The sequence below is a fragment of the Ptychodera flava genome, chromosome 17 (genome assembly GCF_041260155.1).
Source record: "Ptychodera flava strain L36383 chromosome 17, AS_Pfla_20210202, whole genome shotgun sequence".
In the NCBI taxonomy this organism is placed as follows: Eukaryota; Metazoa; Hemichordata; class Enteropneusta; family Ptychoderidae; genus Ptychodera; species Ptychodera flava.
Window position 1 is genome coordinate 23,904,695 of NC_091944.1, and position 72,089 is coordinate 23,976,783.

The 72,089-nt window shown below is 36.4% G+C and overlaps 2 protein-coding genes and 2 long non-coding RNA genes across 5 annotated transcripts in view; 3 read left to right on the forward strand and 1 right to left on the reverse strand.

Moving 5' to 3' along the window:
* The first annotated feature begins 2,747 nt into the window (after nucleotides 1–2,747).
* LOC139116500 (uncharacterized) lies at nucleotides 2,748–4,130 on the forward strand. The gene is made up of 3 exons (XR_011548318.1): nucleotides 2,748–2,939; nucleotides 3,123–3,263; nucleotides 3,781–4,130. It is a non-coding gene; the product is annotated as an uncharacterized lncRNA (long non-coding RNA).
* A 6,062-nt stretch (nucleotides 4,131–10,192) lies between these two features.
* LOC139115835 (uncharacterized) lies at nucleotides 10,193–25,375 on the forward strand. The gene is made up of 5 exons (XM_070678219.1): nucleotides 10,193–10,584; nucleotides 11,232–11,869; nucleotides 22,053–22,227; nucleotides 23,461–23,593; nucleotides 24,509–25,375. Exons 1-5 carry the CDS (start codon nucleotides 10,339–10,341, stop codon nucleotides 24,649–24,651), a joined length of 1,335 nt encoding a protein of 444 aa, XP_070534320.1. The 5' UTR covers nucleotides 10,193–10,338; the 3' UTR covers nucleotides 24,652–25,375.
* A 7,140-nt stretch (nucleotides 25,376–32,515) lies between these two features.
* Nucleotides 32,516–41,768, reverse strand: LOC139115836 (C-type mannose receptor 2-like). 2 transcript variants are annotated; one of them, XM_070678221.1, is made up of 11 exons: nucleotides 41,688–41,768; nucleotides 39,954–40,233; nucleotides 39,619–39,689; nucleotides 38,645–38,936; nucleotides 38,361–38,431; nucleotides 37,586–37,874; nucleotides 37,104–37,174; nucleotides 36,678–36,749; nucleotides 35,139–35,162; nucleotides 33,731–33,970; nucleotides 32,516–33,010 (listed from the first exon to the last, which is right to left on the reverse strand). In XM_070678221.1, the coding sequence occupies exons 1-11, from the start codon at nucleotides 41,713–41,715 to the stop codon at nucleotides 32,790–32,792; spliced, it is 1,659 nt and encodes a 552-aa protein (XP_070534322.1). In that variant the 5' UTR covers nucleotides 41,716–41,768; the 3' UTR covers nucleotides 32,516–32,789. The 2 variants fall into 2 exon arrangements, with proteins under 2 accessions (XP_070534322.1, XP_070534321.1); XM_070678220.1 differs by lacking the exon at nucleotides 41,688–41,768 and adding an exon at nucleotides 41,424–41,513.
* An 11,135-nt stretch (nucleotides 41,769–52,903) lies between these two features.
* LOC139115837 (uncharacterized) overlaps nucleotides 52,904–72,089 on the forward strand; it is a 19,245-nt gene continuing 59 nt past the window's right edge. The window contains exons 1-2 of the long non-coding RNA XR_011548193.1: nucleotides 52,904–53,689; nucleotides 71,649–72,089. The exon at nucleotides 71,649–72,089 is cut by the window's right edge and continues 59 nt beyond it. This is a non-coding gene — a long non-coding RNA (uncharacterized lncRNA). The remainder of the gene's footprint in view (nucleotides 53,690–71,648) is intronic.

Below are 72,089 nucleotides of genomic sequence, written 5' to 3' on the forward strand. Positions count from 1 at the left end.
CGAGATCGCCCAACGAGCACTTCCGGTTTTCGGGGTGATTGCCGTGATTGGGTTTAACAGTGCTTATTTTATGGTTAACGATACGGTTTTCAGCAATAACGAATTTATTTCACGTATTATTTATACTTAAGGCCGCTAATGCAATGAAGATAGGTTGGTCATGTCATAGGCCCTTTAAACGGCATGAATTCTGCAGAAATAGACAAACAAACCAATTAATTAAATGTAAAGCTGAATTCAAGTGATTAAATATTAACTATCTAGTGGCTACGTCACAATATATTGGTTCAGGTTGTCAGTTAGCCTATAAATGGAACATAAGTAAAAACGCCTCTCTATATTACAAGAAATGAACTATAACCACTGGGTGACAGTTGCTTTCTGTGGACTCAATGACGTGATCGTAAGCAATTTTCATTCTAGGCGTTTGTATTTTAAGTTCGACTTGCGTTCAGATATGACCCGTAGAATATATACCATTATCTAGGAGGAAAACAAATCACCAGCTAAAACGAATCCATTAAGGTTTTTTGCAAGAAAAGAAGAGCCCTCACGGATAGATGCTTAAATTCAAGTATTCTGTTACCTTGACATAGCTATGAAGGGAAGATAATGCCATAAGTTGCATTCAAATGCAAGTAAATTTAGAGCATTGTGTTTTACTAGTCGAACTCTGAATCTCTTCATTATTAATGATAAGCAATACTTGATATTAATTCAACTTAATATTCTCGATGTTTTTAAACTCCATAAATTCCTTCTAGGTACCTTCGTTTACAGCTTGATTCACAAGCATTCACCACATACATTATCAGATTACTTCAGTGTCAGTTGTCATGACTATAATACTAGAAATTGTCAACTTCAAAACCTACGTCCATATCATGCAATGACAAATTCAGGCCAGTTTGCTGTTTCTTTTTCTGGAGCAAGAGTTTGGAATGACATACCTTTCCATATAAAGTCCACAAACTCTCTACGTAACTTCAAACACACTTTTAGACAATATTTGATCAATCAGTAACAGATTTCACTTTTGCCATGTAGTAATTTAGTGATCTTCTACGATATTGTAATTATTTTAGCACTTTTCTTTTATTTACTTAAAGAACTATTTGTTACTGTTATCATGAGCCCCCTTTGCTAACTGTTTTTTCAGACAAGCTACCATGACGGGGTTCGGGCTAGACTAGCTGTAAGCTATTTCCCGACTCCCCATTTACCCTCTACATTGTTATTTTCTCCCTCTCGAGTTCATGTGTCATGTAATTGACTTTTTCAAATCGGGTAAATAAACCAATTATTATTATTATAATTCAAAATATTAACATCCACTGACCAACGAAGAAGCAATAGCAACCATTGTAACCTCCACAAATGTAATATCAACCACAATTGTAATAAAATGTACCCACAAATGTAATATCACCCATAAATGTAACAAAAATCAACCATAAATGTAATAAAAACACCAACCACAAATGTAATAAATGGTAACCATAAATGTAATAAAAATATCACCCATGAATGTAATACTTATCAACCATAAATGTAATAAATCTATTTTGTCGTTGCAATTCAGGAATTAGCCCTTAAATATTGATCTATGTAATAAGGACAGCAACTCCACACATTATTCATTTCTTAATTGTTTGCGTTTAGTGTGTTTTGCATATTTGAAAGTGTATTTTACGTTTCCCTGTTTTGTGTACAGAACTGATTGGCCATGGCTAGACACAGCTGTAATCTGAATGTAAGTGCAGTCTCTACTCCAGAGTGGGGAAGAATGTATAACACTACGATCCTTTAACGCCATTTTTTCGAACATATCCGTATTTTCTTAATCAATCGCCTCAAATTCGTCTTCAGTGGATAAATTGTGCGGAATAATCAATAGATTGTCTGTATTCCTATGTTGTCCCACTTGAAGTTTGTTCCTTCACTAGGGATGCCAGGATGTCTAATTTTGTTCTACTGTGTTCAAGGTAGTGTTCGTATTGTTATTTACTAGATTGAAATATATGTTCTCGTCAACAAGTTTTGTGTCGTAAGTTTCTGTTATAAGGTTTTAAATTTCTCTGTTATTTGTTCTGAGTCATCTGTCATAAACTTTGTGTGGTATCACTGGTTGACGATTTATTTTGATGCTTACTTATTATGTAATTATCAGTGTCTAGAACTGCTGTTCCACTACCATTACCTAACGGTTTGATCAGTACCTCGCCGTTTTCTGATAGCGTTCTCAAAGTATTCTATTCTGTGTTTCGGAAAGGAAACCTAGTTTCAGGAAAGTATGCAATAACATTACACTAGTCCTATTAAAGTTATTATTTACTCAGGGCAGTGATAAACAAATGATCACATATTCAAGTTCAATTTTATTACATTTATGGTTTAGTTTTATTACATTGGTGGTTAAATTGTTTATTACATTTGTGGTTGCGGGTTGTTACATCAATGGTTGACTATTTTATTACATTTGTGGTGATTTTATTACAATTGTGGTTGATATTACGTTTGTGGAGATTATTACATCTGTGGAGGTTACAACCATTGAACTTCAATTATACTCACTATCTCATCTGTAGACAGGAGGGCAATTTATTGACGATTCTGATTTGGGATGTTTGCTTAGTTCGACAGATTTTTCCTTCATGTGCTAAGTGTCAATATATTATCTAAGACTTATTGGCACTTAAATTTTTTTAGGAAGCTTCATCTACGTGCTGGTGAAATTTCATCTGAAGCGACAGCTGTCTTATTATTTTCTCAACGCTTATATACCAACTGGTACCTTTGTAATCATCGCCTGGCTAGCTCTCTGGATCCCGCCGACTTCCTCGCCAGCAAAGGTCACCCTTGGAATCACGTGTATTCTTACTCTGGTAACAAAGAGCGAAATGGTGAAGTCAGAAATGCCAAAAGTGGAGTATGCCATGGTAATCTAATGTACATATTATACGGCCATCAATTTAAACATTGAAGTTGACGTATATTTGCTTTGGTTCAATGTTGAGAAACAATAATAAATATTCGCACTCTATGGCAAATGATTACATGCAAGTTTTAATCAAGAGGCTGACATGAACGTCTTACCCTTTTCATTCATTTTTATTGTTCAGTGTATTGATTACTGGTTCGCTTTCTGTGAGACGTTATCATTTTTGATGCTTGTGGAATTCGCTGTCATATATTACGTTTATTTAGAAGGAGATCGCAAACGTAATGACTCATCACATCAACGAAACCAGCAAACCGAGCAGGTATGGTATTCGCTTCACTCAAAACATCGATATAAAAACCCAGGGTGTAGGAGGACTGTTTTGTTTTGCATGTCGTGACAGTTTTGATTTTTCACCGTTTGATAGTTTTATCTTCTCCGACAGCGTTGGTATATATTAAATCCATTTGATCGGTGTTTTCAAAACAGACTCCTGTCGTCTATGGTATCGATCCGCAGGTATTCATCCGTCATGCTTATGTTAATGATGTAATAAAATATATATTCAATTAAATTCTTTAAATACCGGAAAACCATTCTAGTCGTATTTATTGACAAATAAGACTTGTTACCACCTCATACCTGACGTAAATATGGATTTGTTACCACCAACACTCACTTTGTACATGAGCATCCTATTATGTCTTTACGAGACGATAATTCCTAATTAAAACGAATAAATTGTAAGGAACTCCACAAAACTCATTTGTTTACGATGCCAGTGGACACTCGTCAAATTACTTAACCTGAAATCATTTAATTTTCCTTCGTTCCCCTAGGGTTCTGAGAGTGGAAGATTCGATGGTGGTGCAATGAATAAAGCGACAGAGCTAGCAGTGATTCATACAAATGGTTGCATAAGAAGACAAGGCGGTGGAGTCGCATCGACAATTCACCCATCGTCCGAAACAATAAAATCGGATGAAGAATATTGTGGAAACACACTGGATACTAACATAAGAACAAATAACTCTAAATACGACCTATGCCTTTTCAGTCAGAAAATTGATAGAATCGCTAGGCTGGCTTTTATTACGGTCTTTTTAGTATTTATTGTGACATATTGGAGTGTCTTTTACTTTACAGGACACTTTTGAGTCTATTTTCTGTTTGGTACATAGTGCATGTGTTACCATGTAATGCTATTAATATTATGATAATGATTATTATTATTATTATTATTATTATTATTATTATTATTATTATTATTATTATTTCATTGAAAATAAATTAATAATTGTACCATTGATTTATTAAATAAACAAAATATTTGTAGGATAGCTTAATGATAAAAAGTACCCACCTTGATATTACAGTGAAATTAATGTATCAACCATTAAGTGATTTGTTTGCTAATTTTAAATGATTGAAAAATTGAGTTTAGGAAATCCACAATAATCAGTTGATAACTTTGTGAACAAACTCTGTTTACTAGAGGCATAACCTAGTCGTCATGATACCTATGACAAGGTTAACTTATAATCGGCGAGATATGTCTTAATTTTCGATAGAAAAAGCTTTCCTCGCTAAAATTGTATTCGCTATGTGGTTGATCATGATACAATGATACCAATCATATATTTTATAAATGCTTACTGCAGGGAAAATACTATTTATCGAGTATCGGTTCTGAAAGTGTTTATTATATTTGTTTGATTTTTTGAGAATTTTGGGCAAATGCGACGTGTTTCTTTTATAAATTAGAAAACATGCTATGATGACATACATTTTTGGGTTAAGCTATAATAGAACTCTGTTGAAGACATGAGCTAAGAGTCAGTCGTACCGCATATGTGTAGGATATTAAAAAAATTACCTCTGATGTGCAAAATTTTCCTGTCCAAGCAGGCGGGGTCTCAATCGTAACCAATCCAATGCCCTACAAATGTTGAAATAATATTTTTACTTGACATTATTAATAAGCAATTAAGAGACACATATCAAACTTTTTGCTTTGATTTTGTGCTAGGCAATTTTTAGTTTCATCAGAGATAGATTTATACCTGCATTGAATTTGTAAAGACGTTGTGAACGTAGAGCATTAAGCTGTATTTGTAGAATTAGTTTTGATATGGCGCATATATTTCAGTTCCATTGAATGTATAAGCATTGAGAAGTGACAATAAGACAAGGCAACTTGAAACATTCTTGGTCTTGTGCAAACCCTTGATATCTAATCTCCTCAAGTATATAACATTGTCACTACAATTCAGGTCATATTTCCAGAGAAAAAATAATTAAATATTGATCTTTGATGAAGCTTCAATAATCCCAATAAGAAAGAATTATAAATAGCAAGGCAACTTTTCATATTTTTTTATATATTTGTGTCAAGAGTGGGAGAATGGAATGTGAACACCCCTAGTAGTGTTTCGTCCTATCGGAGAGTTTTAAAGAAAGGCACCAATTCTACTATCAAATGGGCACTGAAGTATTTTTCACTACGACTTTTTTGCGACATTTGAATTGTCAATTTCAAAGTAGTGATCGTGTTTGGTAAGGCTGCGTAAGTCTGCCATGATAGTAAACACTGTTCTTGTATAGTTCTTTTTTAGTGTTGTACAAACTCAGTTCGGTTATCGAAATTCAGATGTGCCCACTATCAGCTACGAATGTACTATGTAGCTAGTGGTATTTCTTCTCAAGTGACACGAAAAGGTTACTTTGAATTGAGGTTTTATTCTATGTGTCGCTCTTTTTAAGGGAAGACATAAACATATACATGCCTTCGTACGTTTCCTATCCTATTTACTTTACTCTAAACAACAAGGGATAGCTATGAACAATGTCTGTAAAGTTGATTAATCCCTTTCATAAATATTATAAACAATGCAAATCGGCTAAATTTTTATAATATAACGTTTACCGGATTATCATTGATGAAAACAGTATTTCAAGGATTGTGTATTGGTCAACGGAGGTATCACATAATACGCCAACACCGGGCGAGGTCATTTATGGACAAGATATCAGCTTTGTTGTCACGTGTACCTTATTTAAACTTTTCGTATGCCATTTACAGCATTTTGAATCACCTAGCATAGTATTTCACTTATTTCGTTTATACCCACAACACACTTGTATAGTGCACACTATTCTCAGCCATTACATCTAAGTGTGGATATAAATATATTTTTTTCATAATTAAAGGGTAATTTCAGTTCCAAAACGTTTTGTTGATGCGTCGAGAATCGTGTACAGTTACCATTGGGGAAAGTGTAAAGCAAAATAACGATTTTGTGGACTCCGAGTGAGATATCAACCCTTAATGAGTGGTAAACATATATATTAATATCTGATACCAATTGTTATTCAAAATTAATATATTCACCAGCCGTAAAGCAATGAATCGCATCGTAAAAAATAGCCTTATACATAGTCAAGTCATGTCACTTACTTAAGATCTGTTGATCATACTTTAACACATCACATGATTGCGCTTTGAAATTTAAGTTTTGTTTATCGAAGCTAGTGGAGTGACCAGAAGTATACGCGTAAATCAAGTTTCAGACAGAAAGGTAGCTGAAAATGTCGTCATTTTGATCGACCATATTCAAAATCACTCAATATCTTCAGATGGGAATCAAGCGAAACATGTTAATCTCTGTGCGGACGCAATTACCCGAGACACGCAAATCGATTTTCTCTTCTGGTATGGAACGTGAAATTTTAAAAAACTTTAAGTAAAACTTTGCGCTGCATACTATGAAAACATGTAAATTTAGCCTCTAGGTAATCACGAACTGAACTCATGTTACAAATAACCAAGCGAAATGAAAGATAGACAGTTACATTTGCAAAATCGCATGTCAGTAGAGTCGTATTTGTGTACCTTGCAGTCTCTTGAATTTTGACACAAACTATGATTCAATCACTCCTGATTTTTTCAGTTCTGCTCTTTATATTTTTTCCTTTCAAAGTTTGATTTTTGTCATTGTCCCTTTACTTTGACACCAATCAAAATGCTGTGTCCTTAGTTTTTGCAATAAGAACGTGACACAGAAATGTTAACTTAAAAAAGCACAGGCGAGTGCAGGTTAAATGGTCGCAAATTCTATCAGGTAGTCCCTGGAACAACAGCTTAAGCGCAGGCGTGAAGGTTGCCCTCTAGCGACGATTTACATTATAGCGTACGGTTTCTCTAAGAATCTTCATTGAGCCATAAAGGGAAAAAATCACACAAGTATCACAGCTTCAAAGCTGTGCCTGAGTTAATTTTTTTAACAAATTGTTAATTGTCTTTTATGAAAGTACAGATTTAATTAATGAAGAGGTTTTGCGATTTACCTAACTAAGAACGTTTTTTTGTTTTAAATCATAAATTCATAAAACTGCAGGGAAAACTAGATTTTGATAATCATAAATGCTTTTCATGGCAATAAATCATTGTTGTAATGGCATAACAAGAAGAAATTAATGTTTCAGTCTTGTCACGCATCACGCTCACTGGCCGCCAGTGCATGTAGTCTTGATCTGAAAAAATACATTCACATCACTTATTAAATTACATGCATATTAAAAACCAGCAAATTTAACATAAACATATGTTTTAAAAGTACTGCTCTATAACTATTCATCAAGTCCTCAGTCAATTGTTAGGTAACTTAACAAATATGTGACATTTTCATCATGAATGGTACTCTTTGAAAATTGTCGTAAATCGCACCGTAAAAATGCTAAGAAGATAGTTAATCACGATGGAATACAGAAGGTATGAATTCAGAGATGTATTAGAAGCTATCGATGCTGGTTTATTAAGTAAGTTGTGGCTTTTTGTGTGAGAAATTCATATCCGATCTCGTCGATACGTGCGTATAGCGACTATAACATTTCCCAACTTCCAATATCTCAAATTGTAATGCATACGGAGCGGCTATCGCCGTGTGTCGAACCACATGCGACTGTGACTCGAGGCTAACTTGTATGTTATTGTTGTTGAAAAACTGTTATAACTATTCCCTTGGTTTTGATAGATTTTGCGACAATTTAACCAAATACGACGTCCCCTGTTCTCGCTGGCAGAACACGTTCAGTGTAGGAAACACCAATCGTTGTACCGACCCGTACACACTGTACCGAGAAAAAACCTATCATTAGAGTGCGCAGTTTCTTAGCCGGGAAATATGACAATTAGAAGGCAACATAAAAATGCAGCTACATTTTCAATCGCAAGAAACGTTTCTCTTATAGCCCAAGCAAGTTGTAATTCTAAGCTATTTTGAAATTCACTTTTAACTCAACGGGTTTTTATCATGGTAAATGTAAAATGTTTTACACAAAAAATTCCCTTTACGTCCAGCTTTTCGACGGATTAAAAAGAAAATATACACTTACCCGGGTCTGACAAAGCGTGTGTGAACTGTGCACATCAGGTGACAAAGTAAACATGGTTTCAATTTATTGTGTAAGCAATGCGTAGGCTAATGGTCCTACAAATTTATCAGATAGTAAAAATTCATCCTGTTTTATTCTTTCCTTATTACTTTTACCCATTACTGCTCTTGACCATGTAAGTGTCAGCTGTGCACCTTCATATGATACAATTTCTAATGTTAATCTTTGGCGCGACACCCATGACTAAGCCTCATATGACATTTTAAAATGCTGTTAGACAAGCGGTCAGCTGTCAGTACAGCCCATGCACATTATGTTCGCTGCTCAAGGTACATTGTCCTTTTAGATCTTAAAGCATAGTTAACTTGCGTTCCTATTCGAGTAGTTCAATGGTTTCTATCTAGCACCTAAGTATTGGTAAGGGGACGAGAATATATGTATTCAATAACACCGATATGAAAACATGAAAACAAGCGATTTATCTCAGAGAGAGAGAGAGAGAGAGAGAGAGAGAGAGAGAGAGGGGGGGGACTTTTAAGATGCATAACGACGATGTATCATAGATTAATAAGACGCTCACCAGCAGCGGACATACTGACCAATTTGCACAGTGAAGAAATACAAGTACATTCATGTTAATTTGTAGTAAGTACATTTTAACAGCTTGAAATAATCATTAAGTACTTTACAATCAACTAAAATCACATACACTTCCATCCGTGCATAGTTTTTTTCACTTTGTACACTACAATACCCAATGAGAAACCTAAATAGAGAATGTCACTGCTCGTGAAGCAAGCTTTCTTCCACAAGAATGGCAATCATAGATACCAGTATATCGTCATCACACGCAACAAGGAATATTTCAGTAAAAACACCAATGCCAAACATAAATACACTGATGAGAAAGTTATTAAGATGCTTCATTTCCTCATCGACAAAGTATTCATAAATTTGCGGGCATGGTATTTAGGCAAACTGTGGGCATTTCAATGGGAAAAAAACTGTACACCACTTCATGCAGATGCTTTTTCTATATTCATATGAAGCTAAGTTCATACAATCTGTCAACATAGCTAACCGCGAGAGCATTGCTGTTAAATGTTTCAATACATAACACAGGTATATTGATGACCTCTCAGGTTTGAATAATCAAGACATATCAAATTATCTGAATCATTTTCATCCAGATGAGTTAAAGATCAGCTTCATATCTTCATCAGTTTATCCAAATAAGACATAAATACTCCGTATACAAAGCTATACGGCGAGAGGGATAAATTTTAATTTTCAAATTATCACCTTCCCCTACTTGTCGTGTCGAGCAACATTCCATCTGCTCCAACGTATTGTGTATCTCTTTCCCAACCCCTGATATACTGTAGAGCTTTTGAGTCATATGACGATTTTCGAGAACGACATGCCTCATTTAAGCATTTAAGTCAGTGAGATAAGGCTTTTCGGACAGTAGACTTGCAAGATCTTTTGAGAAAATCTATGTCAGATATTGGGACATGGTTTCCAAATAAGACACAACTGTTGCGCAAATGATGCGTGACAGCATTCTCAACTTTGACCTTATCGATAGCTTCATTGAGCTGCCATCAATTTTGAAACATCAGGGCTATGCTTGACACGTGTAGCATGCTAACAGGCTATACGCTCACCCACTACTGACACCTAGTACCACCACCAATGATTGTAAGTATGGTTTACAATGGCCCTTCGTCACCTTGTTATTTTTTTTATTTTGATATTTGATACTAAAGGACCTGGTAATTTATTACCTTGTATGATTTGAATTATTGATCTTGTTTTGACGTCATATTGCTTCATTTTGAACGATGCTGCGCATGCGGTATTATGGGAATATAGTGTACCTGGTTCAGTTTTACACTCCAAACATTTTACACTATTTTAGATTTTAAGCACATCAAACACGCGATCTCCGGTACCCCAATTGCTCTTGTTCCCTTATTGACATATTTCATGATAAATTGACTATGTTCATTAGAGCCTTTCTTGCAGTTCTGATAATATTTATTTCGTTTTATATTTTTACTTTTCTCTGGCTAAACATTGAGAACAATTATTCTGAAAGAGTAGTCGACCATCACCAACAACACCCGACGAAGGAAATGGCAATATCGGAGAGAGCCGAAAACAGAGGCCATTCTGGTACAACAGCCAAAGGACATACAGAGACATCTTCAATGCCAACTTCGTCGCAGTGGGGACCTCTTAAATTTGTAAGTTTACACAGAATTGACTGTAGTAATTGTGTTTTGTTGCTTTTTATTTGAAATGGACTGCATCTTTGAAGTTGAAAGTTCTAGATTTGTTCGGGAGACCTCAGCATTCGAAGCCTCAAAATTTTTTTATTATTTTACAATCTCAAGTTAATTTATGGATTGGCTTTTGATAGTATGTACTATTTACTCTGTATGGACGACCGGCGGATATTATAGTTCTGTATTCAAATACGGCACGAACAGATGGTATCAGTTGACCTACCCATGCAAAACAGATCAATATAAATGGACTCTTTGATGAAGTGCTTTGGTTTATGGTAGAACAACATTTTGAAGTTATTTGCGCCCTTACTACCCATGGAAATGTCATTAAAACAGACATGATTATTTTCACCAAATAGCGACATTCAGCGAGCAATACTTTGTGAAAGTGACCTCGCAATGGAAGGGCGTTCTCTGCTCAAAATATTTCATCATGAAGTCAACGCGGTGTCGTTGTGTTTATGTTCATAATATATACTGTATAAGTGTTTTAATGACAGACATAGAGATTAACTTGAGGACTGTGTCTTGGATAAGAGTGCTGTTTCTTGAATGAGTAAATCTAACAGTCTGTTTTTGCACGTATCTTATCTTATCCGTAGGTTGATGAGACCGGGTCATCTACACGCTTCCTGCTGTATATTAATGCTATAGGACGTGGCGGCCCAAACTGCCAGTATGGTTATTTTAGAACTGCTCTGGAATACTCAATTGCACAAAATCGTTCTATAGTGAACGCAGTTATGTTTTTTGAACATAATATGTTTACGATGCACGAAAAACTGGAAAAGATAAGGACACTGGAAGAAACATTTGATGTTAAACAGCTGAAAAAGATTGTGAATATTATCCCGGTGAAAGAATTCGACGAGAAGTGCAACAGGACAGTCGAAACTGTAATTGCTTCTCCTATAACAGAAAAATATATGGCTGATGCGTATGAAACGTCTGCAAAACTTTATAGTTCTGCTTTTGGTGTAGCACTTCCAGAGCATGACCTTCTACCCGAGACAGAAGATCAGCTAGTAGAACAACTCAAGGCGGCATCTTCGATGAAATGTGTCGGAATTTGGATCCTTAGACATACTGTACAAGCTCCCTCTCCAACGACCATTGAAAAAGTCACCAAGCATATGGTACTGTCACCTGATATTCAACATTCAGCGAGCAGCATTCGTGAAAATGTCTTTAAAGGACAGCCGTACCTCGCAGTTCACTGGAGGAACAAGCCACAAGAAATGTAAATAACAATATATTTCACTTATAGTACATCATCAGCTGATATATGTTTATGAGGCTCTGAGAACCAGTTAGGTCAAGGTTTGTTAGTAAATGACTAAACAATTTATCCCATGAATACATATTACTGGAAAACGTGGCGCATTTTAAAAGGCTATAAGTAAAAAATTAAACATCACGTTGACGCGTTTAAATCGTCAGGTGGTGAATCGAACGCGTTTTGGTGTAACACACAAATTTCACTCGCCAAATGTCGTAAATATGTAAGTACCAGACTGTATTTTCGAAGATAAAGCTTAACAGTCCATGCTAGTGCTGCCACGCATTCAAAGTATATATGCAGAAAACTGCACAATTTACAGAATCTAATTTCTGTAAAGTTCAGAGCACAAATATAGCAAACTGAAGGTCAAAGATACATTTTAGTTTAATTTTTAATAGAAATCGACAGATAATCTGCATTAGAAGGCCAGCCATTCTACCCGGATCACCATTTTGTCAGTCACTGTCGCCACGCAAAAGTCTATTTTACGACATGTAAACTAACTACATTTAGTAATTCCAATGTGACCTCTTGGCAAATTTGTCTTTTAGAAGGTAACGCCAACATCAACAAATTATGTCGAACGACAGACACAGCAGTGAGAAACTACATCCGAATACAGGGAGGGAGCTACTGAAATTTTGAGAAAGTATTACCAATTTGCATAATTTCATTTTTTTGCCCGATACTGTCTGTGGCAAATGAAACCTATATTGTGAAGGTGTATGTCAAGTAAATGTCTTCAGTCATTGTGAAAACCAAGCTGTGATAGCCTTAGTGTAAGTTGTAACTGATCTATCGACAAAATATTGTTCTAGGCCATTTTGTTTTGAAATAAGACCTCACTTTAGCGATCACTGCATGAGAAACTGACTGATTTATTAAACCTTCTGGTTGTACATTAGATAAGAAAAATTTTCTTAATTTTTTGCTCATGCTTCTGTTCAGGTATGTAAGGGTGCCGGAAATCGACAAGTGCGGGGCCAAAGTGAGGGCTAGCACAATCAAAGTGCGAGCGAATGTGAGGGCTTGAAGTGAGGACTCTCACAATCGAAGTGCGAGCAAATGTGTGGGCTTGAAGTGAGGGCTCTCACAATCGAAGTGCGAGCGTATTTGAGGGTTGAGACTTGCGAAAATCAGTGCTAAATTCACCTTGATCGAATGAAGACTTGTGATCAAAGTCACTTCTAAAAGCGCGATACGATCTTCACTGAAGTGTAAACGGCGCAGCCCTGTGTATGAGCATGCATGGAGCTACAGCATCGATCGAAGCTTCACGATATGAGCGAACGGCTATTAAAGTACATGACGTCCCTGACGGCAAAAAAATTGTCAAACGCCGTAAAAATATGAATGAGGCATTTTGTAATCTTTACATCCTTGAGTTTCTTTAAGAATATAATGTCTGGCTGACTGATCAGCGACTGACTGATCGGGCAGGGATCGCACATTCAAAGTGCTTGTCAAAGTGAAATCGAACGCTATATATGCGACAGGCAGAAATATTAAAACAGTCATCGCCATAATTAGGTTATACACTGTCAGGACTGAAAAACACTTTCTTGTAAAGTTTTTAAACTTGAGACAAGCCCATCGGTCGATTATCGTTATTGAAATTAATGCCATGACAGTGACACACGACTGATCACGTCGTTTAAAATCTCAAGTGTCTCTCGACTCACATGAAGGCGCGACTTTGCACAATTTTTAAATAATGGATATTTACAATCTAGTATCGAAGTTTGACATATCGAAGATTTCGGGACTAGAATCGATACTAGACGATACTAGAAGGAACTGCGGTTGTCCGGACCGTGTCCCATGGGAAACCGCGTCTGTGTAACAGCCGATACTCACCAGCGCTTTGGGGACTGTAATATCGATACTACACGATACCAGAATAAATTGCTTGGTGCCTCGGCACGCCGGATCTGTGAAATCTCCAATATTTACCCGATATTTTTCGGCGATTTGGGTACCCTAATATCGATACTAGACGATACAAGAATGACCTGCCCTGTGCCTTGGCACGCCAGATCTGTGAAATCTCCGATATTTACCCGATATTTATCGGCGAATTTGGGGACTCTAATATTGTCGGGAATGGAAATTAAATCCAACAGAAATAATGCAAAACAGATAGTATATTTTCTATTTATTATCCAGGGTTCTGTACGCATACTAATGACGATTTCACAGCGTCAGTTTTTAAATGAAGCCATAATATGCAAATCTGACCTTTCCGTTGTTTTTTATTTTATGTCTACTTTGACATTTAACTTTGGTCATAGACCCTCGAGAAAAACTGTGATCTTCATCGTTACCAGAACATTCACCATGACTGGTACAAAAAAAAATTCTCAAAATTCTCTGTGTCATTACTCGAACGTGCCATGCTAAGGCAAAGTGTACATATTTAGAACGTCAGTTTGATCGTTAATGAGATTCAGTGTTAAGTACGAAGTATTATTGTCGGGGACCGCTTGGCAAATAAACTTAATATATTCCAAGATAGATCGCACAAAAAAACCCCACAGCAGTTGCCTGCCCGTTTTTCTCGAGGGTCTATGCTTTGGTGTATATATAGAAGTAAGACCACGAAATAAAATGTGTGTGTTGTAGCAGACTTACAGAACACATCGTGTCTGCTTGTCTGTCCATCAGTCACACCAAGACGAATTTCCCTTCGCCACAAATATCGATACTAAACGATACTAGAATGACTTGCCCTCGTGCCTTACAGTTCTGGCCAAACCCGACTTCCAAAGACTGACTCCAGCTTCGATACTAGACGATACTGGATTCTGTCAAATCGCAAGTAAATATCCGAATGTATCAGAGATTCCACCACCTCACACTTCTTGCCAAACGCGATTTCCAAGGACTGACTCTAGCTTCGATACTAGAGGATACTAGATTTTGTCAAATTGCAAGTAAATATCTGATACATATCTGAGATTTCACCACCTTACAGTTCTGGTCAAACCCCGACTTCTAAGAACGACTCTAGCTTCGATACTAGACGATACTACATTCTCTCAAATCGAAAGTAAATATCCGATATATATATCGGAGATTTCACCACCTTACAGTGCTGGCCAAACCCGACTTTCAGGACTGACTCGAATGTAAAGAAATCGATGTCAAAGAGGCTCCCCACCTAACTATCTAAAATGTTTTGTGTCGAGTTTGTGTTTGATTCGTTTCGAAAATGTGTTCCTACATTCTTATCCGATTGTTTGTGTTATTGAAATGTTTGTTTCGCTTTGGATATTTGTAGGGAGGTTTAGATTGGTGTGTACGGTAACGTTTTGTTTTAGTCCAGTCAATCTACGAGATTTTGGCACCTCACCCACCACAAATTGCAACAGAATTTTTTTCTTCAGAATGCATTTTAATTAGGTACCCAGAACAACATATTAAAAGTTTACTCGGATCCACCTTGGGGAAATATGTCTAATTTGCATAAATCAAATATGGCGGCCAACCATCAAACAAAATAATATAATTGGCTATATATCACATATTAAACAAGCTATTTCAGTTATTTCAAAGTTTGACACTAGTTATTTGGCTCAGGGAATCATTTTGGAGGTATAATGTTTCATATAGGCACCTCGTTAATTTGCATAATTCCAATATGGCGGCCAACATTCCTACAAAAGACATTTTCGGTCATATACCACGTATAAACAAGCTATTTCAGTGATTTTAAAGTTAAATGTATATTTCTTAGGCATGGACAACGATTTTCGAGATGCTATGATTTGCATATGTAATTTGTTAATTTGCATAAATCCAATATGGTGGCCAACATACCTACAAAAGACATTTTCTGTCATAAACCACGTATTAACCCTTTTCGTGCCAAAGTCTATTTTTGTCAACTTTATAAAATGTACCACAGTCAATTTTTCTGCTTTTTTCCAAAATTTTGATAAAAATATGTAGCTGCTGACAAATGATATCCATTTGGTCCAAAATTATGAAAAAACCGTACAGAAAAGTTCACAGAAATTGGTAAAATATTGCATTAAAATTTTGGTGTAAAAAATTACAGCAGTCAAAGGGTAAACAAGCCATTTCTGTGATTTCGAAGTTAAAAGTGTATATCTTTGGCATGGACAAACAATTTTCGATATGCAATGATTTGCTTAGGTACTTCGTTAATTTGCATAAATCCAATAGGGTTGCAAACATACCTACAAAAGACATTTTCTGTCATATACAATGTATTAACCCTTTGGGCGCCAAAGTCTATTTCTGTCAACTTTATAAAATGTACCACAGTCAATTTTTCTGCTTTTTGCCAAAATTTTTAATTAAAATCTGTTGCTGCTGAATGATATCCATTTTGTCCAAAATTATGAAAAAACGTACAGAAATGTTCTCAGAAATTGGTAAAACATCGCATTAAAATGTTGGTGTAAAAAATTACAGCAGTCAAAGGGATAAACAAGCCATTTCTGTGATTTCAAAGTAAAATGTATATTTCTTTGGCATGGTCAAATGATGTTTGAGGTGCAATAATTTGCGTTGGCACTTCGTTAATTTGCATAAATCCAATACAAAAGAAATTTTCTGTCATAAAATTTATTGAACAATCTATTTCAGCCATTCTGAAGTTTAATTATATTTCTTGAGCATGAAGAAACACCTTTTGTGGTTCAATGTTTTTAAAGGACACTTGATGATTTTCAGAAATTAAATATGGCTGCCAAATTGATGCCCAAGTAGCTTCTAATATAAATAAGGTTATGGTAGAGTTTTTAGGAATAGGAATATCAAGAAAAAACTGTCAAGAGGGCACTGCAGCCAACGCACTGTATTTTGCAAATATTCTTTCAATTTTATTAATTTTTTAACCCAAGATTAAAAATTGGTTAGGTTCACCTTTTACCTTGGCAAGCAGTCGTAAGTTGCATGATATAGAAGGGTTAGTGTATGCAAATGTATGCAAATCACTCACCAAATTCCTGCTTCCCTTTTATTCGAATTTCAAGATTTCCAAAGAATATAACTCTGTTCTGGCTGGGTCATATTTTCTGAAATTTTCACATTATGTTTTTAAATGCTATATAACAAAACAACTATTTTGTTTTGCAATAAAATTCTTACATTTTGAATTAGAGGCATTTTTATTTTGCTAACCATGATTTTAAGCACTTTTTTGAGTGTCAGTCGTTCAGCCCATGCCATTTTAGAATGAGGATATACTCTTGTTTCAAGTGAAATATTACATTTCACAAAATAGTTTGTAAGGGTTTCCTTGTCATCTTAGATGAGAAATATTCCTTCGAAAAAAACTGTGTTGGCAACGTGCAGCTCCACATTAAGTCCTTGAACATTTATTTTTAAAAATGTAGAAAATATACAATAAATTTACTTACAATAACGATCCATTTACGAATAAAAGTTTATTTTAATAGGTGTCTGTGATACCTGAATTCATAAAATACCCCATAAATACACTGTATTTTGAAAAGAATGTTAAAGCAAATTTGGTAGACTTACATATATGACTTCCGAACGGATTAAAATACATATCTGTTGATGTGCGTTTACTATTGAGTTGTAAGAAAGTCATGCAATTTTAATTATTTGTGATTTTTCTAAATATGACAACCGTTAATGATTGTTAGTCATCTAATTATAATTTCTTTCTGAATATAACATTAGATTCATCTGTGTACCGTATTATTTGTGATTTTTATAGGTGCTTTATACTCTACAGTATTAAAACATGTAATCTTTAATGTTTACTGTTTTAAAAAAGTCGTGGACCAAATCTTTAGTTTCTAATTTAGACTGAACCCCCTCCTTATGGACGAGTGCATCTTTGGTACATCCCCCTAGATGATAGGCAAGAAGTCATCACATATAACAGCAAAAATACAATAAACACAACAAAGATAATACAACGCAAAAAATAAAATAATGTGACCAAAAATAACACATGCCACAATACAGACAAATTAAAACTTAGCGCTGATGCAAACAATGTCAGACTCTTAAAAACTTGATCAACACACAAACTCACAAAAATTGAAAATTGCATGCTTAGCAAAGACTTAAAATTAATTCAAACAACTCATTAGCCCAACAGAATCCAACTGTTACACGATACAAACATGTACATCTGGAAAAATGACACTTGGAAAAATGACTCAAGATGTACTTCTTTGTATTGTGTAATAGTTGGATTCTGTGTTTGGATTAATTGTAAGTCTTTGCTAAAGCATGCTGTTTTCAGATTTTTTGGGTTTGTGTGTCCAGAAAGTTTTTAGGAATCTGACATTGTTTGCAATAGTGCTAAGTTTCAATTTGTGTGTATTACGACATTTTTTATTTCGGTCATATCATTTTTTCTGTTTTTTTAGTTTTGTTGTGTTTATTGTATTTTGCTGGTATGTGTGATGACTTCTTGCCTATCATCTAAGTGATCTTATAAAGATGCACCCGTCCATAAGAAGGGGGTTAAGTCTTAATTAAAAACTAATGATTGAACACCCCTTTTTTTAACAGTAAACATTACAGATTACATGCTTTGACACTGTAGAGTGTAAAACACCCTTACAAATTACGAAAATCCCACACACAGATGAATTCAATGTTATATTTAGAAAGAGAATATATCATTCAGAAGACTAACATTCATTAACAGTCGTCATATACAGAAAAATCAAACAAATTTTAAAAATGAATGTCCAAGGACTTAACAGTTTCTTCTTGATAGTTTCCTAGTGCTAAAAACTATAACAAAACCGTTATTTATATTAGAATCATTAAGCCATGGGCATTAATATGGCAGCCATATTTAATTTATGCAAATTATCAAAGGGCCTTTGTAAAAATTGAGCCACTGAAAGTGTTTCTTCATACCCAAGAAAAATATTAAAACTTTAAAATCAAAGAAATAGCTTGTTTAATGCGTGGTATATGACCGACAATGTCCTTTGTAGGAATGTTGACCACCATATTGGATTTATGCGAATTAACAAATTACCTATGCAAATCATAGCATCTCGAAAATCGTTTGTCCTTGCCAAAGAAATATACTTTTAACTTTAAAATCACTGAAATAGTTTGTTTAACACTTAATATATGATCGAAAATGTCTTTTGTAGGAATGTTGGCCGCCATATTGGAATTATGCAAATTAATGAAGTACCTATATGAAACATTATACCTCCAAAATAATTCTCTGGGCCAAATTACTAGTGTCAGACTCTGAAATCACTGAAATAGCTTGTTTAACATGTGATATATAGCAAATTATGTTATTTTGTTGGATAGTTGGCCGCCATATTTGATTTATGCAAATTAGACATATTTCCCCAAGATGGATTCGAGTAAACTTTTAATATGTTGTTCTGGGTACCTCTCTGAAATGCATTCCGAAGAAAAAAATTCTGTTGCAATTTGTGGTGGGTCTAACCCTATTTTGACTGGACTATTTGTGTGGGGAAAGCTTATGGCGAGACGCAGCCGGACCTATGGTGTTATAAAGTTGATAGAGTGGCCCTTTGGCGCTTGCGTTTCGAAACCCGAGTGTGGTTTCTCATCAGTCGCTGACTTAGGGGGCAAACAATGCAAACCTAACTACAACTAATTAACAGATAACTAACCTATGGACTAAAGTCCCAAGACCCAAGTTACCTATAGACATAGGATGTATTAAGAAGTAGGTATGTTTTTTGGCAAAAATACTGATTGCCCCAATGCTTTCCCATTATATAGTATGAAACAAAGGTGACAGTCAAATTTCTAGCTAATGACTAGTCAATCGCTGACTACACAGAAATTATAGCTATGATTTCTGTGACAATATGACTGACCATGAGATTGATTCAGTGAACAATATTCAAGGGCTCGATGACCAAAATGGCATACTTTATTGAGGTAGAATATCCATCATTATTAACAAAATGTAAAGCATTCATGACCCCTGATTCTGATGCAATTGATCTTTTGAAATGATTATCAAAATTTGTGTACAGAGAAAGTAAAAGCATACCGTAGGTACAAATGTAAAAAAGAACTTGTCATTTTCTGTTGTCTTATTTCTCAGAGTTTTAGTAGCTATTGAATCTTTTTTATCCTCAAAAAATCAATCATAGAGAACCAGACAAGTCTCCAAAAATACATTTTACCAAGATCTTACTTTATCTGGTGAACAAGCTACTCTAAAATTTCTTTAAAAAAGTTTCTATTTTCTTCGACAATTCTCCGGCAAAAACTCCGCATACGACGCCATGTCAGATAAACAGTATCAGAGTTCACGTGCCCAGGTCGTGAACTGGTTTGACTGAAGTTACATTTATCAGTCGCGCTATAGTCGTACAATGGTACTATAAGAAGTATCGCTCGCTTGAGTTGCATGTATTAATAATAAAAAGGATATCAGTGATATTTGAAATGCATTGACTAAAAAACACGAAAAGGTTAACGAAAAAGACTGAATGATGTAATGGGTCATGATCTGTACGCATGTCATTGTGTACTCGTTCCGCGCTCAGCCGTTCAACTGTTCACAGAGCTATGCCGCCCCGTGACTGTGTACTGGAGATAGTAAGTTTTCATTCAACGTTGAAAACGACTTTGACTCTCATTTTTCGTATGCCTGAGCCCGAATTTGATCGGTTCAAGGCGCCCCTCACTTCAAGCCCTCACATTTGCTCACACTTCGATTGTGAGAGCCCTCACTTCAAGCCCTCACATTTGCTTGCACTTCGATTTTGAGTCACTTCAAGCCCTCACATTCGCTCGCACTTTGATTGTGCTGGCCCTCAATTTGACCCCGCACTTGTCAATTTCCGACACCCTTACATACCTCTTCTGGTTTAACGGTTTAATCCAAAATCAAAATATCTACCATTAAAATTGAGTCTCACAGCTTTCGTTTATGGTTACCATGATTTATAAGCATGGTAATTTTGGTTTTCGACATTTTCGCGATTTTTTTATTTCCGATTATGGCATAGCTTGGATAGGAAGGTACCAATGTATGTGATAAGTCAATACGCGAAATAATACCACTGACAGTGCTTCAGATTTATCTGATCACTAAGGTATTAAATATGCCCCTTTCAAAGGTTGACAATTTTTGCTTCTTTGGCTGTTTTTATTATTGTGTTTCGTTACAAACATACTGGCTGGCCATGGGTTGAAAATTCAGTAGGCACGTTTGTTGCCTAACCGCCTGAGAGTCGCCGAAAAATTGCCATACACCGACGGAAACAGGTTGCAATGGCGACTCTCAATCCCGAGGGCAAACAGACGTACAGTATGCGTTAGTCGAATACGGCCAGTCGATACCTATATTAGCTCCCCCCCCCCCCCGTATTCCGAACGAGTGTCAGGCTGCGTCGGGTACGCAGAGCCGTAGGCGAGGGGGTGGCGCTACAAGAGGAATTACGATTCCGCGACACAGCTAGATTCGTTCGGAATACGGGGGATTATACTGTTATCACATGCATAGACCCAGTTTTCCGTTATTAAACCTTTATTTACGCTGATGCCGGTGAAGGACTGCAGGGACTATTTGAAAAGAATTTGTGCGCTTGTGCTAGGCTGCTGCTGACGTGGCCACGCGCGCTCAGTCGTACATGGCCATAATAGCGTAGTTACTGAACCACTCTTTTTTAGACTGGGATTCGGCCGAGCTGTTTTGTCTGTGGCTTCTCCATAAGGTGACTTGATGCCGTAGGTGTGAGTTTGAACCCTATTGAAAATGTACTGTAATACTAAAAACTCGAGAACGCCGTCTGCTATCACTCGTCTTTGATTGCAGACAACATAGCCATTTCCTTTACGCGTCCTAGAACATCCTCATTGTTGGACGTCCCTTAAGAACTTGGTCAGTCGACAGTTGCTCTGAACTCTTTACAGATCACCTTTAGCAAACTCCTAAGATGACGAAAAGTATCATCAACATTCCTCTTACCAATACAACTTTCTGTTGAATGACTATGCTTTACAAATAATCACAAGTTTGTACTTGAGTGGGAAAATAAAGTACAGCTGAAATTGTAATTATGTTTCTTTAAACTCTAATTGTTAAAGACAGTGAAATGTTATTTTGCTTGTATTCATTGCACAAAGAACCCCTGAATTTATTTAAAAAATGTGTTTTTTGCAGATACAAAAGCTTCTGTGAAAATTTCTCCAATGCGAAAAATCCAAAATGTGAATACTACACGCGGGACCTTAGACTAATGAAGAATGCCACTCACCATGTCGCTAAGTCTATTCAGAATTTTATGAAAGCCAACAATTTAACACAAGTGTACGTAGCAACTCCACCAATGTCGACGGTAAGTTATCGAAATCCTATTCTCAGACTGCTACCTCTCGACATGATTATGGGTTTAAGTGTTATACAATTTTAATTAGGAAGATCTGAATTGTTAAATACCTCTCGAGCTTTATCGTCTGTCAGCCTGACTGAATCCATGCAATTTAAAATAAAACTAGTTTGATGGATTATACAACTTCTGTGCCTGCGAGTTATGTTGTGGGTGATAATGCAGAATCATTCAAACTATAATCATTGGAAGGTACACATATATACCCTTTGTACCCACTATTTGCTTATGCAGACTTTTGATTTAGAAAAAATCATAAATTGACTTTTTGACCGTAACATTAACGCGTGACCGCATATTATTTGCATATTATTTTGTGGAATTTATTTTTGACCTAAGTATAAAGCCAAAAATGCAGATTGTCCAAACCCGATATTGAAGGCAAATATTGTAGGGCCTTTATTTTGTAGATTCACACAACGGTACGTCTGAACCACATTCTGGGCGAGTGGCCCGACGGCGATCCACAAAATTCAAAGGGTGGGCGGCAGTCCAACGAGGACATCTTGCTGGTCCGCTATTCTAAGCTTTGTCTTGGGTCAAGGACACCTCGAATCGTTACATTTGTCCCTATTTGGCTTTAACGGGCCAGTTGTGACTTTTGATGTGTGATATAACCGAGGTCACCCGTTATGATGGTATTGTCGGTTATGGGGTAGCATGTCGGGGCCGGCAAGGCTGGTATTCCAATGATGAACGGATGTAAAGATGACCGGAAACAGCGAGTACTATATAATCTAAGATGCTACTTTATTACACTAAGCTCTAAGCTACGTACATAGAGTGATGGTAAGCTGGAGACTGGCTTGAGTACACGTGGGCTAGGAGAGATATACATGCCCTCATGAATAGTAATGACAGCTCATGAATAATAATCACATGACACTACGTCACAGATGTTTAACCTAGCCTGACCGTTGCAATGTTTGGTCCCCTTTCCCCAAAACACAGTGGAAGGGTTTGTATTGTTCTACAATTTCTCGTATGGTACAACTAGTTAAAATATATCATTTATCTGAGATAGACACTTTCTTTGCAAAAAAATATTAATCAATACAATCAAGCCTTTTGAAGTACATAGTTTGCTCCAATAGTGTTGATTAAGAGGAATTACTTCGAATATATTTACTTCTATAATATTGCCAATAGTTATGATGGACAATGCAACATTTTGTTTTGTAGAACATCATGAAGGTACTCAGAAGTTTAGGAGTTGCAAAAACCTTCTCAGCTGAGAACATGACAAGTAATGGATATGCGAAAGAGATGGGCGACCCTTACATCTGGTCTCTTTTGGAACAACAAATTTGCATCAGTAAGTTCACATGTCGACTCGTAAGCTGAAAACTGTATTGTTCTACAATAACGTTAGCTTTGACTAACGTTATGCGTTCATAAAATATAATCCAATATGCTATTCAGATTATCTTACTTGTCAATGCAATCTTTAACAGATTCGGCTATTATAAAAGCGGTATCATCCCAATGTCATTACCGATCAATTAAGGTCAAGCCCTTCGACAATGGAAGTTTTAACTTGTTTCTATAATATTCCTACGGCAATTAGGACCGTTCACTATCGAAATCATGATTACAAATTAAGAGTCATTTTGCAATGTTTGTGATACAAAATTACCTAAGATTTACCTACAAACTTATATGAAATTCACTATGGCCGCTATACCCTGTGATGACCATTTGGAGAAAAGTCTAAGTCTCACCACCCAGTAGCATCTCATAGGGATGGAGAAATGCAATTGCTTCAATCATTGTACATTTGAAGGAGATCCGTAGTATTTGACTAAGAGATGTTATGACTATCCTTGAAGGAGAGTAGACGATGTTTGGAAATATGTCATCCCAAATATCGCACGAAGAACATTTTGTGTTTACAGAAAACTACATTGTTTTATACATGTTTTGTTTTTTGTCAGAACTACCAATTCTTGTGAAGAAGATAACGATAGAAAATACTAGACTTTTCCTGTTGAATTAAACTCATTTAATTTAGCTTATTCGAAAAATTCTAATGAGCGTTCTCGGTTGAAATGAGTTAAAACAAATTAGTGAAGAAAAGAATAATTGTTGACGAGATATCAGAAGAAGTGCCTCAAATCATACTTGTACTATACGGCACTCTACATTCATCGGTAGATTTGCCTTGCGCAGGGATACTTTATTGACATTCTTGGAGAAATAGTATGACATTGGTTGTTTCTTCTCTTCGCAGACTCAGATGTATTTATTGGCCACTACAATAGTACTTGGTCGTTCAGAGTTCGAGAGAGCAGGTCGGTAAACTTGGCGAAATCTGTATCAATTAAAGAATTTTTGGCTAACAATACTTCGGGACTATTTAGCCGCCGACGCTAGAGTTGACAACGCAAAATCGAAAGAAAAAAAATCTCCAGACTGGTGTGTGACAAGTTGTTCATATCAGGCAGTGACCTTATTCGAATCATGTGCGATATCTTTTGGACTTGAGTTTATCATTTCTTCTATTCATTCTTGTCTACTTAACGTCCTTATCATGAATGCTGCTTTAAACTATGAGGAATGTCATTCATAATGCCAGTGTTCGCTATCAGTATCCAACCGTTGTCAGCATGAATTTCCACGACAAACTCCTCCTTTAACTTCAAAGTAAATGTAATTCAAATCAGTATAATCATTTCATTTATATTTTGTGTTGTACAAATTAAAACATCTGATAATTTTCTACTGCACATGCCAAGATGAAGTACCTACAGACTCACCGTTCGTACATCTCATTGAAAGTCTTTCGCACGTCTTGATTGTTGACAAATGAAGTTTTATCTGAATTTGTGTGCATAGTGAATATACAACTTGTTACTCAGCCAAGTTCTTTATGTGATGTGGTAGGTACACAGGAAACAAAAATGTTTATTAAATTAAATATCACGGTTAGCGACTTGGTAGACATTATATTTAATGTCTTTGCAGTACTTTCTACGCACTTGCGCGGCGTCATTGATATGTGAAAATCTAGTGATTGTAATACTGTAAACACTTTCTCGTCTTCAGGTTTAAACTCTCATTGGACACCTTCTCCACAATTAAATGATTCGTATGCAACTAACATATACGAAGCCCGTTCAGTCTCATTTTAGCCACTAAGTTTAACAGAGTCTAAAATTCTGCAAACAGCAAAGAGTTTACTATTTAATGAAGTTAAGAGTATTAAGATGTGAATTGACCATGAAAGTAAGGACATATATTTGCGGCTCGAGGTCCTGAGAGTTGTCAACAAAAAGCCTGTTTAAGGGGCCTTAAATACAGTTTCCGAAAACACCCATCGGCCAAAAATAAAACAAATATGAGAGAAGGTTACGTCGACTGGCCCACGAGCCACATTATAAATGTGCAGTAGATTCATCGCCTTTTTCGAGACTTCCATTGAATATGATAAAAATGAGGCAAAGACTGTAATTGGGCGGAAAACCTTATGTCAATGATTTACAGCGTATTGCTTCCTCATATCCTGCCTGTGTAACGCCTTTCCCTGCCTAATAATTTCAGGTGAAACACGATTGGAACTAATTTGGGAAAATTGGATGAGAGTAATTATTAGGAAAATGTAACGAAATCGAAATTTTTACAGCTGAAATTTAACAAAATGATAGAATAGTGTAAAATTTGAAATATTGTTCTCATCGGACAAAACAACGAAAATACAACGATTATTGCATACCTCTTTCATCGGATTCAATTTTATGAAAATAAGTTCATTTTTGTGTAAATGTACTGAAGAAACGAGACAAAATGCTTAAAATTTCTCTAATTGACGAATTTTGAGTCAGGGCACTTTTGAAATGTCCCTGACTTTTTCATGAATTTAAGGCTTCATAAACATTAAATTGAGTCAGGGCACATTTTAAAAGACCCTGACTGACTTAACTGTAAATCAATCGAAAAACTTCATTTTGGTCGAGGAAAAATGACAAACTGAGATTATTACTAGTGTTTCAGTAAAGAAGAAACTACAGACAATCTCTCATATTTTCATTCAAATATGAATATTGTTCACAAGTTTTGAACAATATTGCATTAGATACTATCATGCACTGATTCTTACTCATAAGGTTTCAACAGCATCGTAAATTTTGAATAAAATTTCAAAGATGGTAAGCAAATATGGTGTAAAAGTAGAGAAATTTCTAAAATTCTTGAGAAATTCTGCCTATCCAATTATCCCAATTTAGTTCCAATCGTGTTGTGACCTATAGTAATCAACTTGACAGACAGTGACAATTGTCAGCAGTCGTAGCTTCCTGTTATTAATGAAGTATGTTAACCCTTCAAATCTCGATGTAACCGCCTGTCTTGCTTTAAGTGATGTATTGTTTTAACATATGCTTAAGTTATTAGAAATGACCAGAGGTTAATGTTGACTCAAGCTTAAAGTTGAAAGATCATCTCATCCTGTTTTGATAGTATTTCAAGTCGTGCTTACAACCGACAACTTGTTGTGTGAGCTTCAGTTACTTCCGTGTTTGACTTTCTTCTCTTTCGCATTTGAGAGAAACAAACGTCGGCTTTATTCGGAAATGGTGAGCTATTCGTGGGCGTAACGTCAGTCCAATGGTAAGCTACACCAAATGTGAACGTCGAAATAATTCGGGCTGTAGTTGATAGAGCAAGGTTGACCTCGAGAGCGATTCCCAGTACAGTACACATTCGCACATCGCGGTACTACAGGCTGATACTAGATAGGACCTGTACTTCAACACAAAAACCGTAAAGTCAGAGAAGTAACATCAGTAAGTGATAAAACTTTCAGCTCAAAGGGAGATGATTTTCGGACATGTACATACATTGCAACATAGGGTCATGCTATCAGCGGATATATTCTTAGGCGATCACTAAGAGTAGTTTAAACAATCTTACATTGTCACCTATGAAAATCCTCGGATTTATCATAAATTATCGCAATCATACCAATCCATAATCCAATGACAGTAGGTCAGAATTCGCAAGACAATAGTTGTAAACATAGACACAAAACAGCACAGAACAGACAGTAAATAGACGGTACACAAACAAAGTCACATTCATGAAAGAAAGATATATGGACCTCTGGCCAGAAGACCAAGAAGTGATGTCAGGTGTTTCGAAAATAGTAGCGCATCCTGCCCCACATGTGGCACCCGCCATATATCAATCTATAAGTCAGATAGGTAGTGGTCACTAACTAAGGCCGATTTAATAGTTTGTAAGACAGATGGCCATGTCTCTCTACAAAATCACCATATGAACTGCATGCTCTAGCATATCGAATAAGCTGGGAAATGTATACCCCATAAGCTGGTGAGAGTGGAATATTACTTATGAGGTGTGGAAAATTGATGATACTAAAGTTGAAATCATCTCTCTTGTCATATAGCCTAGTAGAAAGGTGACCATTAGAGTCAAATTCAAGTAAAATGTCCAGATATGAAGCAGAAAAGGCCGTTTCTGTAGTTTCTTTAATCTCCAAATTCTTTAATCTATAAATTATACCTCTAGAAGTCTACCTTAAAAAAATTAATTTCACCAAGCAGTACATAAATACATTTATTTCAATTTGGTCTCCGTTTTTGCATAATATATCGCTTATTTGAACAGACATTGAATATGAAATATTCAGATGCGGATTTATCAGCATCGATCAGTCAATTTATCAATTTTTATCAATCAATCAAACCGGTAAAATGATAAATGCTATCCAGAGCAGAAAAGGATTTGATATTGGCAATGGGGAAAGAGGATACATTTTAAAGAGCACGAGCTGTGAGTTTTAATGCTGTTTTTGATTTATCATTTCTGTAAAAGAGGATACTATGTATGTTTAAGAGCACGAGCTGTGAATATTTTATGCTCTCGTTAATTCATCAATTGTGACTTGTTTACGCTCATGACTTGGCTTGCTGTTAATCTTTCTTGGAGAGAAATGTTACATATGTATCTTATTTTGAAACGTACATTTAATATACTGAAAACAAAGAACACTATCGGTACCAAATATTTTATTACCCATATCAATTTATTCTGCAACGCGTATAGCCGCTTTAAAATCACATCTTTGATATCTGTCGATAACATTTCCGATTTTATTGACTTAAAAAATAAACCGATTATCACAGAAATTATTTTTGGTTACTTGAAGAGTGAACCAATTTAATTTCTACAATAAAACCATTAATTGCTTCATGGACAAGCTGTTAATTTTTACAGCCTATCGCTGAATACTCTATACAAGACGGTCATCTTTGCAGATTAACATAATTTATGAGTAACATGCTGTATTTCAATCCCTCTTTTATGACGCCGTCTGCGGCACCAATTTTTATTATTTTTCATGATATCATTATTTCAATTTTAAGACAGCCAGAGACTTTGAGTAATTCAAATCACTTACAATTAAGTCTGTTTTCACTATGGTACGATAATTTGTACATGTCCTTTTATCAAGAGGATAATTTAAAGAAAGAGAAAGGTAAGGTTTCTACAGGCACAGTAAAATATTCAAATTACTACAGGGTAGATAAACACTCGAAAAATATGTTATCTAGTGTCCATTAGTAACAAATAAAATAGTTTGTGTCTGTCATTATGTTTTCCTACCCAGCTGATAGAATGATAGACTGTGATTTTCAAGGTATATCGAATTGGCTTATACACAAACTCTGGAACACAGCAAACATATGTTATAAAATGACTATCAAAATTTCCTGTACACTTTGGAGGGAGGTATACAACCTTTTCGTCGACCTCAGCAAGAAAAAATGGTAAAATTTTTACGAGTCCCGCGAGCCATATGTTCGGTCTGTAATATTCTATTGCATACCTATCACGAGTTATTATCCATTTGAATAAAAAACTGATTTGTATTCTGAGACTCCATTAAAACACCGAGTAATGAGGACAAACTGATTTATTTATAATGAATCTGCTATCAAAAGGAATGAAACAGCATCAGTGAAGGACTTCACGCCATGATTGACTGGTTGACACATATTAAGACTGTAGCCAGCACTCAGGGAGATGGAATATGTTAATCGATGAAATTTTCATGTCAGTTGCTATGGTCAAAATCTCTACTTCATTAATGGGTGTTCGAGATTACGAATTCAGCATTCTTACCAGTGAAAAATTCCTTACCCAAATGAAACATGAGTCACAGATTTAGTTCAATTTCGTAATCAGTGTTCACAATCACATCACACAACGCAATGAATGGGAAGAGAGTTAACCTTGATCTTTACATTTATTGAGTGGACGAAAGAAAACTGTCAAAGATACGCGGATATTTTCTCAGGAGAATTACTTTCAACGATTTTTTACTGTGGAAGAGACCCAAACTTGTTTAACGTTATAGTATTCTACTAATTCAAAACGTTTCCGGTGTTGTGAGTTGATTTTTTATTGTGTAATGAGCCGACTGCTGATGACTTATTAAGGGAACTTCACAAACCCTGCTCTATTGTGTATTGGTACTGCCACTGTATCGGTCTAGGAAATGTCTCTCCGGACAATATGTTATCAAGAACTGGCCGAACTCTTATTGGCACTGATTGCACTCAAATCTGTAAGATTTTAGAATTCTATGTCTAGATGCTTTAGTACTTGTATTTATGCATTTTAGAGTAAATTAGTAACTGCTCAAAACCATTAATTTTCATCATTTGGTACGTCAAGGTTTTGTTGTTGAATAAGATCTTGTAAACGAAGTAAATGTTTAGTATCGTTAGATGGCGTTCACTACGAGATCCCATGCAGCTGGACCAATGCATATCACTTTTGACCTATGAGTCTTCTGAGTGTAAAGTTAGTTTAATTTCTTATTTCTGTATCTTTCCTGTGATTTATTTCAGTTAAATTGTTCTCTGGGAATTATTCTCAATCTGGAAGGCATTCTTATATTCAAATAAACAAAGTGATACACAGATCGGATATTTGGGTCGTCTTATTTAAGAGGCAACGCATTTTGTTGTCGTCGTAAACCTATGACACTGTAGTCACACACACATGCAATCTGTGCGATTGTACCAATTGAACATTCCCATAGCAATGTACATTAACAAGTGTCTACAACTGAGAGATCAATAACAAACAACAACAATGAACAAACAAATACTCTCTCCAGTTTGTCTTCTATTTATGTACACTATGCACTTTTATTTATTTATATATTTATTTATTTATTTATTTATTTATTTATTTATTTATCGCTGGTTTGGTCTTTTTTGGTTACTCATCGTATTGCTTCGTTGAAGTCTCTATGTTTGACGAAGTTTAGTCTTTCATTAGGGTAAAGAGTGTCAGTAAAGTAATTGTAATTTTTTCATTTACTGATACTCCATCGGGCTTCAGATATCATCCAAAGCGAGAGAAAAAATAGGTGATGGAAAAAGGGAAACCTGTACAAGAAAACCAATAGAAAAGGTGATGTCATTGACGCTGTTACTAAAGAAGAGCGATTAAAGAAACGATGTGATATGTAGCCAAGCCTCCCATTGCCGTATTCAAGAACTAGGTAGCACTATTAAAATTCCGGAAGGGTAATTAAAGGATAATAGAAGTCTTGTTGACAATTTCCAAAATTTCTAGATATGTCAGCATAATTGTTTAGTAACTGTATATCGTTCGCTTGTTAAGAGTATTTTAACGTTTGATATTGTCTCTCGGTATGGGAACCTGTCAGTTAAGGACAAAATGAGAATAACACAAGTCATCAATCTGGCAGGAGAGATTGTTGGTATAAAACAACAGCAACATTCAGTAGTATACTACCAACCTTTGAACAGGAAAGCCATTCAGGCTCATCAGGATCAAACACATCAACTCAGCACAGAATTCAAAATTCTACCATCAAGTCGACGACTCAAGGTACTCTTTGCCCCAAAAATTTTTGTAGAAAAAGTCTTTCATTCCCTCAGCTGTGGCAGTTTTAAACTCGGAATTTTATACCCAATTCATTGATTTTTTTTTCAGATTCTGTGTATGTGTGTTCTAATAATTTTAAGGCGGGAGCTTTGTGGTGCCTGGAGAAAATGTTTCATTTGTGCGCGTTTCAATAATGGACAATAAAGTTATTTAATTTGATTTGAATTTTTAGTAACCGCAACCGTTTGACACCAAAATTTTCGTCTTGTCATGCACACATCATACTTGATCACGTAAACGATGAAGGCGGTGTCCGACGAGGTATAGTGGAATATCTTATGTAAAATTTATCAGTTAGGAAGTCGAAGGGGTGAGTTACAAAGCAAGCAGATGGACTCGGCCTATGGCCTCTTGGACCAAACTGTTTTGGGCGACTCTCAGACTGTCGATAACACAAACGTAACGGTGTTACCCTCATTTGTCCTGCCGACATCTGTATACCAAGAAGTTGTAAGGTAAAGGTCCTGGAAAGTTGTAATTGTAAATATCAAAATTCTTATGTCCTACGCTGGTAATAGCCGGGTGATAAAGATTCGCTGATTATTATTATCAGTGCAGTTAAAATATGTCTATCGCAGTCATTGACTCAATTTGGTCAACTTTTTTCTTGCATGACAATATGTATAAGAATGTCAATGAGAGTCCTGTACCCGTCTCATATGTCCGTCAAGTAAAGCAACTATAGAAGCTTTTCATATAGACATCATCTTACGCCGCAAGTTGAGCAACTGAATTGATAAAGACATGTATTTACATAAGAATGAAAACCTTACGATCTTACGATGTTGTGCATAAGTACTTAGTAACAAGACCAAACGTTGACCAATTAAATTTAAATGAGGTTACTTTCTGTCAAAAAAGACAATATCTCTGAATTTACAGCTCAGTATTCTCTCCTCTCTTGCACATCCTAAACATGACACTGTGATCTCTGATTTCCCCGTCTGTTGCCTACATCATAATAAACGAATTTATATACCGTTTGCTTTTATCTACCAGAAATGTTATGCGATAAACAGGCAAATGTCATCGCAATCGATTTCATAAAATCGTCTTATTTGGATATGGCATTTCAACATCTACGACAGTTGGAGGAAAGATAGCATACATTTTCAGCTACACAACGAATACTTTGAAACTTAAATCGTTCTAAGAAACATTCTTTTATAGCAGCAGGTGTCAGACGACTTGAACATCGAGAGATAGAATGACGAATATAATCAGTGCCTTAATAAATAAATAAATAAATAAATAAATAAATAAATAATTAAATAAGCAGTTCAAAGATATTGAGTTGAACTTCGCTATCCTTTATTTGACAGAAATAAAGCCACAAAGAGATAAAGAGGTAATGAACGTTATTTTATCATTGTTTTGAAATCATTTAAAATAGATAGATATCGTGATCTGGTTTCAAGCCAAATGAGAATCCTCTTTTCTAAGACATATTTAACCTTCACCCTTAAAATCAATATGGCATGCATATCTGAAATCTGTCTCATTACAATAATTTTTCTCTTGTCAGTTTTCGCGTTCATGTAGATATGCGTTCATAGCAAATGCATCTAGGCAGCCATAACTTCTACCTCACACATGGTCAGCATCTGTGTTCTATCAATCAGCTGTACACTGACGTATCGTCCACTCATTGGAGTCTCACAACCACATCTAACATGGATGGGGTTTACTTTGGCCATTCTACCAAGTATCATCATTCCACAAATAGGGTTGTCTTCAAAATTATCGCTGTCTCCAACGCGTATTTCTGCATTCTTGATACGGAAAGCTGGAAGAAAATTATGGCATATATTCAATGAGCTTGTTTGTTTGATTATTTGCTTGTGAATGTGCGTGTATGTATGTATGTATGTATGTATGTATGTATGTATGTATGTATGTATGTATGTATGTATGTATGTATGTATGTATGCATTCGTGTCTGTCTGTACGTCTGACAATGTATAAACGTGTTAGAAAGGAACGTATGTAATGTTCTTATATTTGAAGTATCGGTACAATGTATATATATATATATATATATATATATATATATATATATATATATATATATATATATATATATATATATATATATATATATATATATATATATCGTGTGTGTGTGTTAGTCTGTGCCTGTATATTGATGTATCTAAAGTGTATGTATAAAACTCTGCTTCTATGTTTATGTGTTCTTTATGCATGTTTCCTCCTTTCACTATGGAATAAAGAGGGAATAAGTTTAAATGTTCATAGTTTGTAAAAATAAAACCAACAAGCTTTTTATCATTATCAATAGATTGAATGGTACACTATTTGCTCAACATTTTTGAAAGCATTCTCATTAATTCAGTCTCGCATCGTTACAAAAAATTCTTAGCAATAACGAATGTAAAATACAAAAATTAGAAACATAGGGAATATAATTGACGACAACGATATTACTCGATATTGACTGACTTTCAAGGTCTATGTTTATCTTTGACATAGAAGGTTCTGTACTTACGACAGCAGTCTTCTCTGTTTGTGATGACAACTTCATAGATGTCATGACTACGCCCGAGGTCCACTTTCCACCATGGCTGATATTCTTTGTTTGTCCACGAACAAGAGCCCGTCGCTACGTCAGTACTGAAATCCCCATCAACTGCGTTTTCAGATCCCGAATCCTTTTTAGGTTTGTCTGAACTTTGTGAGGTTGGTCTGCCCTCTGCCACGTTGTGAAGACCGGAAGGAAATTCGCACGCTATTGACAGAGAGTAAAAACGAAATGAAACATATTACATGACCTTAACCAATATCAAATATCCCTGTTCGTGCGAAGACGATGGATCTAAAACCTGCCAAAAATAGATCTACAATGTACCATACATCACCAACATTATGTCGGACACATATATGAAATGAAAGGGAAAGATTCATAGTGTTCGTTGTCGAAAATATATAGTGATCAAATCGATTCTTTTCGATTTATATGCAATTTTTTTGTATTTTTGTGATTGAAACTCGATATGTTTGACCAAAGCAAGCGACAATGGACCATCATTTGAGGAAATAAAATAAAATGGGTTTCCTACCATTTTAACTGCTTATTATGACATTTGAGAGAGGAGTTTTTCAACAACGTAATAACTAGACACATTATTCAAACAGTTTGAACCCATACCTACTGTAAAGTGTCGACATGACACAGGGCAAACAACGCAGCTGTACATGAACAGTTCAAAATTGAGGCTCAATGATTAGACATAATGTTGCAATTCTCTGTAACTACTGTACTCGATTAAGAGTCAACACTTAATCTAGTATACAAATCAAAGATACTTTAGGTATTGTTGTACTCTTAGCTATGGCACTTAACACCTACAGCTTGATTTAAGAAGCATATTCATCCATTACATTATTGTTTTTCACTCATGATAAACGAAACGGTCTCTTCTATATTCCAAGCATAACGTCACTGTTGACTGTAACTGCAAAATCTGCAACTGTTGTCTCAACTTGATCTCAGTAACAGACAATGAAGTCACCTTAATGCTCTAGATAACACATCATTAGTATTAGACGTGGATAATCTTTTGTGATACAATAACTCTTGTCTGTATGTCGTCTGCTCCATGCACACTGTGTTGCTCGGTCGAGCAAAGGATTGTAACATCTAAGTCGGTTGCTGTGACCAACTCTTTTGGGTTGGAAACGGTAGCCGACTGGTTTTGTGTGAGGCCTAGCAGCTAGGCGATGTTGCCGTGAGTGTGTGAGGGTTCGAATCCCGTTTGGGTTATAGTAAAAAAATTATTGCTATGTTTCATCTGACATTTAATGTAATTTAAATGTTATACTTTGAATGCAAGGGTTTTTCCTTGGGTAGCATAATATTATGTTGCTGTAAAAATATATAAAAACGGAATACTCACGTGCGAGAGTCGGAATCATGGTAGCTGGATTTCAAAATAAAGCAAACATCCATAGCTGAATATCAGATTTATATTTTTGAACTCATTTAATATTTATGGACAATAATATAATGTCCGATATTTGCCTTGGGATTACGTTTTGTAATCTACTCTATCTAAAATTCGTACATATGAAACAAGTTTCTAAAGGACACAAAACACTGTAAACCACGGTGACGGAGTAGTCAACGTCAATTAAATTGGACTCTGTAAATGGCTTTATAAAATACGATAGTGGATCAGACAGGTAACACATATTGGTACTCAAATCAAAACAAGCAAGATATAAGATCCATGAATTCGACAAGTTTGTATTTCTACAAGACTTCTTAGAAATAGATCATGTGCACACATTATATGCCGTGTGTCCGGTTGTTTTTTTATACACAGTGGAAACCACGTATTTCGTATACACGTTGTTCAAGACGATCCTTCCTGAAATTGCCATTCTTTTACCTTGTATAATTTGTATAATTGCTAACATTAAACATGCTGTTGATAGGAATTTCTTGTATCTATACTAAAAGCAAACTACAAACAAAAGCACAAAACAAACTGTTGCATGCAATCACATGCAAACTTAAGGTCGTTAAAGCAACTTACTTTCTCCTTCTGCGAGTGCATCAGGCGGGAAAAAAGGATATTATGTTGAGTAGTATATTTGTTTATCTAAAGTCATAATCGCAAAATCTAAATTCTTGGAAGCAGCGCCAGTTATATTGACGGTAATACCGTATGCATTGATGGCGACCGATTTACGGCATAACATACTAAACCTCAAATATTTTTCTGGAATAAGTATGGAGTCGGGAAATCGTATATGGAAAGACGCAAATAAGAACATCATAAATATTTCACAAAATATATTTTGACTTTTTACATATATTATACGGCTTTCTCGATTGGCCAGCTGTCTTGAAGACAATGAGAAATAAATTTAGTCGTGAATTGTATAGTCAACTCAAGTGATTACCAAGCCGCCTGTTTGTGCACATGAGAAACGAACAACAAAACGAAAACGCTTGCTGTTTTCCCAAAACAAAAGCCTTTTGGATATTTTGCTGCAAAAAACTGGAAATCGTAGAGAAATTGTAATGATGTTTGCATATTATCAAAAAAAGTTGGACACAATGAAAAATAAAACTTCAAATAACCATTTTTGCCAGTTTCATGAAGCAGGACTGTTATGCTTTGCTCATGATAAATGTGTAAGAATAATTCGAATTCAGATTTTTCTCCTCAAATTGTTTTGTCAGACTTGTTATAACAAACCGGTTATTGTCAATTATGAATCATTCTGCATGAAAGGTTTTTACCTGAAAAAAAAAACGTTGAGTAGTTGCGCGCAGACGCAAAAGAGCATTTTATGTAATCTCTTGCAAAAACCTTCTGCCCCTTTTGGTTTAGAACTATTTTATCACAGTTAATGTGAGCTTGCATCCAGTCAGATAACGAATTTGCGTACCTAGCGATCTTATATATAATACGATGAATGATTACCTGGAGCTGCTGTTGTTTGGGCAGGAAGCGTTGGTGGCGGTGGCGTTGGTGGCGCTTCGGTCGGCGGTGGTGCTTTTTCATGTTACAAGTAAAACGAAAACACATTATTATTATTATTTATTTTTGTGTGTATATTTTTCTAAATTAATCGCGTTTGAATGTCACTACAATTTGGAATTACGTAATTGCCTGAGCTAATAAGTAACTTATTATTTTCCTAAATGTTTTGGTTGTGGAATATTTTATTATGAAGCAGCTATGGATTTTATATAGTGAGCAATGCTCGTGGTTTTGTTTCGAAATCATATTAACGGTGAATGTTAAAGATGAGCGAATGCTTACAATGTGTCGCAGGTGGTTCTACTGTTAATATTTGCGAGAGTTCAAAAAGTTTGTAAACTTGTGTAAACTCACGAAATAAATTACCTGTATATCCACAAACGAACACTTTTCTAATGCTGCAAGGAGTGTCGTCCCATTGATGTTGCCTCCCAGCCCTTGTAAAAGGAATATCAGGAAATAACAGCAATCGAGACTGTATGAATAAATGGCAATGGCAGTAACTGTTGTGCAGTAAACGGCGGGCAACGACCTCTCCAACGATCTCTCCAAACATTTGAAATCCGATGGTATGTTTGCACTTAACAAAATTTATTATCATAAGAAAATGTAAAACGTTATTTTTATGTGAATAAAGAACTTCGTGAGCGATTAAATTCGTTGATGAAATAGAAAAAGATAAATAATGAAAGGTGGTCTGATTTGAATATGGCCTATCCAGATCATTGTTACTTCGATGTATCAATTGAACTCACCAATAAAATGTCTCACAAAACAATGTAACAAATAATATACCACCACTAATTCAGCTTGTAAGCCATCCTTATTGCCATTATGGTAATACATACCAAAGTTGTAGACAACGACCACTTCCATTTGGTTCTCCATTTGCCCATGGATGGTAGGCAGTCAGTGCAGCGCCATCACTGGTGACCCAATCATTACTGGAATCTTGGTGTCCGTTAATCCAAACATCGGTGTTATGTAGCTGGTTCAGAATCAAAAGCCTGATTATCGCAGAATGTGTTTCCTCACTCGTGTCAATCGCCAATGTCATACCCGATGCTTCGCAAGTCGCCTGTGCATCTTCATGACTCTTTGAACTGGTGAACAACTTGAATGCTGGCTCTTTGTACTCTTTAATTAGAAAATTAGTTAATTAAGAAGTCATTCAATAAACATAAAATAAACGTAAACTCATAATTGCATCAAAATGCAATCGAGGAACAGACAAAGAAAATGGCCACGGCTCATAAATAATTAAAATTCAGTGTATGTATGTATGTATGTATGTATGTATGTATGTATGTATGTATGTATGTATGTATGTATGTATGTATGTATGTATGTATGTAATTGTTATATGTGTGTAATTGTCATATGTGTGTAATTGTCATATATGCATATGTAACAAGCAGATATCTCTCTTATTCTCTGCCTATCTGTCTGTCTCTCTGTCTCTCTCTCTCTCTGTCTCCTTGTCTCTCTTTGTCTCTCTCTCTCTTTCTCTCTCTCTCTCTCTCTCTCTCTCTCTCTATATATATATATATATACATATACATATATATATATATATATATATATATATAATATATATATATATATAATATATATATAACTTACCGTCCTGATCACAAATAAACGGTTTAGTCTTTTTACATGGTGTATCATCCCAGTCCTGATCTCTCCCCGCCCTAGAGGGATAGAAATATTTAAAGAAATGTAAAAACCAGCCAAAACTGGAGTCATTGAATTTATATCTTCAGCATGACACCATCGTTAATGGTTGTTTTTACTCAAAACTATTGTTTATAAATTGCCATTGTACGTAAGGTCACATTTGTGCCATAAAAAGATTCTTTAAAAATGAAAGATTCTTATTCGTTTTGATTTATCTATTCACTAACCATAGCTGTAAACAACGGCCACTTCCATTGGGTTCTGCCCATGTCCAGGGATGGTAACTTGTCAAAGGTTCGCCCTCGATGGTTACCCACTCTCCGTCGTGCATCTGTAGTCCATTTACCCATATATCCGAGTCTCGCAAGCCGTAAGCATAAATGAGTGAAAGAATTTCCGAATGGGTGCTCTCACTCCTATCAACAACAAGAGTCATGCCGTTTGCTTCGCAGGTAGCTTGGGCATCGCCCTTAGTCATTGGCTCAGTGAACATTTGCAGCGATGATTGTACGTCGGCTCCTTGTTGGGTTGACAGAAATACGGTCAAATTAAGTACAGCATTGCAAAGAGTATTATTCATTCATTCATTCATACATTCATTCATCCATTTATTTATTTATTTATTATTTATTTATTAATTTATTTATTTACACTGTTATTAAGTGGCCGATTTACTTGTACTGTAATTTCCGTCGGGGCTCAAGCAAGTATTCTGCGACATGTACAATTTATTCAATTCAAACTTTTACCAACTGACCAACTGACTTGCGCAAATAAGACACAGCTCAGTAGATGCAGACAAACGGAGATGCAGACGATACTTAACATTTTTATTTGCACGCAAAAAAAGACACTGACACAGAATGAAAATAAGAGAAGATTTCATAAACCGCGTTTTTTAACATACTGACTTGCATAAACTTTTCATAAGAGAAGGCAGAGGTCGACTGGCAGATAAACTTACATATAAGGAAAACAACCAGCAAACAAACAGATAGGTGGAGACACAGCAGGATATATATTGTATAGACAGACGGACAGATAGACAGGCAAACAGGCAGGCAGGCAGATAGATAGATAGATAGATAGATAGATAGATAGATAGATAGATAGATAGATAGATAGATAGATAGATAGATAGATAGATAGATAGATAGATATAGCTTAGTTTGTTATTTGTAAGTTGTTAGTTTGAAATTACCTCCTTGATCGCATAAATACGGTTTTGTGTATCTACATGGCGTATCATCCCAATCGTGATCTCTGGCTTGCCTGTAATCATAGAAAACCAAAACCTGATGGTTAATCAAACCAAACTTTTTTAGTTTACACAAATTGTCAAGCTTAATCAAGGCACCACTCTTTGTGGTCGTTGGGCTGTAGTTCAATCTCGAACTGGTTTTGTTCCGATGAAAGGGGAAACACTGGTCAGTGAGCTCACTGCACTCTTAATACTACATGCAATCAAAATATAATAGCTGGCTAAACACTTCAGGACAAACCATGTTTTGTTCTGATATTTTATTGGACACTCACCACAGCTGTAAGCAGTGCCCGCTTCCATTTGGTTCTCTACGTGTCCAACGTTGGTACGTTGTCAAGGGATCTCCATCTGTGGTTACCCATTGATTATTTTTGAGCTGTATACCATTAATCCAGACATCTGTGTTTTCTAAACCATTACTTCTAATCATCGAAAGTATTGCAGAATGTGTAGACTCACTCGTGTCCTTGGCCAGTATCATGCCGTTTGCCATGCACGAAGCTTGGGCATCGGGGAAGCTTTTAGGCTCCCTAAACAGCTGCAGTCCCGAGGCTAAGAGATAAATAGATTAAATGAATAATGTATTACATTGCTACGTTTCCTCTGCAAATGCTGTGCCTATTTATTATTCTGTCACTCAAAGACACGATGGCGTATGCGTAATCATAGCATTTGCTTCTTGAATCATCAATATCAACCACTCTTTGGTTAAACGCAAATTAGCATTGACCTTTATTTTCAAATAAATCTGAAAAAACTGCAATCCTATTGTTGTAAAGTAAGGGTGCTACAAGAAGAGAACTTACTCGAATTCAATTTTAGCAATACTGTTAGGCAGCCATGTATCGAATCAGATTTACCCCAATCTCGTATTTGCTTTAAGATCTCCCTGAACCATTAGCCTGGATTGAAAAATTCCACAAGGGACGTAACTCAGCCAGAAGGAATCTGATCGTCTTTGATTTTAACATTAGGCTCCTGTAAATTTTGAAAAATGTTGATCTCATTTTTGTAAACTTTTGAAGGCTATGTTTGCCAGGAAGGCAGATTTGGTACTTGAATATATTTTTCTAGGTATTCAGTTGTTCAAACGAGGAATGATGGTATTGAGAAATATTCAGTGGTTCATTATTGTTAGAAAGCAACTTCAGACTCGCTACAGCCTCGTAGTCATTGATATATACTTGTTATGTCTCCCGCCAACGAAAAAATTAAAGCTAGATCCCGGATAAAATTTAACATATGTCCTCTCATAATTACTTGTTTCTAGATGCCATCTCCGTAAGTGACCAATAAAGATTGTTTAACGATGAATTTGCCCACCTAGTTGTCCAAGCCGTCTCACTGACACGGTTCGTACATGTATTTCACTCATCGAAATGCATTAAGTTTATACTTTTCCAGACATAAAGATCAAAGCACAATCACCAATTGTAGATACCAAAGCAAAACATTCTTAAACATAAAAAATGACTTTGAATCTACGAACTGAGCTTTATCGTCTCATCTAGCAACGTGGCAGCCAACATACGACCACTTTAACAATGAAAATGTTAGCGCTTTTCAGCCTCATTTTGTAATAATATAATATTAATGACAGTGCAAAATAATTTATATTTAAAGTGTAATATGTTTGCTCGAACTCCCATGAAGTATAGACTTATTCTAGTTTAAAAGAAAAACTAAAATATGAAAGCATCTTTCATTTGTCCAAAAGTGCGAAGATTACATGAAATACTTACCTTGCTGATACATTATCGCAGCAGCGATAAACATCGACCTAAGCAACCACTTCATGGTTTTGAACTAATATAAGACTTGCAATCAGAAAGACATCGTATTGAAGTTAACTCTTGTATTTATAGTTTTCATGTAGCTATGTATAGTACTTTTTGCCCAATGGTAGCTGCACACGATAATCTCATATACAAAAGGCAAAAATATGCATTTTTGATACTCATAGATAAACATCTGTCGTTTCATGAATATATAATGAGTATACGAACACATGAAATCATGAATCCGTCCGTCCATCTACCAATCCATCCGTACGTACGTACGTATCGACAGCCAGATAAGTGTATCCTATAAAGTATGATACATGTATACTTTAATTATAATACGACATATTAAAGTAAATACACAATGCGTGAAGGCGAAGAATGCAGTGTTGTTTTGAATTTTCTTTTATGATTACATAATTTTTGAAGAATACTATCAAAATTCTTAAAAAAATTTTCAATTACTTTTCGTGCATTAACAATTGATATTCATTGAATAACCACAAGGACAAACAAGATTCAGATAGCTTTCGGCAAGTTATGATAACAGCTCTGTTGAGAACAAGTTACAATCATACCAGCACTTTTGAAAGTTATTTTTGTCTGAAGCAGTATTCTTTCTGATGAAATTCATGATTATCCTGCTCTATGAGTATCTAGTGGCAGGCACGAATCGTTTATTTTGAGCACTACAAGGAATAAAAATCGCAATTATCGCAATGTGTGTGTTTTTTCTTCAGTTATTCATTCATTTGATGAAAGACACTCTGGAGGGCATGAGATGATCGAAACAGACAGAGGTGACATTCAAATAATTCAATAAATTTGAAGCTCTTTCGGGTATTGACTGCTCTTCAGTTCACTCTTATGCACATAATGCAATTGCGAAGACAAAACTCCAAATTTCGACATTCCAAGGTCAATATGAATGAAGCAACCTCTAAACTTTAATTTAAAACACCTGCTCTTACTCGTTTGTAGGACATTTTCATACCAATAACTTTCAGACCTTTTTCACTCCTTTTCAAATTTTCTCGTTTCCAAAATATATGTGTATACTCCTACTTGAAGTGTATGAAAACTAAAAACATTATTTTACAACATCCAATGCAACGATTATCCTCTTCATGATGTCAGCTATTTGGCTCAAGTAGCTGACAAAATGTTTTTAATAACAAGCGTTGTTTTTCTTTGATTCACCTTGTAAACATGTGTTTTATTAACAGCCGTTGCTGTTTAGTAATGCCCCACTGTAGGTAGGAGAACAAACTTGTTCAAAACATTAAAACTATACAATATCATAGCATAAAATCAATAATCCTGTTTTAGCCTTCAGATTAGTTTGTGAGATATAACTAACTACACTCTTAATGGAATCAACAGGTCTGCAGCAAAAGCGAACATCAACTGAACAACTTTCAGCTAATCAGCATAAACGTACAGCTTTTCAGCGAGTGAAAATTTATGGGAATGTATACATAGGACAATATGGTACCCCTGTCTTAATTTTATGATGTTAGCTTTATATAAATGAAAACCAATGCACCTAGTGCACTGGTCCATCTATAGTATGACAGTCAAAATAACTTGAGCGGCCTCAGTCAGAAAAATGTAACAACTTAGCCGGCTATTGAACCACTCTTTTTTGGGAGTGGAGATTTAGCCGACTGGTTCTGTCTGTGGCCTTTCAGCTAGGCGACTGATGCCGTATGTTGTGGGTTCGAATCCGATTGAAAACTATCCGTATTTACCGTATTCAAATTTTCTTTGTGCTAAATTTGCTTTGCTTAAATTGTAAAAGAAAAAATTGCAAGACGTTTAACTACTTCTACCACTTGGGAATGCTCTGGATAATTTAAACATTTTTTTCTGTTCATCATATGCCATTCAAAAACTAATTGAGTAATAAATCATAAACATTACATCAGTCTTTCTTTAGGCAAATCAATTTTATATTTTAGCTCCTATCCTGTTATCTTTCTGTATGAGAAAATTCGGCATCCTACAATACATTAAGGCAGTCAAAAATGTGCACGTGTCTTTATTTCATTCGAATGTTGAAATACTTTGAATCACAGTATCGTTTAACACTTGATGCAAACTCGTGATAAGAAGTGACACTTGATGACGAAAACGTTTTCTGATAATTACAGCGCGGCACCATACAACATGTTTCTCCGTGTCTGTCTATGTCTTCATGTCTGTCTCTCCCCCTCTGCCTTTCTGCCTCACCTCTCTGTCTGTCTCACCTCCCTGTATATCTGTCTGTCTGTCTGTCTGTCTGTCTGTCTGTCTCTCTGTCTCTCTCTCTCTCTCTCTCTCTCTCTCTCTCTCTCTCTCTCTCTCTCTCTCTCTCTCTCTCTCTCTCTCTCTTCTCTCTCTCTCTCTCTCTCTCTCTCTCTCTCTCTCTCTCTCTCTCTCTCTCTCTCTCCCATTTACGACCTAACTGAAAGTCGGTATCGGTGGCGGAACTATAAGTGTATATGACTGGTGAACTACTACGAATATGACATTCCCTTTATCGCTTTCAGAACTACTACGAATATGACACTCCCTTAATCGCTTTCATCTCCTGAGAAAACATTCCAACCCTTTAACATAACAACTCTTCGATTGCCATTTTGCTTTTTACTCTTGATTATTTATCTCTAGGATTATGATGAAACCGATATTTTGCGGCAAATGAGATATCAGAGCCGTTTCGATTGACTACAGAAACAGCTCCAAGGGATAGGCTGGTCAGCTAGGAATGATAATTTACGACTGTGTTGGGTGACCCCTGTTCTCAAAGATATATTTCGTTGAATACCGTACCGGTAGTGGTAAATCGGTTCGGCCGACCCGTATTTCATCGAAGGATAATTAAGCAGTTCGAAGTGTTTCACTCGCAATGTCTTCCATAAATAAGATCGTCCAGCCCTTGAGATGTCTCTGTTGATCTTTCCTCCTAATTAATTGGCGTAAAGATCGACGCAATGATGCAATTCTGAGAAACTGAAAAACGTGTTGCGGCGTGGTTTTGTTGAAATATTAATTTTACACTACTCATACGAGAGAACAAGGGTAAAATTGAGCACTCATCTGTTTTGCGGCTTAACAACACGTCTTCGTGCAAAAAGCAGGGTCCACAAATATACCAGTAACTTTCTATGAGTTTTAAATTTGTTTTCGTTTCTCTATTTATAATAATTATGAGCTCTCATATGAATCATTTTTGACAAACGATTGTCATGCCAAATCACCTAGCTCCTGTCAAGGTTTAAGGTTCTAACTTCGATTTTCATTGACAGGAACATTACAGTGCGCAGTAACATCACAAAGACGATATCCGACGTTGACAAGGACAACATAATACGGATAGTTAACTATCATTTTGTTATGCTTAAATATTGTACGAGAACGTTTAATAACAAAAATTTTAAAATTTTCTTCGATTTTTTATTATCTTCAAAGATAATTATTTCTCTCTTAAGCAAACGCATAAAAAACAATTGACTGAAAAAACAACTTTGTTTCTTTGATATTACCTGCTTGCTAAGTGCATAGACTGATTCCTTCAAGGTGCATAAAGTTAATATTATTAAGTAAAATCAATGTTTGTTGTTGTAAAAGGATTAGGGATATGATATTATGATCAACAAAAGACAGAACCTGAAAGATGTTATCTAATCTAGCCATATGATATCAGAAGATGTATACTGTAATATTCGGGTTCACATTTGCCACTACAAGTTGAAGAAAAATATGTTTTGCAATGTGATTCCTCAGAGTCATAGACTTTGTATATTTAGACACATTAATATTGTAAAACCTGGACTTTTGTGATTATACTATGTCAGGAAATAAAAATCATTTTAAAGCCTAAATCATGACAGTCAACAATCACATGACGGCTTTTCACTTGGGTTTAATTACGTTAATTTTGACATATTTTCATTCAAAAGTGACATAAAATGCCCGTGTTTGCATATATAAAGCGAAATTTAAAATTTTGAATGCAGCTAGTCACTGCACATGGTACACTATTACGATGTGGCTAGAAAACATGACAAGTTCTGGGAATTTTAAAATATTATGTTAAGTTGACGAATATTTGCCAGATCTTACTTTGTTTTTGAAAACGGAACATCAAAGCATGCACAAATATTGACAAGTTGTGATGACTACTTACATTTATCACCAAATATTCAGAAAAAAACACCGACTTTTGTTATGTTAAGAGGGGGAATAATTCAAATAGTAGGTGTGAAGAAATGACTGCCCATGAATAATTTTGTGATAGAAATCAGCAAAAAAACTAGATTCAACAGTGTACCGTTCACTACTCGAGCCCCCATGCATTCTCTTTGAAATAATTAAAATTTTGACTTTTAATTAGACAATTGATCAATAATAGTGTCATGTGCGTCTATTGTTTTGGAAACACTTTGCGTATTGGACATAAACAGAAATAATATTAAGAAAATTTTAGTCGAGTTCCACTTCTTTATTCTCGTCGGAAAAATCGTGTTGTACCACAGCATACGCTGTGGTACCATGGTGTGTGGACCCAATCCATCAAAGAGTCGATTATACCTCGAAAATAGATCAGAGATATCCAAATCGAAACCTTCGGGAAGCATGCGGGTGGGTTGGACAACACGCTTGTCAAAACTTCGCAGTTAGATAAATTTTGTTAAATAAAGTTTGCAACTAGTTCGGTTGAAATGACGCTTTCCGAAGTATTATAAATCACTTGTCTTTCGCAGTACCGTACATAGATACCATTCACCTTGAAACCAGATATAGCTCTTGAAGGGACTCGTTTTTCATATTTAGCAGCAACTGTTAGCAAGATAAAATGTTTCGATAAGCTTCGGTTTAAAACAAACACTTGTCAGACATTCTGTAGTATAATTTAGCATTTGGCATAAAGATTTTCGAAGTGCATTTTCGAAAGTCATACATATAGACATTAGAACATAAAGACGTTTTCACACGGAAATACAGTACAAAAAGTTCTTTCAGTGCTAAAAACAAATCGACAATAATAGAGGCGGATAAAAAAGTGATGTAGATTACTGTCAAAATTAATGCTTTAACTCATATAACTACAGGAAAAACATCGTTGAAGCAACAAATATTTGACGACGCATGTTTTCAAACATCACGATGGTAGAACATTCAATATTGCCCGTAAGTTTTTCTAGTTTTTCATTTTACTGTACTTATATGTATTTTCGGTATTTTCAGTCATTCTGATATCGCTTGTAATTCATCTTTTGGCGGTAAGCTGCCGCATTAAGTCACCTAGATCTGGTCAAGAATAAAAAGAATTTAAGAAAAGTTTAGTCGAGTTCCACACTGCAATCATTATACGCGGAATTATTGATACCATGAGCGACACTATAGTTCGCGCAGAGGCCATCGAAGATGCCTGGAAGTAGTTACCGCTCAGTCAAGTGCCAATCATAATTTTTGTATTTGTCCCTGTGATAAAGGCAGTCATTGCATTGCTATCCCAGCAATTCTTTCAGCCAATCACAATCCTAGATGTTATATACAGTTGTTTTTGTTTTGATCAAATTTCCTCAGGCTAAATTTGGTTAGAAATTTTTACTATTTCAAAGGAATTTTATGAAGGCATCTACGTATCTCTATTTTCTCTATGAATGAAAAGTTCAACATATTATTGGAGGCAGTCACAACACGTATGAGAGTCTATGTCTAAGTACCCTGATTTCCCGCCGCGTCATAATACCGTCAGGGCTCTGTCAACAGAGCTCTTATGAGGACAGATGACAAAATTCTTTGGTTTTGTATTTCGTACTTTCATGCTATCGTTTTCTTCTTTGATGTTTCATTAACAATAATTTGATGAAATTGATCATCTGTCGTTCGCAAGAGTTGTCATATCCCCTGTCGTGGTTATCACAATCTTGTCCAAATACAACTTGGGATTAAACTTTATATAAAAGATATTTTTACTAAAAATTCCAGACATTCTGACAACAATTGATACTTCATCTACCAATATAACACATCATGTGTAGTGTGTTCTAGCTGGAATATTTGTTTTCAAAACTTTAATTAAATTAAGAACGTTAAAAAATGTTTATCATAAAGATTAACGCGACGTTCCGCACACATAGAGTGCAAAAACTGCCTGTGATAACACATCATATTCTCCATGTGTGAAAGAAAATCTTTGTTTGGTTTTTCCAAAAGAATGATACCTTTATGTGATTGCCCGCTGAAGGATGCAAAATGCAAAACCCCAAATTTATGGGCTGAATTTTGAACATTAGCCCTAGTTATTAGGCACTCAAGCGGCAACACTATAAAATTTTATTTCCATTTTTGCAATGTCTATCATATTTATTCAGGACCGTGTCAATCCAAAATAGGGAGAAAGAAAGAATTGATCTCTACAATATTACTTGACAAAGCCAAAATATCTCATATCTCGGGCTTGCTGATTTTCATTTTTTTCCGAGCAAATAGAAATAACCCTCAATCTATCTCGAAATTAGGCATTTGATAAACTCTAACATCATTTATTAATTTTGATTTCATGATCAACTGTGCTTAATTAAATAAACAGAATTTGCAAATATTAGTGGGCTTAAATTTCCCCTACCCCAATTAATCATCGTACCTGAAAAATACCGCTTACCAAAACTATACCATGACCTCGTATTATCATTTCTGATTTTCATTTTGTCTTTTCTCAGATTGTTCCGAAAACGCTCACCCTATTTCGCGACCTCCGGGAGTCGCTAAAACCCGGGAGGATACTCCTGATATTTGCATACAGGGGTGTGCCTTCCGAGTCAAAAAAATCTAGCCATATACATTCCAAAAACATTACCCATTGTTAGGGAGTTGCTTGACAAATCTTTACAATGTTCATCTTTATTCTTTCGCATGTTGATAATTTTCTATAGCTTGGGACAATTACTTTGTTATCGACCAATACTTTGGGTTAATTTCAAAATGAAGATCGACCCGTGTTTAGGATATCACCGTGACTAAGTTACATATATCTGTCCATAGAAGCTGTATTACCCCTATTTGTAGCAATCAACCTAATTTTCAAAAAAACTTTGAAAACACATAAAGGTGATTAAAGTCCCTCTAACTGTAACTCTTGAAATTTGTTGACCTAAAAATATGTTACTAATTTCTCCTGGTTTTCTCTGAATACTATCGAAACCATTCCTTTGTGAATCATTTGAAAATTAAATTCAAATTTTTACGATCATTTTGATTTCGGATTCAAAATGGTATTACAAAGGAAACAACATAATCTGCAGTTGAAAACATTTACCCCTATGCATTACCGTGGACTACTCTGTGCAGTTTATGTGAAGATTTCAGCGCCAGATATACACTCCACGTTGGTTTTTTTTTCATTATTTTTGTATTTTTTTATTTTTTTGTTTTTATTTTATTTCTTTGTTCGCATGGGGCTGCGATTTAATATTTGGGCAAACGTTTAATCGGAATGTAATCCTTACCTCTTTCAAAATTGTATTCAATCCCAGCGGGTACCTAATAATATGTGTATACACAAACCTAAATTAGTACATTCTCACAAACTTATTTAAGCTTGTAAGTAAAATCATAAAAATAATTCTAAAAGATACAGGTAGTGGGCCATTAGGAGCTGTTCATTCGTAAACTGTCAAACTCCTCATTTGGTCGTTATTTGTATGTGTAGTAAGGGGGGCATCTGAGGTGTGAATTAAACATAACAGCGCCAATCCAGTTACATGTAGGTTTGGCGAGAACCGACTGTCTTCTATGGCAAGTTCACTACCGTTCAGTGTGCTCACGAGCTCACATAGATGCGAGTGAGTAGGGAGGTACATAGGCCAAAAGGAGGTTGCGGTTGTCCTTTGATTCGGGGCTACCGTTAATTAAAGAGTACCACGTTATCTTAGAATTGTTAAATATTGGCTCAGAATTGTAAAAATGGGTGGAAACAGACTTATACCCACAAATGTTATTAATTTCAGTTAAGCAATATTGATGTAAACAGGTACGATTTTTGGCCAAAGAGTGGAAGACACTTATTACAAAGTTATGGTTTTGGGGAAGTCTGGAACCAACAAGGGGTGGGCAATGAATCTGCTTTTTTAAATATCTTCAAACAGAGATGTATTGATATTGAGATGCAATCATGGTTAGCGGATATGAGTAAATCAAAGAAACTGAGTACTTATTCAACCTTTAAAAAACAACTTATTTTTGAACCATATTTGAACTGTATTGATGAACCTGTATTTATAATAGATTTATCAAAATGTAGAATTTCCGCACACACTTTAAAAATCGAGACTGGCGGATGGAATAATATTCCAAGAATTGATCAAATATGTGAAATATGTAATTTGAAGCTTGTCGAGGATGATTTCTATTTTCTACTTGTCTGCCCAAGTATAGAGATTTAAGATGTAAATATATTGCCACATATTATTTTAATCTACCTCTTGTATATAATTTGCGATACTTCTTTCCACTATTAATACTGCTACTTTGAGAAATTTAAGCAGATATATTTTCTATGCCACACAACTCAGGGAGAATACTCTGCTTAAGCATGGAAGCAATCTAACTTTTCCAGTGTTTGTACTGTTGTATATAATGTTATTTACTAGCGATCCTTACAATGTATCGCTAATGTTTGTACTGAGATAAAGAATCTATCTAATTCATTCCCTTCGACCATATACTGCCACAAAGAGTTAATGTGCACTCCTAAAGCGCATATTGTTAAGCATCTGTTGGTGGCGCTGTGCTGAAACCTTTGCAAATGTCGAGGATCTTGTTAAAAGTTAAGTGATTGTGTTAATGCACTTTCAACAACACTTGAAATTATTTCACATAATTGCAGTATTTTATTCTTTATAACAGTGTACTTTTGAATTTAATAGTTTGCGTCGCCTTCAATGATATTGGAAATGATTATGATTATTAAATATCAAAACTTTAAAGTACAACTCAACGCCATTTTATGAGCCATTAACATTGCAAATGAAGGCTCCCAAAAAGTCGTCATTTGGAGAAATCTCTTCTCGTCAATTTTAGCCTGTTTGTTGAATCTCCTCATAGTCGTAAAAAGATCAAGCCTGTGGTAAGTTGACTTGGTAGTTGTTCTGCATACTATGTATATGTTGGTGGCGCACCTAAAATTGATAGAAAGCAATGAAGAGTGTACATAGACTCTTTTGGTATTGAATATGAAAGTAAAACTTGGCATTCCTCATGTTTATCAGAACGTAAACCGGTAATAATGTCAGAAGGGATTTCGTCTTCTTCTTTTCGGTACACAGTCGAAACGGGTGCTGGAATGCATTGATCAATAAAAATGCTCAAAACTATCTCCTTGAAGGTGTGTTTTCTTTTGTTTTTTGTTTTATTTTACATTTAATATGGCTATCTACGAAGCACAAAGATTTTACATCTCACTTAAGATCCACATGGACACAAAAAACGTGTATTACAGACGGAGAGTTGGATTGGGATATTTTCAAAAGTGTGTATTTTCAAATGCAATTCATATCCAAGTCATTTGATTCCTACTGCACGTATTTAAGTGTGTGCTTGAGAATTAATTAACCGTACCCTATTAAATCAATTACTGTTTGCGCAATAATGCTAACTGACAAATAGCTACAATTCAGCAGGCATGTAACCAAATCCATCCACTGATACGTTTAGGGGCATTGTTCATTATGATAAGAGAGAGGGGAGAGAGACAGGGAGATAGAGAGGAGAGAGAGATAGAGAAAGAGGACGGAGAGACAGAGAGAGGAGTCGGGATAATTCAAGATATCGTTGAAGGAAATGGAAATACAGTCTAATGAAAGGTATTTGAATTAAGTTGATTATTCGAAAAGAACGTAAGATCTATTCGCGACTGCAATCTTTTCCTGTAAATACTATTTTTTCTGAACCAGTAGATATCCCGGTTTGCCACCTCCAATTCGCAAGAGCTTTGCAGCGCCCTCTATCCTCGGTAGAAAATACATACCTATTCGGCCTATTTCCCTACATCGGCAAATATCTCAGTGAAACCAGTCAAACACTACTGTCACATGATGCCAACTACGTTAACCTCTTAAAATCACCAGATAGCATGACGTCTGTGTTCGACATAATTTATGAGCACGGAAAAAATCTGAAAAAAGTCAAAGATTACCAGAGTTATCTGCTAGGTTAACCTTTTAATATCACCGTACAGCATAACTTCCGCTCCCGACATAATTTATTACAAATATGACAAACAAACTGGTAACGCGCCACCCCATAACCTATACTTCGTTGTCTGCCCGATTCGATTCTGAGAGCGTTATTGAAAACGATATTTCTGTAGTTTCTATATCCGCCATATGAACAGTAAGTTTCGAAAATGCCGGGATATTTTTATTAAGAAGAAGACTTCGATCGTCACCATTAATTGCGTATTGAGTTCGCACATCCTTTATCATATGATACAATTTTTCCACTTGAGACGGGTAATACGTGGTGCTGTAGGGTGTCGTGTCGTATGGTGCCGCTTGCTGTCTCCTGTCAGTCAAGGTGCAGAAGCTCATGTGTTACCAGGTACTGCCTAAGAGGACTATGGACGCATGATTCTCATGCAATACGCGATGTGGCCATATTTCATTCACCATTCCTTTCTCAATAAGTTGACTCCGGTACGCTGTCACATAATTTATGAGTCGTAAGAACAGTTTTTGAACAGTGCAATCAAGGTCATACCTGGCACAAGCAGACCTGGCACATTAACCAACATAGACCCAGCTATAATATGATTAACTAATCTGTTTTTACAGCAGCAGAGACAACACTCGGTGACAGTGTGGTTCACCATATCTGACACTGTTGACAGTCCATTCATTAGTAAAGGCAGGCCTATGCCAACCTTGTCGCGCTGACACTTTTTTTTTGCTCTGAATGCACCTGAGTGCCCTCATGACCTTTACCTTACTGACAAAAGCATTGGCCTATTTCATTAGGTAGCATAACGACAGCTGTTGTTTGTTGTTTGCTCATGACTCATCTACTGGTTTCGATCTGTAACTATGCATATTCTCATCGCTAATTTTCGGTCACTATGTGTGCAGTTATGTCCAAATTTATAATCGTGCTGGATGAGAAATTCGCTTGCCTAACTCGATTTTTACGATTGAAGTAGACCCTTGATAGGGAAATGTTTGAAATATCCGAACTTTTATGTTCCTTATTCATACCAAGAAATGCTCCTACATGTTAGAGATGTAAAGAAATGTAGCTGTTGCGTTTTCAGTTTAGATCACAGTTTCGTTCGTCATTTTCAACTGTTACGGTAAGCAAGTAAAAGATGCAATGAGTCCAAGATAAAAAAAATTTAGAAAATTCTAAATTTCTTAGTGTTGATATACGAATATGATGCAGTAACAAGAGATCTGACAAAAAATGTAAACCCTAATAAAGTCATCAAACAATTGTTTACAAAAATGTTAGGATGTCGTCACTATTCGTGTGCAAAACTTTACGATCTGCGCATGTTCGAGACAAGAACTATGACCGAAGGGGGAAACACGCCATTTTGTTTCGAATCGTCTCTAAAGCCAACGCTGACTCTGTTTCGATTAGTACAAGCTGCGGTTAGATATGGCATTTAAGATAGATCCACTTAATATCCTATTCAATGATTTAGCAGGGCAGCTTGGTAAAGACGATGAGAAAAAAATCCGTCAACTTTTAGAAGGAAAACAGATTTCAAAACGTGACATGGAACAGCTACAAACACCGGTGGAAATCTTCCAGCGGCTTGTGGAAAGCGGGTTCATTTCGAACAGCAATTTAGAATTCCTGAAGGATCTTTTCAACGAGATAAATCGAGGGCCATTGGTCACTGGCGATATCAAGAAATATGAAAGTGAGCACATACCAGGAAACGTCTCAAAGCAGGTGGAAGTCAATCCCCTGAAGAAGCTGTTCGGTGACCTATCAGGTCAGCTAGATGCGGACGATGAACGTACCATCCGCTATCTTCTTAACAATCAGCAGATTTCAAAGCGAGACATGATGAAAATCGACGACCCGGCCGACATTTTCAACAAACTGGTCGAATCTGGGTTCATAACTGAAGACAACTTGGAGTTCTTAAAAACCTTATTCAGGACCATGAATCGCACTCCCTTGGTAAAAATTGTGGAGGAATTCGAGCGGAAACAAGTTGAACGCAAATGAATGTAAGTACTGCGATTGGCAATACTCATTGCATAAAAGCGTACTTAGACGCAAATACGATGACTTTTTGGTCTGATTGTTGTTTTATATTCAAACAAATAGAGAACTTTCACCACTATCGTATTTTCAGGGTTTAAGTTCTAATCTTTCACAGCTTTTATACATTGTCTTAGACTTGGTTCAAGTCGGTGAATTTAAAAAAAAATCATTTATAATAGTTTCTCTTGTGTCTCTCCTATTTCGTACAAACCTATCCGGAATTTGGCAGCTCACGCCAGGTTTTCCCAGCGATTGAATGTGTCACGTTTGAGTCTGCGCAGTTGTGAGTTAGTTTCTGCCGGATTCACCGACTTGGACTTCTTGCAAAGTACAGGCGGTGAGACGGACTGTGTACACAGTGACGTAGAGCAAATACAAAATGATTGACAGCCCCCGCCGTTATTCTGGCCAATAAGAAGAACGCATTGCTAATAAACCTCTGTATGCATTAAAAAGTTTGTTGTCATCTCCGTACAAAGCTAGACATCGAGTTCGAGTACGTTTTATATCTGGGCGAATAATGGCATCAAGTTCGTACATCAACCGCGTTTTACTACTGATCGATCGACCATCGCTAATCATGCGAGATTTCCAAAGAAAGCTTGTTGTTGAGCGTTACATAGCTGTGGGTCCATAGCTGTGGTGTTTTCGGACGGGATTCCTGCCTTTTACGGGCTGGTTTTGACTTTTTACGATTTTAACCCCGCCACCACAGCTATGGGAAAATGCGTAGAAAAGCGTCCATGTTACGCCCGACAGCACCCTTGTCGCAACTTTGTTCGGCGATATTTCGAAAAGTTTCCATCCAAATTACAAATTGCCAACACTCATCGACAACTTGGTTATTAGGGACTCACCAAGACCAGAAATCCGCTTAAAATTCACTGAAATATCGCCGTTTTGCTAGCTTCAACCGACATGACTACCCGGAGACCGCCATTTTGCTGGCGTAAAACTGTTGTTCGAGGCTCTCTGCAGAACGTCACTACAGTGACGTAGCGGTGACCTCTCAACTTATAGAAAACAAACTGAGAGATTACAGCCGGCATCCGCGCCGCATAAACAATCACAGATCCCAGGACTGAACTATTTTTTTCCCAAGTTAAAGTTTGATTTCAGTTATGTGAGACTGGCAATGTCCATAGGACAAACGATGGTCATCGATATCACACGATGAAATACTCAGTTTGTTTTCTATAAGTTGAGAGGTCACCGCTACGTCACTGTAGTGACGTTCTGCAGAGAGCCTCGAACAACAGTTTTACGCCAGCAAAATGGCGGTCTCCGGGTAGTCATGTCGGTTGAAGCTAGCAAAACGGCGATATTTCAGTGAATTTTAAGCGGATTTCTGGTCTTGGTGAGTCCCTAATAACCAAGTTGTCGATGAGTGTTGGCAATTTGTAATTTGGATGGAAACTTTTCGAAATATCGCCGAACAAAGTTGCGACAAGGGTGCTGTCGGGCGTAACATGGACGCTTTTCTACGCATTTTCCATAGCTGTGGTGGCGGGGTTAAAATCGTACAAAGTCAAAACCAGCCCGTAAAAGGCAGGAATCCCGTCCGAAAACACCACAGCTATGGACCCACAGCTAAGCGTTACACTGAGGGAAAAGATGTGTTCGTCTGCGCACCAACCGGCAGCGGAAAATCAGTGACATACGAAGTCGCCCACATTGTTTTGATTTACATCGCTTTGGGCACGCAGGCTACAACTGTAAGGAAGGTGTCTTTTTCCATCCTTGAATAACCGGCGACGATTTTCGCATTTTGCATCATGGGCCCCACAAACAACACAGATATTTTCACGCGTTTTCGGTGATACAACTGAGGTCGTGCTGACTTTTGTGGGAGTGATCGCACTCGACATTTTGTCAACAACGCCATGTGAGTTTAATGCACGTCTCGTTTGGGTCAATTAGTAACTCCTCCCAATGTGTAAAATTTAGTGATGTCATCTTATGAATAATATATGAGTACAGAAAACGTCATCTCATGAATAATTTATAGCAACGCAAACCCTGCAAGAAAGCCAAGTCTGTGATTCCGGGTGAAACTCCGCTGTATAGCGTTCACCACTCATCGCGTTCACCCTACTCATCGCGGCCACTCACGCGCACGTTTCACATGAAAGCAAAATACAAATCATTGCGTTCACTCCACTCAAACATTCACAAATCACAGACTTGAACCAAGTCTAACATTGTCTGTAAGTTTGTAACTTTACACAGGGATACTTAAAAGCAAGATGTAATGTACCATATAGTCAATGCGTCCGTGGACTTCTCTGTAGAAGAAAGTGTGATAAAATTTCTAAAAACGGTCGGGATTGAAACAAGTGTTATTAATTCAGGATAGATGTTTGTTAATTTCATCTTGAGAAATCAATAGTTCGTGCAAAGTCTCATTACCATTTCGTGTAGTTTCAAATTAACAATATTTGTCACCTCATTACTTTGTAACTTGTTCTATTGGGGTTTTGTGTGACATTTGAATGGGAATAACTTTTTTAATGAAATATTGACAGTACATAAAAGAGTGCATGTCGTCCGTGCATTTCTTGGAAGAGAGATTTTCACAGAACAGGTTCCGGCCTGTCGGTACATACTTGGCCGTGGCTAGAGGTCTAATACAATACTGTTTAAACAGGGCTCTTAGCAGTGTTGAATATAGGTTCTGTAACATAGTGTCTTCATTGGTCGAATTCCAGAATATTTGGAACATTCTCGAAATTCCTTGGAGCAACACGACATGTAATGTCGGACGCATTAAAGTAAATAATTTGCTTACAAGATCGTTCCATGCCCAGGGCAGTTCCTGTTTGCAAGGGTTTGCCACTGTTATACGTCCTATAAATTTAATATTTAAGTTGTGATGCAAGTCTAAAATCTTAAATTTACTGGTTTGTCAGTGCATGGCTCTATCAAGATACAAGTGTCGCGGCGCCGCGGTGGAAGATCTCTCACATTAAAAACAGAGCTGTATCGAGTGTTGAACTTGAAGAGCCTTTTACGATGCTAACTCACATCAAATCATGTTCTTGTCGCACACAATATTAATGTACGCTCATATAGTAGTTTTGTCCAAGTGTCTCTGGCTCTAAATAATGCCACCGAATTACAACTTACCTATCGCGGATAACGCATGACATTCCCTTAAAAAGGGATACGCGCGAAGGCTATTCGCCTTTATAATTGACATAACACTCGTGATGCTTGAGTTTAGACAAAAATATTTCGTTGAATTAGAGTTTGCATGGACTCTAACTATTCATTTAAAGGCGCTGTTAAGTCAAAAGTGGATGTATGCATTGAGAGGGCAAACTTAAGGTGGTTGGAAAGGCTAGAGCGTCAGTTATAAATTTCAACAAAACTATTAAAATATGAAAGTAGTCAACATTCTCTGTGGAATAAAAAAAACTAGACATTTGGGCACAAAGGCATTGCAGAGTTATAGCCTGTTAAAACTTCTGAAAAACTGACCAAATATGAAGAAGTTGGGGAGTCCTTAGTGTATTAACTATGGTAGAGGTCCCCTAGCTTTTAATAAAATGTTTGAAAAGGGAAAGTCATTATTTGCTGTTTTTCAGGAAAGTTTGACAAGGCGGTGCTGGCATTCAGAGTGAGTGACTGCTATTGTAAATGCATTTTTAGATTCTTTGAGTGTCAAAGAGGTGTCAAAAGTGAGATTAACCAAAAAAACTGCTCTATGACTTCAAACGAGGGGTGCAAATATGGCTTGTTTTCAACATTTTTGACAGAATAACAGTTTTCCTACATAATTGTATACCAATTTAATCCAACTTTGAAATGAGATATGGACATGGAATTTTTACAGCCTATTAACAAGGTTACAGATAAGATTTGTACGGCACAATTTTCCTGTATTTGAAGTACTTTTTGAAAAATCACATTTTGAAATTTGAAAGAGTTTTTAATAATTTTTTGATATATAAACCCATGTAAAATTATAAAAACAAATATTATTTACAAATCCTGCCGTACAAATCTTACAATAAATAGTGTCAATATATTTATAACTAATTTTGTAATATTAATACTATCCAATTATTATTAAATTCAAATATGTAAAAAAATATGAAAAATTAAATTTTAATATTTACTGGTGTCATATTTCACAATCATGGCTGCAAATATACAATTTTTATATTCTTTGGAGAAAATATTAACTAAGGGAGTTATCCTGAAAATTTGAACTAAATATCTTGATTCTGACACTTGAAACTTGACATTAACTCTGAGAAAAGAATTGGTGCAAAAATAGCCTTTCCAACCACCTTAAATCACATTGATAATTTACTATAGTGCAATATAATGCATGATACAGTGACCTCACACAACAGAACACACGCCTAAAAATCAATAGGTTAAGGATTCGAAAGTAACCAGTGTTTTCTGAGGTTAACAAACAAAGCACATTTGATTATAACTTATTCTTGTTTATTTCGATGGGTTTCAAGCCAAATAACGCCTCTCATAAGAAGAATATTATAGGGACAAGTCATGTCATATGTTAATGATTAAATCACTCGACATGTTACTTAGCTACTCAGGAGAACAAATGTGTCGGCCAACACCGTGATGCTTTGCCTAAATCAGGTGCTGCGACATTAAGGAACAAATCAAAAACAATAAATGCTTGGATAAACCTGTTCCAAATATAGGAATGAACAGGTTTTGTCCGCAATTTCCATCAACGAAATACAAGTTTAATTTTCTGGGCAAATTCACTACAGAACCCCATATTGGATTTTGGTATGGATATAGTTGTTGTAATATCACATGATTATCATGTGACGCTTACGGTGTCCTGTATGATCACATATCCCAATGGTTCTTCTCCGGAATAAAAATGATGCGATGCGTTCTACACACTCAGTACGCCAAAATAGTCACGTGATGCCGGTACAAACAAGCCCACATGTGTACTAACGCGTATGGAAATGCACGTACGTCTATGTGCGTTTGCGGACATGGCCTTTTGTTTAAATCAGTTTCAACTGGTAACTTTTCAGGCCAAAGATTAAGGTATATGACAAGTAGTTCATTTTCAGACTTGCTAAACACGTCTTTTAATGGTGCATGAGTTTTTCATTTCAATTGTCCAACTATGACTGGAAATTGTAATGTAAGATCAATCACAGTGAATTTCAAAACAGGTCGGGATTACAACCTGCTTGGGTGATAAGCAAAACGTTTCTGGTGATAGGAAATAACGCCAAATGAATTCATTCTAAACGTTTTCCTTCAAAATATTTTGCAACAATTTAACCCAATATGACATTCACTGTACCACAGCCAACATCGACAGTGTCGCCGCGCTCCCATTGAAAAATTCACACGTACACTGACTGTCAATTGAACATTCATATATTGCCTTTATCACATTTCCCAGCTATGAAACTGCACAGAACGCTGACGATAGGTTTTTTCTCGATGCAGTGTGTACGGGTCGATACAACGATAGGCATTTCCTCCATTTGACGTGTTCTGTAAGTGAGAACAGTGGAAGTCGTATTGGGTAAATTGTTACAGAATCTAACAAAGGAGAACGTTTGCAATTGATGCAGTTGGCGTTATTTTCTATCGCCAGAAACGTATAATCACCCAAGCTCGTTGTAATTCCAAGCTATTTTGAAATTCACTATAAGTAACCAAAATTGTTGCCCGTAGTGCTTTTTAATTTTCGCAATAAATACTATATGTCTTCCTGTATTCTTTACTCATTAGTTTTCAGATGATGGTACAATAGCAAGGTATTCCATAGGAGGTAGACGATGAAAAGAGGTCTATTTGTAATTTGCAAACCTATGGAAATCCGGTCACGACATGCGACATGCGACCCGCGACTTCGAAACTGCGACCTGCGTCCTGCGTGTTTGTCAAACTGCGACCTGCGTCCTGCGTAGGGTTAGTGTTAGGGTTAGGGTTAGGGTAAGGGTTAGGGTTAGTTAGGGTTAGGGAAGTCGAACCCCAACCAGAAGACAAGTTTTGAGTCTTGCCTCTCTCCAACGCCACCAGCCAGGGCAACGTGAAGCTAGGGTTGGGTCGCAGATCACAGTTTAAAGACGCAGGCTGGGGACGCTGAGGACGTCTTCTTGACAGGGGTTCGACTTCGGGTACGGTTGCAGTGGGCGCATGTCGCAGTTTTGAATTCGCAGGTCGCATGTCGTGACCGGATTTCCATAGCAAACCAGATGTTTTCTTTGTGATCCTCCAGATGATGCAGACATCTCCATAATGGCTCAAGTGGGCGAAAAGTGAAAAAAAAACCCAATGATATCGGGAGGCTCTATATGATTTGCACGATATCCCCTGCTGTAGTGAATTGTTCCAAATAGATGTACAGGGGAATGTAGCCATCTAGTACCAGTAAGATCTTCAAAGACCTACAGGACAATAGTCAGCACCTTCCGGAGGAGGCACACAATATGGAGACATCCCTTCAGGAAGCATGGTTTCACCAAGTAGGGGACATTCCGCAATATTGTTTGTAGCAGTGGAAATTGATAGCCATATTTACAACCATGCATTTATGAGATCCTGTAAAGTAATAAAAAAGCTTCTAGAATAGGTTTGTATGATACCACCCATTTCAGTACACAAATACTACATGTTTTTCAGTGCAATTTTCCGTAAATAAAGTTGTTTGAGTTACTGTCTCCTGAAATTACCAAAAGTCTCTTTTTACACCTTGGAATGGGCATGTGCCTGGAAGATATTATCACCTTTGAGAACATATTAAAATTTAGTAAATTTGGTATATTGCAAAGCTTGCTGTGTAAAATTAGTAATTCTGCTATATTGTAAAGATTGCTGTGTAACGTCCGATGTTATCGAACCTCTGGTGGAAAACGACCACAGGTTTACAAGCATGAGAAGTTTATGAAATCAAAGCACAGCAGAACAAATTAAAACGAAAAAGCTGTTCCTGTCTACGATTGCCTAATTAATACAAAACAAATATCATCGCAATTAAATTCTGATGAAAGAATGTATTTTCTATTAATACTTACGTGTTAGTGCAACCCTAAAGAAGTTATCATGGTCATAAACTACGTTTTACCTATCACTTTAACTTTTTTAGCGCATTCATGAGCATCTTGTACATTGCGAGAATTGGTGAACATGACTTTAGGCTTGCTTTAGTCTTTGATTTATGGACGTATGAGTGGGGTGAACGCGATGATTTATAGTCTGTTTTCATTGGTTTTACGTGTCTTACGTGTAAGTTGGTTGACCTTACTAGTATATAGGGCAGAAACTAACTCATTACTGCGCAGACTCAAAGGTTATGCTACCAATAGCTAGGAAAATCTGACCTTGGCTGACTACTTTCAAACACTAGGTTTGTCTGAAAAAGGGGCGACACAAAAGAAACCGTTGCACATAGTTTACAACGACTTGAACCAAGTCTAACAACAATGTGTTGGTCAGTTGAGTGTTTTACTTCTGAAATCGGCAACCACTAGCAACACATATGAGGAAGATTCGTAGACATATCTTACCCTGTCAATTACATAACTGTGTCTAGTCACACGTTCGAATGTAACTCGATACAGGTTGGACTTTGAGGCCTATCCACACCCTGTGAATACCATGCAAAAATAAATTCCTTAACGGTCTAGTAACTCTCCTCGGTTAAGTTGTGCGCTGCACTGCCTCAGGGTACTAGGTGTCTTGGCATGCAAACTGCATGACAATTGTTTTGGTCTCTCCATAAAAATTGAGACCTATGTCATTCTGTACTAAAGAAAACCCCGCAAAACCCCAAATTTATTGCCTCAAGTTTAAACATCAGCCATAGTAATTATGTGCTCAAACTGCATCACTTTAATGGTGAAAAGTAGGATTTCCGACTTTTCCAATTTCATACATAATTAAGGACCTTTTAAATCCAGAGTTTGTCAACTGTTTAGTTTATGAATTTCGAAGTGCGACCGCGGTTTAATTTACAATATAAAGACTCGACAATCGGCATGCGTTGACTTATTTTGAACCGAGGAACCTTTAACGCACACCTATACCTATCCTAGAGTTTACAGATTTATAGTGATATTAATAAAACACATATTAACTTGATATAATGGTAAATTTTAGAACAGGTACTTTAACTGTCATTAATTTGAATTTGACATCACTGTAAAGGTGTTTAATCGGCGAGATAAACGACATTTACTCATTACGTAAAGACATCCTATGATTATATTTATGTACCCGGATTCTCCACTTCGTCGACGCATCATAAAGCTTTGGACCTCTAAATAAAACGCCTTACAAAAACAGAAAACGCTCTTTACAATCTAGTGGTCACGTCATTACCGTCATACCCGGAATCTCCACTTCGTCGATGCATCATCAAACTTTGGATCTCTAAATAAAACACCTTACAAAAAACAGAAAACGCTCTTTACAATCTAGTGGTCACGTCATTACCGTCAATCCTTTATAAATAACTGTTCTTTAACCCTTTGCACCCTGGCCCCCTGGTACTTTATGACGTCATCGGCCATCTCTGGCCGGGCCGAGTTCAATGGGTTAAATTGTACTGAAACTGTACGTTGGCAAGACGATACCACTTACTGCATTGTCGATCTAATGTATCAAGAGATTCCACTTAATACTTTTCAAGACAGAAATTCCTGGCATGACATTCAATCTATACCATGTAAAACATTACTTTTCCAATCAGTTGTTGTCGCCTATGGTTTATGGTTGAGTGTAACAATAGCAGTGTGAAATCGGAACAAAAGTAATACATTTTCACGTAGTATTCCGTGTCAACGAAATCCATACATTGGCTGGGGTAGTTCAGACAAAACTAAAAAGGCAACGATCTTTTCGAGAAATGGCGGAAATGAATCATTTGCAAGTCCTTCATATAAGCCATGCCCCATTCTAAAATATGTGCTCACATTGGCGTTTATATGGAAGTGGATGTGGTGTAGAACTAAGTTAAAAGATAAAATACATGATGTGTTGACATTTTGGCAAGTGTCGATGACCTTATTAAAAGTCAATTGATTTTGTGAATGGAAATTTAGCAGGACTCAGCATAAAAAGTTCTTCTTCTGTAACAATGTACTTTGAATTGATATTTTGCATTGCCTTTAAACATGATGTTGTAATAGTAGTGATGACAATGATGACGGTATGACTGCGATGACAACGATGACAATAACCACAGACCGAAGGTTGTAAGTATAACCAATGCGTTGGCTGCCCCATCATGTTATTGGTCCATTAGGCCTAACGCTGTCAAACGAAGAATTCCAAATACAGATGTCATTTAGAGAAACCTTTTCTCGAAAATTTTAGCCTGTTTGTTGAATATCCTCATATTGAGGTTAGTTCATGTAGTAATTATTCCTACAGTAAGTATTTTTCGGTATATGTTGGTGGCGCACACGCAATATATTGATAAAAAGCAGCGAAGCATGTACACAGACTAATTTGGCATCGAATATAAAATTAAAACTTGTCATCCCTCATGCTTTTCAGAACGCAAACCAGTAACAATGTTAATACCTTTAAAGGTTGTTTTAGGTTTTACGGTTTAAAACACAATTTAAAAGTAATAGTAACTACACGCCTCAGTACTTTATTAAACAGAGATAAGTATATCTGAATTTTAAAGACCAAATATCTGATGAAGACGTCTGAGTGATACAAACAGATGCTTTGGGTCCAACCTTTCATAAGTATTTACTTATTTGTATCTTATATCAATAGAATTCTACCAAAAGCATTTAACCACTTTGAATACGTCTGTACGGAAATGGCTTTATGTAAATGTTAAAGTCTAGTTTCGAATCGAAATGAGGAAATGTCTTATCTTACCTCTATCACTAATTTTAATAGATAAAAGTCATAACCTGCGGTAAACATCATCGTTTTTAGTCAAAAATGCTCCAAATTGGCTGCACATGATCATGAAGAGTGATACGAAATGAAAACTTTAATAAGACGTGCAATCTAAGAGGTTGTTGTTTAATTTAGTCATGACTTTTAAGGCAAAACTATAGATTTCCAGTTGATACAAACAGTAAATTTGAAATGCGATTTTGAGAATTACAAATCCAGTTGTCAGGAACTGAATCGATCTGATGTATTTTGGACAACAGGCAGGCATTGAATAACTTGCTACTATCATGACAATAAAAAATCACGCTAAATCAAAGTAAAACGATAATACTATATCAAAAGTGGTATTTCGGTGCGACCATATGAAGCATTCCGTATATTTATTTGTCGACTACCGATAATACTTGACCAAAGCTTGTCCCTGATAATGTTAGCATGGTGAGTGCTACAAGTTTGATGTTCAATGACATGAAATAATAATCGACTCAACGGGATGAAATCAAATTGTAGAGAATTGGGATATTTCCTCATTTAATAGACCGATAAGATCCACATTAACAAGAAATACACACAAAGATTTTTATTTGAATATTTTTAAAAGCGTGTCTTTCAAAAACGATTCATCGTTAAGTCATTCATTCCTCCTCCACATCTCCAACTCTCTATTTGGGAATTAATGAACCGTTCCATTTCATTACCGTTTGCGAAATTCCTTCTGTAAAATAGCTAAAATTCAGCATGCATGTTAACAAATAGAAGGACTGCTGTTTAGAGTTTTTATTCAATATGATAACACAGAGCAAGATAGAGAGACAGGCAGAGAGACAGAGACAGAGAGAGAGAGACAGAGAATCGGTAAAATTCGAGAGATCGATATTCAATGTAAGTACTATCATAAAGTGTATGAGTAAAGATGGAAACGGGAGAGCACTGTAAAAGCTGTTAGCGAACGGGTCCCGCCCATTAACATTATCCTCTTCAAACCAGAAGATCTCCCAATTCCCCCTACACTACAGAGCTCTGCATCGCCCTCTATTTGATGTAGACATGACAGCTTTTTCACACAGAGATTTTTACGTGGTGGCGTTGGCCTATTTGGGCTAAATCGGCCAACGCACCACGTCTATTAAAATTCATGAGTTTACTTTTCTTGTTTACGCACACACTTTATCGATGGAAATCTGGGGAATGGCTATTACATCAGGTTGACAACCCCCACATGTGGGCAGCGAATTCAGATTACTCTTTGCATGGAGCTAGCTCCATGCTCTTTGTAAGACAGTTGCAATTCCAAATAAAGCAAGACAAATTTGTTGGTTTCACTAATTTCCCTACAATTACAACACTAACGTTCATCAAACAGGGAAAACTATGCAGACCTAGCAAAGCCATGTGTAATGACATTCGAAACACAGTGAGCATGCAATGACCAAGATATTCCACAATGCTTGCCGTATAGCATGGAGGTACTAGCTCCGCTCCTGGCTCCATGACTAACCATGGAGGTAGAAGATAACTTTTTACCTCCTTGGACTGACGTACGCGTGACCTAAAAATAAAGTCACGGAGGTTACTATTAAAGTAATTTTCTGCCATGGTATCAACCGATGCGCGATGGTCAGCTATTAGCCCTACGGCCGGTATGAGTCAAGAGTGTTCGGCTCTGACCTCGCTGTGGCCGTATTATAGCCTGCCAGGCAGAGCGAAGTACCACGTGTGTAGAGCCAAAGAAATAGCCCAGGCCCTTCTTTTATTGTACATGTGATCTTTGGTCCATGCAAACTTTACAGCCACCTAAGTCTGTGTATGGTGCTTTGTGTTCGTCCACAGTGTTTCCCTCTATTGTGTGAATGGAACATGTACACAAAGGTCCACACAGCATCGTACCTATGATGCATCAGAAAAACATGAGAATTTTTTTCTCTTTAGAGAGGGATTGAATGCATACAATTAGCACCTAGTAAATGCTTGTGGCAACTTTTTAGAGAACACAAATTGACCCTGAATCATTTCCTCTAGTATCAACAACCCATGTAGGCACACACTTACCCAGATGTACGGACATCACAGTTTTAGCTAGTATTTGTTATGTGTATAAATACCATATTGTGAGTCATTGGCGTCTGTATGTTTGTGTGTCTGTGTGTATGTATGTATGTATTATGTATGTGCGGATGTGTATGTCCGTCCGATGCAACAGCTCCCAAACCGCCCAACCTGCCATCTTCCAGGCGATGAGATGTGACTTTGTTCAAATGAACATGTCAGTGTCAAAAATATGCAAATGAGGTAAGAAAAAGGGGAAATCCTGCAAATGTGCGAGAGTGGTGGCATAAACTGAGAGTACACATCCGAGTCGGAGATTCTATGACCTATGACCTATTTGTATGCAGTATACCAATTATGTTTATGAGTGGTGGCAGTGACTGAAACAGCATACACCACTGATCTTAAGTCATTTCCTGTCATTGTTCATGAATTGATACATATTGACAGACCTGATGAAGCCATTAAGGACTGTGTTGAAACGTTCCTCTACTGAGCCTGTTCCTAAAATTGACCTCCAGTACCTAAGGTTTCAGAAATTATTTACTCTTGTCATTTTTTTTTCTGGTTCAATATTCCTTGATGGACCAATTCAAACAAAATATGAGCACACTGTCCTTGACGGTGTTTTTTACTCCATGGATCCACTATGTGGATTTGTGGGATACCATGGAAGTTAGTTTTCTTTTTTTCGGCCCAACTACGTGTTGCAAATGGTTATATTTCTATCTTTACTGAACTGACATAACCGTCACCAACTTGAACAATTTGATGTCTATTTGTTTCAATTCTAGTATCCCCCATCTTCCCTGGCGGCTTCTCTATATTCTCGTCGAAAAATATCCGGGTTTTAGCTTGGCGATTGAGTCATTTGTTGCAGAGAGCTACCTCCATGTTTGTTGCGTCAGGTAACGGCAAAAACATATGACCGAAGTTCAGATTTTTCGACTGATATACCGTACAATATATTCAACGTTTCAATGTAGATGAATGTTCAGTTCTAATGTATGTCTTACAATTTCTGTATCGTTTGCTGTCCTGTAGTGTCTGGTCTAAATACACCTTTATGTTAGAACCCACTAAGAAGGAACTCAGCATGGCGTGTCAAACGAAACTTTTTATTAGTAGTGTAACAGCTTTTTGAAGTTTAAAACATAGACAGACTGTCTATGTTTAAAACTACTATTATATAGGCAACATTGTGTCTGACCAGTACATAGGCCTAGGGGTAATAACAAATACTCAGAACAGTCATTTTATCCGATCACATACGCGCTTCGTGAAAGGTTTCAAAACATTGGGCTGATCTGACATTTGTAGTTAAACATCGAGAGCAATAGTATTATGCATTTGTTATAATCCAAAGCTGGCCAGTTTCTGTGTTGGGAAAAGTTGGAATGGATACAAATGATGTATTCTCATATGGTGTTGACCTCCTCATATCAACAAATATCCGAAACTTGTCGAACGCTACGCCTTCTTGTCAAAGTAGCGTTTTCAAATACGCCGACATTAATTCTTCCGTGCGTGACCTAATATTTGAGAAACAAATTGATAGCCCGCCACCACAGAAACACTTGACAGTATGTTTGTATGTATTTATGTATGCATGTACGTTTGTGAGGATATCAGTCTACTCAAATATCTTGAGAACCGCAGAACTTTCAGATTTGATATTTGTTTTGTAGATGCAAAATATGATTATGAGAAACTATTTTCTATTTTTTGATATTGTTAAAAATATGCAAGTTTTGCATTTTATTAGTATACGTACGTGTATACTGAACGTATTTGACACATGTACAGAATCAGTATATGTGTATATATTGTTGTATATCAAGATTTTGCCCAGTGTAAGCGCAAAAAAGGCGTTTATGGTAAGAAATCTTCTTCTTCATAACCGCTGGTCAGACAGCTTTGATATTTGCTATTAAGGTCCCCAGGGATGACGCAACTTAGATTTGTTCAAATTGTGATGAAATATGCATATTTGTATTTTAAGGATTCTTTGGGTCATTTTCGTTCAAAAATTTATTTCATCAAACCACTTGTCTGACAGCTTTGATATTTGTTATACGGGTTTATAAGGATGACCAAAATATGATATGTTAAAATTAAGATGAAATCTTGAATTTTGTATTATGTCTATTACTGGCACTCAGTGTTTCAGTCACCATTCCTTAATAAATGGGCGAACTCTAACACAGTCGCATAATTTATGAGTATTAAGAACAGTTTTGACAGTGTCATCAAGGGCAGAGGTAGCACACCCATACTTGGCAAACTAACCAGCATAGAACCAGCTATGGTATGAAGAATTAATCTGTTTTACAGCAACCAAGAACCAAATCTCAGCGTCTGTATGGTTCGGTTTATGTGACACTGTCTATAGTCCATTCATGAATATAAACAGATCTCCGTACACCTTATCGCGCTGAAGTTTTTCTTGTTCTGAGTGTACCCGGATTGCCCTTATATGACATATACTAGTACCTTACTGATTGGTTACTGATTACATCGAGAAATATGAGTGCGACTACGAAACGGGAAATGTTACAAATCCGTCAGAAGTAAACCCCTGAAGAAACTGTTCCATACTCTAGCTAATCAGCTAGGTACGGAAGATGAATGTACCATACGCTCTCTTCTTACCAATCAGCAGATTTCAAGCGAGACATGATGAAATTGGACGACCCGGCCGACATCTTCGACAAACTGTTCGAATCTGGGTTCATATCTAAAGATAACCGGGAGTTCTTAAAAACGTTATTCAGGACGATAAATTGCTCTCCCTTGATACATATCGCGGAGGAATTCGAGCACAAACATAGTAAACGAAAGTAAGTACCGTGATTGGCAATATTCATTGCATGATAGCTGCAATAATTGTAGCCTAGATTGGCTGAGTTGTGCGGCTTTGGCCTGTGTCGTGCCGCTTGCGCGATGCTTTACCAAGGCTCCTATACCTTGCCAGGTAAAACAAAACACTGCCTATCTGCAGTGCACGCACAAAGCACACATAGGGCTACATTATCAGCAAATGTCGCTTTACCTTGCGCAAATTTCATCATAATCCTGCTCCCGAATAGTGTTAGAATCATGGAAACCTATATCGATGGTAAACTATACTCTTCGCAGCTGAAAAATGTTAGTTTAATGACTCAGGCACAACGTGAATTCAAACTCAACCACCATCTTTACTCGTCGAGTAAAGATGGCGGCCCTATGTGTGCCTTGTAAGGCATCAGCCGCACGACCCAGCACCAAGGCTACTTGCGTGAAAGCTTGTTTAGATGCAAATGGGATGACTATTTGGCCTGACTGTTGCGTTTCACACACAACAAACAAATTGAGACTTTTACCAGTATCGTATTTTGTGGGTTTAAGTGCCAATCATGTGCTGCTTTTATACATTGTGTGTAATTTTGTTACTTTACACAGTGATATTTGAAAGCTAGATGTAATGCACCATGTCGTCAATGCGTCAGTGAATTTCTCTGTAGAATAAGTGTGATTACAGTTCTACAAACGTGTTTAAAGAAGCCTTATTACTTCAGTATTGATGGTTTCTATTTCTTCTTCAGACATCAATGTTTCATTCAAATTCTGATCATCATATTGTCTGGTTTCAAATGAAACATAGTTGCACCGTCATTACTTGATAACTTGTTCAGTTGAGGTTTGTATGTGACATTCGAATGGGAATGACCTTCCGTAATAGAATATGGAAAGTACATAAATAGTGCATGTCGTCTTTGCATTGCATGAAGGGAGAGATTTCTCAGAACAGGTTTCAGGTCTGCCGGCACATACTTTGTCGTTGCCAAAGGTCGAATACATTACTATGTAAACAGGGCTTTATGCAGTGCTGAATATACGGGCCTGTTACTTGGTCAAATTCAAGAGTTTTGAACATTCTCGATATCCCTTTGAGCAACAGGACGTGTGATGTTGGACGCATTACAGTAAATTGTTGCGAAGACTGTTCTGTGCCTCAAGCAGTTCCTGTTTTCAACTATTGTTCACTATTATTTGTCCTGTAAATTTAAAAATTTACAGGTTTCCAGTACATAGCTTTATAAAATCATGTAAGATAGCAATGTCATCATTGGTGAAAGATCTAACACATTTAAACAGAGCTGTATCTTGTGTTGAACTTAAACAGCCTTTTACCATGCTAACTCACATCAAAGCAAGTTTTTGTCACACACAATATTAATAGACGCTCACATAGAAGCCTTGTTCAAGTGTCTCAGGCTGTAAATAATGCACCGAATTACCACCAAGTTAATGCAGATTACGCATGCCGTTTCCCTTACAAAAGGAAACGCGAGAAGGCCATTCGGCTGTATGATTAACATAATATCTGTGTTTGATAGTTGAATACTTGAGTTTGACTAAAATATTTCATTAAATTCAGTTTTGTATGGATCTTCACCTTTTATTTAAAGGCATTTTAAGTCTACAGTGGATGTCTGCATTGAGAGGGCAAACTTAAATCCCATTGATCATTTACTGTAATGCAATGTAATGTATGATGCAGTGACCTCACACAATAGGACACAAATCTAAAAATAAACATGACAAAGTCAGAAGGTCAAGGAGCCGAAACTAACCGGCGTTTGTATGGTTAAAAACAAAGTACAATTGCTAATACTTTACTCTTGTTGATTTCGGTTGCTTTCAAGCCACATGACGCCTTTAAAAACAATAATGTTATCGGGACTAGTTGTTTCATGTGTGTTAATGATTAAGTCACTGTGTTGCTAAGCTACTTAAAGTCCCATTAGCTGTATCTTCTGGCGATTTTTCCGTTAGTTTTGATCGAAATGATCACTGGCTCATGTCGAATAGCATGTCAAATAACAGAGAATCGCATATTATTCGGAAACATTCCGTGCCCAACAACTAAATAACATGTGCTTTTACAACGAAAATTTCACTTCTTGTCCGGACAGAAATACAAACTCTGTTGACACGCGGATTGCAACGTAGGCATTCTTCTGCACATGCGCGAGCCATTTACAGCAATTTCAAAATTGCTCATTACTTATGCCCGGTACTTACGTCGTAGTCCATTGTCCAAGCACGTTGCGTAGCGATGTCAGGCTATCCACGACGCGATGTTGTTTTTATCCCGTTATAAACGTGAACTTGTACATTTCGCGTAATCGCGACGTCAACATATTCTGCGTTCTCCCCAGCACGCTGAGCGTGCCAGACGTCAACAAACGAGCTCGGAAGGGCTACATGTTTGAACATAAATTAGCAGTTTTAAGTGGCTATAACGTCACTAATCATGTTTGTTTCAAGTAAAACAACATTTTGCAACAAATATGAGCCTCTAACATGGAATTGTAGGAGGTAAAAAATGGTCAAAAGTTACAAATAATGGGCCTTTACGAAAACAAATTATTATGTCGGCCAACACCTTGATACCTTTGCCTAAATTATTCAGGTGGTTCGAAATTGAGCAACAAAAACAAAAATTCTTTGACAAACCTGTTCCCAATTAACAATTGTACAGGTTTGGCCCTCAATTTCCAGGAAATATTAAACGACAAGTTCAGTTTCCCGGGCAAATTCACTACGGTACTCCATTATTGAGCTTTGGTAGGGGTATGGTTGTTTTACCATCTCATAATCACCATGTGACCCTAATGGTGTACTGTGTGATCACCCATTCCATTTTTGAAATCACTTCGAAGTGGTTACTTCTTGGACCAAATATTTATAAGACAACTTTTAGACGTTTACAAAATTAAGGTATGACAAGGAGTATCAATTTCAGAATTGCTAAAACAAGTATTTCAATGCTACATAGATTATTTATTTCACGAGTCCAACTCTGTACTGGAAATTATTATGTAAGATCAATTGAATAACGATAAAATTGTGGCCCGTTGTGCGTTTTTATTTCCCAAATAAATATATATATATATATATATATAAATATTATATATATTCCTGTATTCTTTACTAATTAATTTTCAGATGATGGTACAGTTTCAATGTATTCCATTGGAGGTGGACGATAGAAGGAGGGGTCTACTTGGTCTTTATCATACCAGATGTTTTGTAAAGTGAGACAGGAAAGTGAAAAAGCTACTATTATTGGAAGGCTAGGATTTGCACAACATCTCCTGCAGTAGCTTATCGTTCAAAAAGATATACAAGGGTATTTGGCCATCTAGTATCAGTCACATTTTCAAAGACCGACGGGACAATAGTCACACGTTCTTGAAGAGGCACGCAGTGTGGAGTCATACTTTCAGGAAGCATGGTTTCACCTTAATACCAAGTTGGGAACGTTCAGCAATATTGTTTGTAGAAGTGAAAATTGATAATTCTCTGCACTGCCATGCCTTTATGAGATCCTGTTAATGTATAATATCACCCATTTTAGTACTCAAATACTGTAAGCACCATTTAAAG

What these genes read in the sequence shown, in the direction of transcription:
- LOC139115835 (XM_070678219.1), top strand. Translation starts at nt 10,339, where the DNA reads ATGTTCATTAGAGCCTTTCTTGCAGTTCTGATAATATTTATTTCGTTT. An exon ending in AGTGGGGACCTCTTAAATTT is followed by an intron (nt 10,585 to 11,231) that starts GTAAGTTTACAC and finishes TCTTATCCGTAG; the next exon opens with GTTGATGAGACCGGGTCATC. An exon ending in AGGAACAAGCCACAAGAAAT is followed by an intron (nt 11,870 to 22,052) that starts GTAAATAACAAT and finishes TGTTTTTTGCAG; the next exon opens with ATACAAAAGCTTCTGTGAAA.
- LOC139115836 (XM_070678220.1), bottom strand. Translation starts at nt 41,478, where the DNA reads ATGAAGTGGTTGCTTAGGTCGATGTTTATCGCTGCTGCGATAATGTAT. An exon ending in TGCGATAATGTATCAGCAAG is followed by an intron (nt 40,234 to 41,423) that starts GTAAGTATTTCA and finishes TTTATCTCTTAG; the next exon opens with CCTCGGGACTGCAGCTGTTT. An exon ending in CCAAACAACAGCAGCTCCAG is followed by an intron (nt 35,163 to 36,677) that starts GTAATCATTCAT and finishes TTTGAAATCCAG; the next exon opens with CTACCATGATTCCGACTCTC.